The sequence below is a fragment of the Phaseolus vulgaris genome, chromosome 8, assembly GCF_000499845.2.
Source record: "Phaseolus vulgaris cultivar G19833 chromosome 8, P. vulgaris v2.0, whole genome shotgun sequence".
NCBI lineage: Eukaryota > Viridiplantae > Streptophyta > Magnoliopsida > Fabales > Fabaceae > Phaseolus > Phaseolus vulgaris.
The window spans coordinates 32,457,126-32,529,214 of NC_023752.2; the positions used below are offsets into that span (position 1 = coordinate 32,457,126).

The 72,089-nt window shown below is 40.9% G+C and overlaps 4 protein-coding genes across 4 annotated transcripts; all 4 read right to left on the bottom strand.

Annotated features, from left to right (window-relative positions):
* Nucleotides 1-10,585: 10,585 nt before the first annotated feature.
* LOC137824957 (uncharacterized) lies at nucleotides 10,586-11,433 on the bottom strand. Its single transcript, XM_068630628.1, has 2 exons — nucleotides 11,363-11,433; nucleotides 10,586-11,246 (listed from the first exon to the last, which is right to left on the bottom strand). The coding sequence occupies exons 1-2, from the start codon at nucleotides 11,431-11,433 to the stop codon at nucleotides 10,586-10,588; spliced, it is 732 nt and encodes a 243-aa protein (XP_068486729.1).
* Nucleotides 11,434-18,122: 6,689 nt separating this feature from the next.
* On the bottom strand, nucleotides 18,123-19,469 carry LOC137824958 (uncharacterized). The gene has a single exon (XM_068630629.1). The coding sequence runs from the start codon at nucleotides 19,467-19,469 to the stop codon at nucleotides 18,123-18,125; it is 1,347 nt and encodes a 448-aa protein (XP_068486730.1).
* Nucleotides 19,470-23,696: 4,227 nt separating this feature from the next.
* On the bottom strand, nucleotides 23,697-27,213 carry LOC137824292 (uncharacterized). Its single transcript, XM_068629867.1, has 6 exons — nucleotides 26,976-27,213; nucleotides 26,822-26,862; nucleotides 26,543-26,706; nucleotides 26,344-26,449; nucleotides 25,538-25,707; nucleotides 23,697-24,525 (listed from the first exon to the last, which is right to left on the bottom strand). The coding sequence occupies exons 1-6, from the start codon at nucleotides 27,098-27,100 to the stop codon at nucleotides 24,019-24,021; spliced, it is 1,113 nt and encodes a 370-aa protein (XP_068485968.1). The 5' UTR covers nucleotides 27,101-27,213; the 3' UTR covers nucleotides 23,697-24,018.
* A 16,282-nt stretch (nucleotides 27,214-43,495) lies between these two features.
* LOC137824959 (tropomyosin-2-like) lies at nucleotides 43,496-44,122 on the bottom strand. Its single transcript, XM_068630630.1, has one exon. The coding sequence runs from the start codon at nucleotides 44,120-44,122 to the stop codon at nucleotides 43,496-43,498; it is 627 nt and encodes a 208-aa protein (XP_068486731.1).
* Nucleotides 44,123-72,089: the final 27,967 nt, after the last annotated feature.

The following is a 72,089-nucleotide window of genomic DNA, read 5'->3' on the forward strand; positions in this document are numbered from 1 at the left end:
TTCTAAAATGGCTCATTTTATTCCATGCCACAAAGTGGATGATGCATGCCATATTGCAAATTTTTTCTTTAAGGAAGTTGTTCATTTACATGGACTTCCTAAAAGTATAGTATCCGATAGGGATTCCAAGTTCTTAAGTCACTTTTGGAGGACCTTATGGGGGAAACTTGGCACAAAACTTTTTTTTCTACTACTTGCCACCCTCAAACTGATGGTCAAACTGAAGTGGTTAATAGAACTTTGGGTCAAATGTTGAGATGCTTTATTTCTGGGAATCCAAGGGTTTGGGAGGATTTACTACCTCATGTTGAGTTTGCTTATAATAGGGTAGTAAATTCCACCACTGCCCATTCTCCTTTTGAGGTTGTTTATGGGTTTAATCCCCTCACACCTCTAGATCTTCTTCCCATTCCTATACTGATGAGGTTTTGAAAAGGCTTCTTTTATGAAAGACTTGCATACCCACATCAAGTTACAAATTGAGAAGAAAGTTGGTAAGTATGCTGAAACTACCAACCAAAGGTGCAAGGCATTAATCTTTGAGCCCGGCGATTGGGTTTGGCTTCATTTGAAGTCCAAACTTATGCCTCGTGGTGATGGCCCTTTCCAAGTCATCAAGAGGATTAATGATAATGCCTATGAGTTCGATATGCCTAATACTTATCTTGGTAGTAATTCTTTCAATGTTACTGATCTAACTTCTTTTGATGCAGGTTTTCCAAATTTGTGGACGAATTCTTTCCAACCCGGGGAGTATGATGGAAACCAAGTAGAGAAAGCCCAAGCCCACGACGCCGAAGCCCAAGAAGGGGCCCAAGCCCAAAGAATCACTATGAGCATGGCAAGAGCTTTGGGACAAGAGTGTCAAATGATGACTCTTCTTATTTCTATTGTATAGTGTAGGTGGTGTGGATATTAAATAAATAGGTGTGAATGTATTAGAGAGAGTCACATTGTCCATGTGACTTAGTGGGAGGGTGTAGGTGTCATATAGGCGGTGCCAAAACTAGAAAGGAAGTCACACCTTCCTCATGCTCTAGTTGGCGCCATTTTAGTGTCATTTAGGGGGGAATTTGAATTTGATTTAGCTTCTCATTTCAGCACCTCTTAGGCTATGAATAAGGTGCTTGGCTTTGTAAAATTCAGAATTGGAAATTTGATATAGAGAAACTCTACTCATTTGGAGAGAGATTTGTGTGAGATTTGAATCTCCTTGCTTGGTCTCATCTTGTGAGCTATTGGAGAGCTTCAAGTGGCGGCTTCCTTCACTTATCTTGGAACAATACCTCCAAGTGGCGTGATGCAGTTCCAATTCTCCATTCCAGCCGAGCTTCATTCCATAAGTTTTCATTCCTTTCATCTCCAATTTCAATTTTAATCGGTAGTTTAGTTTTCCTTTAGTGTTCTTCATCTTTCCACCGATTGATTTTGTGTTCTTGTGTTGTTCTTCATTTTTCTGTTTGGTTCCTTGTGTTATTGTTTCATTTGCGTTTAGTAATCTTGTTCCATGGATGTTTACAAGGAGATAACACTCTTATTGAGTTTGGATCATCATTTTGGAAGGCTATGTCTCCATTGATGACTCCTTAAGCTTCCTTGATTCCATTTCTGTTTTCAGCTTGTGGTTTTGTTGATGTATTTTCGTTTTCATTGTTTAAGCACTCTTTGATCCTTGAATTGTTGTTTTCATTCTCATATAATGTTGTGTTCAAGAGTCAAAAAGTGTCTATGTTCAATCCAACTCATATCAGGTGGGATAGTTAAGGGTGGCACCATTGAGTTTTTCACTAAAATACGCAATGGGGTGTCCACCTTGTAACAAGACCGCACCTATGCCCACTCCCGATGCATCACATTCTATCTCAAAAGTTTTAGAAAAATTTGGGAGAGCTAGAATTGGTGCATTGGTGAGTTGAGCTTTTAGCCTTTGAAAGGCTTGCTCATGCTTTTCACTCCAACAAAATGCAACATCTTTTTTGACAAGTTCATTGAGAGGGGAAGCTAAGCTTGAAAAATTAGGTACAAAACGTCAAAAAAAGCTAGATAGCCCATGGAAACTTCTTACATCGCTTACACTTTGCGGAGTTGGCCACTCTCGGATGGCTTTGATTTTCTCGGGGTCAACATGCACCCCCCTTTGTTAACTATGAAACCTAGGAAAACTATGTTATCTACACAAAAGGTACATTTATCACTATTGGCAAATAAACTATTTTCCTAAGCACTAGAAGAACTTCCCTAAGGTGACTTAGATGGTCTTCTAGGGTTTTGCTATACACTAAGATATCATCAAAGTAAACTACTACGTATTTACCTATACAATCTCTTAAGGTATGATTCATGAGCCTCATGAATGTACTAGGGGCATTAGTGAGGCCAAATGGCATCACCAACCACTCATATAATCCAAACTTGGTCTTAAAAGCGGTTTTCCATTCATCACCCTCTTTGATTTGAATTTGGTGATACCCACTTTTAAGATCAATTTTGGAAAATATAGTTGACCCATGTAACTCATCAAGCATGTCATTAAGCCTTGGGATTGGATGCCTATACTCGATGGTGATGTTGTTGATTGCTCTACAATCACAACACATACGCCATTTTCCATCTTTTTTTGGCACCAACAAGACAGGTACAGCACAAGGGCTTAGGCTCTTTTGAACTCAACCCTTGTCCAACAAGTCTTGAACTTGTAACTCTATCTCCTTGGTTTCCTCGGGGTTAGTTCTATAAGCGGGCCTATTTGGTAGGCTTGCCCCCGGAATTAAGTCAATTTGATGTTCTATACCTCTAATGGGAGGGAGTCCATTGGGTCCCTCATTAGAGAATATATCTTCAAATTCACTCAAAAGATTTTCCACTTGAGGAGGTAGACTCATGGGTTCATTACTTGTGGCAGTGCATGCAAGTGTTCCCTTACAAAAGATTAGGCTAGGTTGTGGGAAGGAACACTCTTCTCCCACGCCTTTCTATCCCTAAGGATTTTCTCTTTTTCTAGCGCTCTTTTTTTTTTGGTTTTCCCCATTCCTCTTATGTTTCATTTGTATTTGGTCTTTTACCACTTGAGAATGTGGTAAAGGACTAAGTACATTAACAATTCTCCTTCTAATGGAGCTACCCTCTCATCCTCTCCCCCTTCCTCTCTCACTTGGCTCATCCTCACCACTAGTGTACTCGTCTACACCTTTTAAGAACAAAGATATTTGGTTTGGGCATTGTGCTTGCACATGCCCTCTCCTAAAGCACTTACAGCACTTGATGTCCCTAGTTCGGATGGGTGGGGTGGAGGCATCTTTTGCTAAGGGCTTGGTAGTTTCCTTTGGTTTTTCTCTAGATGTGCTACCTTCCCTTTTATAGTCTTTCTTGGGATAAAAGTTGGAGTATGAACCCACCCTTTGACTTGAAGTTTTGCGCAAATTTTGTTGTTCAACTTTAATGCAAAGTTGAACCAAGTCATTCAAGTCTTGGTAGGGAAGGAGTTCAACCCTATCTCTTATCTCAAGAGAGAGGCCACTAAGGAATCTTGCTATGGTGGTGTCCTCTTCTTCTCTAATAGATGCCCTCATCATGTAGAGCTCCATTTTTTGTCTATACTCCTCTACACTCATATTCTTTTGTTGGAGTCTTTGGAGCTTGTCCATTAACTCCCTATGGTAGTAGGAGGGTATATGTCGACGTCTTAGGGCTCCCTTAAGGTCATTCCAATATTCAATGGGAGGCTCCCTATGAAGACGTCTTTCTCTCTCTAGAGAGGTCCACCAATACATGGCATTTCCCTGGAAACTAAGGGTGGCTAAGGGCACCTTTCTTTCTTCACTCACCCTATGGCAAGCAAAGAGTTGCTCTACTTTCATTTCCCAATCTAGATAAACTTCTACGTTTTCCTTACCATGGAAATGAGGTAGGTCGACCCTAACCTCTCTTGGATTCTCTTGCTCTCTTTGCCTAGTTCTTCTAGGGAGTGGATGGTAGTAATCATTGATTCTAAGGCTTTCCTCCCCTAGAGACTCATTATCTTTAGAGTGAGATGCATGAGTGTGTGTTTTTTTGGAATTTTGAGATTTCTCTTCCTTTACTCTAGTTAGTTCATTGATTTTTGACTCATTCTCCAATTGTCTATAGGAAATTAATTGAACATCCTTTGCAAGTTGTTTCAAAAGAGATTTGATGGATTTCACATCACTTTCCATAGACTTTGCAGAATGAGAAGACATGACTAGAACTTTGTGTATAGAAATGTTTTACTTTATGAAAAATGAGGGAAGTTAATGAAGGTAGTTTTCCAGGTAAGAGAGGTGAGTCACAATGGACTACTTAAGTACCAAGTCTTGCCTTAGCCAAAAACTATCCCTCAAGATCTTCGCACAAATCTTTCTCTTGGTAAATCACTTAAAACACAATGAGGATGTAGAAATCAAAATTTTTAATGCAAGAAACAATGCAAGCTATCTAACAACCCAAGCAAAATTATCAAAGCTTAAAACAAAACTAAACAAAAGAAATTAAGCGAAGTTAAACAAAAGCAATTGGCGTAATTAAAGCAATTAACAAATGCTAAGCTTGAAAGTTTAAGCTAGTCGGCCCTAGGTGAGGCTTCTTGGACACTTGGAGCCCTTGAAGACACATTCACCGTCTAATTGCTTGATTAACAAGTAATTAACAAGAGTTAAATTGCAAAGAAATTAAATGGCACTCCCTTTGTTGTTTCTTCTTTGTTGGGCCTTCCAAGGTGTGTGGTGTATTTAGTATGTGTTTGTTGCTGCCCCTTGCCTTTGATCCTCTTGGAATTAGGTAATTAAATTCTTCAATCCAGCACCTATTAAGCAAAGCTAGACTCCCCTCAAGTCAATTCCCACTCAACAAGTACCAATTGATATTTAATCTACCACAAAGCTTAGAGGTCAAAGAAAGCAAGAAAAAAATTAATTTGAAAACACAGTACCACACAAATGGAATTAAATGTGACACAACTAAAAAGAGTTCAAATGAAATTAGACAAGCAAATAAAAAGGCACTCAAATAATGGATGGCACACAAAAGGAACCTAAGGAATAGCAATATATTTGATTTAAAAACCGAAAACAACACCACTGAAAAAAATGTTGTGGTCCAGAATGCGTGACTTTTAAAGATTTATGCTGAGCTGACTCTTTTGTATTTGCTTCTGAAAATTGATACACAAACAAATTAAGATCTTAAAAACTTTTTGGCGTTGGTTTCACTCCAAACGCATGCACCAATTAATTTTAATAATTTTTTAAGATCAGTGTTTAAACCTCCATATGTAGCGTCATGATTACACACTTTTTTTTTGTAAGATTTATCTTTTTTTTTCTATTTCTTTTTTTCAACTGATTCTTTTTTTGTTCTTTTGCTAACACCTCAATCTAGTGAAATCCAGAGGCTCAGAATTTTCTTATGATGTATTTAATTTTCGTAAAGCAAAACAGCCAAAACAGATTTGTGAAAACAGGGGATTCTGAAATCTGGAATAAAAAACAGAATGATATACCAACAAAAACACAATGGAATTTGTGTAATGGAATTTGTGTGGATCTAACACACAAATAAGAACTCAGACTAAAATTAAAAAAGCACCAAAGGATCAAAACAAAGCATATTTCAGATCAAGTATTCAAACAAAAAAAAAACAAAAAAACAAATAAATCAAAAAGAGTACTACTAGGATTTGTTGACAAATATGGAAACACATGACTTAGACAAAACTTATGGATTCATAAAATGAAAAGACTCAAGAATATCATATGACCCAAATGAAATTTCAAGCAAGACTCAAATACCTAAAAATAAAAAACAGCAACACAAAGATATCAAGAATCCTACACAAAATTGTAAATAGATGTTCAAGCACAATTTTGAACAAAACCCACCGATTGAAATGAATAAACAAGCATTCAAATCATATTAAAACACAAAAACAGCAAGACAACTTGGAATAAAGATGAACAACTTGGAGAAAGAAGAACTCAAAACGAAAAATGCAAAGAGATACTCATCTTTGAAGAACCATAGCTCTAGATACCAAATGATGGCATTCCTATGAGATCTTCTTTGTGTTTTGGTGATGAACTTGCGGAAGCTAGTGGAGGAGATGAAGCAAGGCCTTCCTAGGAAGTATGGGTGCCTTGAAGGTGCATGAGAGTGGGGAATTGGGGAGGTTCGGCCAGCCCCTTTGAAGGTGATGAAGTGAAGATTAAAACCTAGATGCTAGGCAAGGAGTAGTGTATGGCACAAATTTGGCAGCATAACAATACTCTATTCAATCTTGAAATACATGAGGTTGGCTCCTCCTTTTATAGGATAAGGAGTAAGGTTAACCCTAATGATAAGCAAATGCAATCCAAATGACATCACAAGGAACTCATGGCACATGGCCGACCCTAGTTTAGGGAAATCTTCTAGAAACGTAGCAAATCTAGGTCAAATCCTCATGGAATCAAGTTTGTGCTATTTACACCACAAATAATTACTAAGCTACTCTTGATGGGCCTTCATGTAGCATATACAAATAGCTCTCTCTTCCATCCGTAGCTTGGTCCAAGTCTTCATGGATTCTTTTGGCCATGGACCTAGTAATTGGTCCTAGACGCTCTTCCCTTTTCCCTAGACGCTCTTCCCTTTGCCCTAGACGCTCTTGGTTTGGCTTTGCATGCTCATGTCTTGACTCTTGTCTTTCTTGTGAGGTTGTGCTTGGCCCTCTTCCATCAGGTAACCTAGGGGTTGACCTAGGTCAAAGTGGCCCCTACTCCTAGCTTTTGGAAGCTAGGACTACCTCCTAACCCTAATAGACTTGGCATAAGCTAAATCGATAAATACCCCCCCTATTATGCTATATGGACCCTACTCTACTAAAATTAAAAACAAAGAGACTAGCTGGTGCTCAGCTCCCAAGGCTTGGGCTCTACTCCTGGTGATCCTTTGAGGAATGATGGGTTCTTAAGCACTGACTAGTGGTGGGCTTGGTCAGGGGATGCTCTATCTCTCAAGTCTCCATTATGCTCTCCGGGTGGGAGAGAATTCATTCACGAATTTGCAACACCTGTAGAGAAAAGATTTAGATCACTAACATTAAAAGAATGACTCCCTAAATACGTGTCAGGTAAATCTAACTCATAAGCATTATCATCGATCCTTTTGATGATCTGGAAGGGACCATCACCACGTGGGAGGAGTTTGGATTTCCTTTAAGTAGGGAAGCGATCCTTCCTCAAGTGAAGCAAAACCCAGTCCCGGGTTCAAAGATCAATGCCTTGTGCCCCTTATTGGCATGTTGCGCATACTTGCCTACCTTCCTTTCAATTTAGAGCTTGATGTGGTGGTGCAAGTTTTTAATAAAAGATGTTTTTTCAAAACCATCCTTGCACAAAACCTCATCAAGTACAGGAATAGGAAGTAGGTCAAGGGGTGTGAGGGGATTAAACCCATACACAACCTCAAAATGGGTGTGAGAAGTAGTAGAGTTAACTACTTGATTATAAGAAAACTCAATATGACGAAGTAAATTTTCCCGCACCCTTGGGTTCTTGGAAATAAGGCATCTTAACATTAGGGCCAAAGTTCTATTGACCACTTCTGTCTAACCGTCAGTTTGGGGATGGCAAGTAGTAGAAAACAAAAGTTTAGTGTTAAGATTTCCCATAAAGTCTTCCAAAAGTGACTCAAGAACTTGGAGTCTCTGTCAGACACTATAGTTCTAGGAAGCCCATGCAATCTAACAACTTCCTTAAAGAAGAAATTTGCAATATGACAAGCATCATCTACTTTGTGGCATGGAATAAAATGGGTCATTTTGGAAAAGCGATCCACCACCACAAAGATAGAATCCATACCCTTAGATGTCTTGGGAAGACCTAAAATGAAATCCATAGAGATGTCTACCCAAGGCATGTCCGGGATGGGAAGATGGGTATATAAACCATGGGCTTGCACCTTAGACTTAGCCTTCCTACATGCTATGCACTTATCATAAAAGTTATGTATGGATTTGTGCATGTGGGGCCAAAAGAAATGCTCATGCAATGTATCTAAGGTTTTTACTATCCCAAAGTGTCCCATTAAACCACCCTCATGTGCCTCCCTAACAAGAGATTGTCTCAAAGATCCTTAGGGCACACCAAGTCTTTTCCCTTTAAAGAGAAAGTCATCATGTATGAAAAGATGAGAGAAAAGTCAAGGTCATCTTTGTAAATTTCTTTGTTGTGATCAGACCCCAAGTATTGAGTGTCCAAAACATTAAGCAACGTATGTCTTCTAGAAAGAGCATCTGCCACCACATTAGACTTTCCTTGCTTATGTTTGATCACATAAGGAAATTGCTCAATAAACTCTACCCATTTGGCATGTTTCTTGTTAAGTTTGCTTTGGCCTTTCAAATATTTAAGAGATTCATGTGTTGAATCAAGTGTGATCAAAGCTTTGAAGAATCCAAATCCTAGTGTTTGATGGAAGGCTGGAGTTGCTTGAAGTTGTTGATGTGTTTTAGAGTAGGATCTGGGGTAGTTTATCTTTGTAATCCACTCTTTGTTGAATCTAAAGCTTAAGTGTTTTCAAATCTTTTAAGTTTAAAGTGTTTTTCAAACTAAGTGAAAAACAACCTGTTGTTTTGTCGAAACAACCGATTGTTTTATACTTAGGTGTTTTTGGAAAAGTTTGAAAACTGTTTTGGATGGTTGACTTGCTGTCAAACCAAAACAACCGATTGATTCGCTCTTTCAACCGATTGTTTGTTTCAAAACTCTAACAGAATCAGTTTTGTTAGTTAAGTGAGCTTTAAATGTTTTTATAATCGAATACGCTCCTGCTTTAAATGCTTTAACAATTCTTTGAATGCTATAAATAGTTTGTTAATGTTTTATAACAAACAACAAGAAAGAAAAACAGATTTGAGTTTTTCAAAGAGCTTTTCAAACATTTGAGTTTTCACTTTGAGCTTTGGTTATTCAAGAGAAAAGTGGAATAGGATTACATATGTATTGATTTCAGTATTCTATAACAAGTGTAATTCGTTCTGAAAACTGTGTACATTCTGGTGTTATAAAGCCAAGAAAGGTTGTGTGCTCTTGAGGTTGTCAAGATCAACATTCTTGGTGTGTGTGCTGAGCCAAAGGAAATGTGTTTCTTGAGGGGATCAAGGTCACTTCTTTGGTGGTGTGTCTATGTAATCTAGTTTTGATTACCTAGTGGATTCCCCAGTAGTTTCTGGGAAATTGGATGTAGCTCTTAGTTTAAGAGTGAACCAGTATAAACTGTTTGTGCATCTCTCTCTTCCTTAAACTCTTTAATTTCAGTTGTTGTTATTTTTACTGGTATAAACAACCGATTGTTTCTACGAAACAACCGATTGTTTTTCTGTTGCTTTACTGTTTTGAGCTTTGTTTCTTGGCTAACTGAATTCCTAATCTGGTTTCTTGCAAAGAATTTCATTCTAGCTTAAAAAGTTTGTGAAAACCCTCTTTAAACAATTCACCCCCCCCCCCCTCTAGTTTAAAGCCATACATTCTAACATCATGAACACTATGTATCACAAACTCTTTTGGAAAAAGATAGTGTTACCAATTTTGCCAAGCCCTAACAAGAGCCTAAAGCACTTTTTCATAGGTGGAGTAATTGAGATGACTCCCCTTGAGTTTCTCACATAAATAAGCTATGGGGTGACCCTCTTGAAGAAGGATAACCCCAATGCCTATGTTAAAGGCATCACACTCAATCTCAATTGTCTTAGCAAAGTTGGGAAGTGTTAAAATGGGTGCCTAGGTTAATTTGTCTTTCAAGGTTTCAAAAGCATTTGCTTGTTCTTGGCCCCATTTAAACACTACATCCTTCTTTACTATCTCATTGAGAGGTATAACAATAGTACTAAAGTCTTTCACAAATCTTCTACAGAAACTAGCTAATCCATGAAAGCTTCGTACTTCACTAATATTGGTGGGTGTAGGCCATTTTCTAATTGCTGCCACCTTTTCTTCATCAACATGTACCCCTTTGGAACTCACTACAAACCCTAGAAAGTCTATATGGTCTATGGAAAGTCACATTTTTTCAAGAGTGGCATACAACTTCTCTTTCCTTAGGGTTTCTAGAACTTGCCTAACATGCTCTATATGGTCTTCTATGTTCAAGTTGTAGATAAGGATGTCATCAAAGTAGACTACTACAAACTTGCCTATAAAAGGTCTTAAGATATGATGCATTAGTCGCATGAAGGTGCTCGAAGCATTGGTTAAGCCAAAGGGCATGACTAACCACTCCTACAACCCAAACTTGGCCTTAAAAACGGTTTTCCATTCATCTCCCGGTTTAATCCGAATTTGATTATACCCACTTTTAAGATCAATTTTGGTGAAGATTTGAGACCCATGTAACTCATCCAACAAGTAATATAATCTAGGGATGGGAAGCCTATACTTGATGGTGATGTTATTTATTGCACGACAATTCGTACACATCCTCCAACTCTCATCCTTTGTAGGGACAAGAATTACATGCATAGCACAAGGACTCATGTTATCTTAGACCCACCCCTTAGCTATTAATCCTCAACTTGTTGTTGAATTGCTTTGGCCTAAGTTGGATTAGTTCTATATGTTGGTCTATTTGGTAAAGAAGCCTCGTGTATCAAATCAATTTGATGTCCAATGCCCCTTAGAGGAGGTAATCCTTTAGAAGCCTCGTGGAACACATCTTGAAACTCCTTTACCAAAGGATCCAAACACTTAGAACTATCTACCGTTGACTCAATCTTAAGGTTTTTCTTAGGATAGGCTATAAAGATAGCCTTGTGAGCTAGCATTACCTTTTTGACCTCTTTGGAGGAGATTAAAAGGCTTTTCTTAACACACTTTTTATCATTTTTTTCATTTTCTCTCTTCTCTTTCATTTTAACTTGGTCTTCATTGACCTCTTTTGTAGAGAGAGATTTTAATATGATTTTATGCCCTTGGAAGGTAAAAGAAATTTTATTAGTAAGGCCATAATGTAAATTTTTTCTATCAAATTGCCATGGCCTTCCTAATAGAATGTGGGTGGCTTCCATTGGCCCAACATCACACAACACTTCATCTTTATATTTTCTAATTGAGAAGGCTATGAGGACTTGTTTATTAACAATTATTTCTTCCTCTACACTAAGCCATTGAAGCTTGTAGGTCTTTGCATGAGAGATGGTGGGTAATCCAATCTTTTCCACCACTCTTGTACTTGCCACATTGGTGCAATTCCCCCATCTACAATTAATGAAAATAATTTGTCATTAATGAGGCACCTTGTATGAAAAATGTTATCCCTTTTACTTTCATCGAAAGGTTTTTAAACTTGTCCAAGCATGCGCCTTATTACTAACAAATCACCTTCACAAGGAAACTCATATTCATCCTCAGTTTGGCTTTTGGAAGAGGTAGGGGAACTAGACATTGAGGATTGGGAACTATGGCCACTCACTACAACCCCCCGCCCCCCATTTAAACACTACATCCTTCTTTACTATCTCTTTGAGAGGTGTAACAATAGTACTAAAGTCTTTCACAAATCTTCTACAGAAACTAGCTAATCCATGAAAGCTTCGTACTTCACTAATATTGGTGGGTGTATGCCAATTTCTAGTTGTTTCCACCTTTTGCTCATCAACATGCATCCCTTTGGAACTCACTACAAACCCTAGGAAGTCTATATGGTCTATGGAAAGTCACATTTTTTCCGGATTGGCATACAACTTCTCTTTCCTAAGGATTTCTAGAACTTGCCTAACATGCTCTATATGGTCTTCTATGTTCAAGTTATAGATAAGGATGTCATCAAAGTAGACTACTACAAACTTTCTTACAAAAAGTCTTAAGATATGATGCATTAGTCGCATGAAGGTGCTCGAAGCATTGGTTAAGCCAAAGGGCATGACTAACCACTCAAACAACCCAAACTTGGTCTTAAAAGCAGTTTTCCATTCATCATCTGGTTTAATCCAAATTTGATTATACCCACTTTTAAGATCAATTTTGGTGAAGATTTGAGACCTATGTAACTCATCCAACAAGTCAACTAATCCAGGGATGAGAGGCTTATACTTGATGGTGATGTTATTTATTGTGCGACAATTCGTATACATTCTCCAACTCTCATCCTTTGTAGGCACAAGAATTACAGGCATAACACAAGGAATCATGCTATCTTGGACCCACCCCTTAGCTATTAACTCCTCAACTTGTTGTTGAATTGCTTTGGCCTCAATTGAATTGGTTCTATATGCTGGTCTATTTGGTAAAGAAGCCTCGGGTATAAAATCAATTTGATGTTCAATGCCTCTTAGAGGAGGTAATCCTTTAGAAGGCTCTTGGAACACATCTTGAAACTCCTTTACCAAAGGATCCAAACACTTAGAACTATCTACCGCCAACTCACTCTTAAGGTTTTTCTTAGGATAGGCTAGAAAGATAGGCTTGTGATCTAGCATTACCTTTTTTACCTCTTTGGAGGATATGAGAAAGCTTTTCTTAACACTCTTTTTATCATTTTTTTTTTCATTTTCTCTCTTCTCTTTCATTTTAACTTGGTCTTCATTGACATCTTTAGGAGAGAGAGATTAATATGATCTTATGCCCTTGGAAGGTAAAAGAAATTTTATTAGTAAGGCCATAATGTAAAAATTTTCTATCAAATTGTTGTGGCCTTCCTAATAGAATGTGGGTGGCTTCCATTGGCACAACATCACATAACACTTCATCTTTATATTTTCTAATTGAGAAGGCTATGAGGACTTTTGGGAAGCCACCCCTCCAAAAATCTACTTTAGCTTCCCATCCTAAATACACACCCCTCCCCCATGTGCTCATTTAGGCGCCACTTTTGGGAGGGAATTCATTTGAATTTCCCTCCACTTTCTTTTGAATTTCCAGCCCTCTAAACACTATAAATAAGAGGGCTTGGCTCATGTGTTTACAAGATTAATATAATAGTGAATTGCTTCCAAATTTGAGCCAATATCACTACTTGTCAAAAACCTCTCAAGGTTAGATTACTGATCTTCAATCTCCATTCTACCAAAGAGAGATGGCCTCACCACTCTCATTTCATACCTAACTTGCACCTCCAAGGCAACCACATCTCCTAGGAGAGCCTTGATCGTGAGTCTCCATTAAGCTTCCGCAAATTCCACCAACAAACCTCCAAGGATGAAGGCACTCTTCCATCATTATGGGAAGACATTAACATGGATTTTAACTTTGGGCTTCCTAGGACACAAAGAGGTTTTGATTCATCTTTGTGGTAGTGGATAGATTTTGCAAAATGGCCCATTTTATACCATGCCATAAAGTTGATGATGTTAATAACATTTCTAAACTCTTTCTTAGACAAATGGTATGGCTTCATGGATTGTCTAACACTATAGTTTCGGATAGAGATCCAAAATTTATTAGTCATTTCTGAAGAACTCTTTGGGAAAGACTAGGAACTAAACTTAATTTTTCAACCTCTTGTCATCCTCAAATTGATGGACAAATAAATATATTCAATATATAGTGAAAAAAAAAGTATTACAAAATATTAAAATATTCGCGATTTCAAAATTCAAAAGTATCGCCAAACGAACCATAACTTAAACATAACATTTTCAAAAAAAAAGAAGGTTTAAATCCTAATAAAAATGTAAATACAAACCTAATACAAAACCTGAGGCAAACTAAAAAATGAAAATAAGTAAAGTTTATCACTTTGAAAATGATTAAAAACCATATTCAGCTTAGGAAAAAAATGTTGAAACCCCAAAAAAAATTGAAAGTAAGAAATACAAAATGAAAGCGGAAAGGGGTTAAAAAGCCTAAAAAACTCAGATACACTATGAAGCTCAGACACTCCTCTTAAATGGCGTGTCGGTGTCCGATACTGTAGGACACGTATTTGTGAAGTGTCCAATTCAAAAAGTATTTGTTAGATTTCTGACAATTCTAGTACGGTTCTAACACAATTTTAAAAAGGAAAAATACATTAATTTTCTTAAAAATCAAACTTTATTGTATAAATTGTTATTATGATTATAAAAATAAGAAACAAATCCTTGTGAACCAGTCATGAAAAACATTTTTCTACTCCAAAAAATAATCTGGAACATACTTCCGCATATAAATCTTTATTGTCAATTTATATAATTCATAATTATATAATATATAGATTTGTGTCCCTATGTCCTACATTTTAGAGATTTTACGTATCTCCATGTTTGTATCCGTGTCGTATCAATGTCTGTGTCAGTGTCTGTGCTACATAAACATTTCCATGCACAAAACAAGAAAGATCTTTCCACTAAGATGTCCACACAGAAAATGGAAAAAAAAAAGGTAATTGAAGCGGCAAGATGTTTAAACCCTAAAAACATCATATACACCCAAAACATCTTCAGACGGGAAAAAGGAAAGATTTTACCATGAAGGGGGGCATAGAACAAAGAGACGAAGCACACTTCTAGTAAAAACATAGCATAATAACAATTGTTCCTTTTACAGACGTACAAAAAAAGGAAAAGGATTTTCCTTGGCGTGGTTGAAAATATGATGAAACCATTTGTAGCAAAAGGGTTACCAGAGAGAATAGATTGAAACATGTTCTCGTTGGTTGACCTAGTCGTCGGTCGACTCCAATCCCAAGCTCTAGCTCTGTCTATCTCTGATGGAATCTGCTTTTCCCATTAGAATGTTGGAACGTGACTCCGTTGAGACAGAGGGGGCCCTACCTGTTGATTTCACTTTGACGATCAAGTCCATATAGGGCTTATAGAAACAAGAAGTAACTAGTTTCAGTCTTAGAAACAACCTACCTTTAATTGGGGATCTCAAGTCCCTTTTATAGCCTACCACTTGTAACAGCTTTCTATCACGAGAGTCTTATCTCAACTGAAAGCCTATGCGTTAGGAAGATATTTTGTTTAGGGCACACCATGTTTAGCGTCGCAGCTGAACATAACCTTTCCTTCACTGGAGTACATCAAATCTTAACCGAATAACCACCAGGGTACCAACTCATATACCAGCATCAGGGGTCCAATCAGTTTTACGTAGGCACCCTCGGCGAGGCGCTACGTACCTACATGCAACCTACTCATTGTGCCCTAGCACACATTGGCTTAGGTTTAGAGAAAACATTTTAATCGTTTTTTTTTATCAGCAAAGAATAGAATTTAATTAAAGGGGATACAAAGGGGTATCCCAACCCACTTACACAAACATTTTGAAGATATAAATCTTCAATCTGCAAAAAACACCCTAGAGATAACAGAGAAAACTAGCTACTGCTGCGACAGGGGCCCTGCTATAACATGTAACCTGCCAATACTAGCTGTTTTATGATTAACCAATCATACTTTTGAACAGCAGCCCCTCCGTAATATGGTTCCACCAAGTTGGCAAACCCTTCAAAAGCAATTGGTTCTCTCTAGCCACAGAACCACATCTACATGGCCATGTAATCATGAATCCATAGAAACATCCTCTAATTTTGTAAATGATGCAGGCTTCTTCATCCAGCCACTCCACCAGAAGCACGTGACCATTTAAAAAGCCAGCAGCTCCCACTCCTACACCTGTCGCACAGAACCAGCCCAACCTTGCTTATAAGCTCAATCCTTGCAAGCAACAGAGCTTGGCCGTTCGCACAATCACCACAAAAAACCAGCTCTGTCATACTAAACCAGTAGTCGTCATACTTCACCACCAAAACAATGGTTATTATGCAATAACCTTACTCCTGCCTCTGCATCATCCATGAGATGAACACAGTAGCCTGCATGTTACTTAACACTTCTAAGACAGATGATTGGGTTAAGCACCCAATCAGCAAACGAGTAATTAAAGGAATGGGTCATGTGCTTCAACCAGAGCCAAGATTTGAGTTGAACTTTCTGAAAAATCTCATCCACATCTACTACCCCTTGCCGGAATAAGATTAAATTTCGTTGGTCCCAAATGCCTCTGATCACGTTCACCCAAACACCTTTCCAAACTAGATTTTGTTTATTTGTGGCTTGGAACAAATAAAAATTCAGAAAATGCATCTTAAGGTCATTATGTTGGACTGTAGATGTACCTACCCACTTAAAGCACTTGGACCATACCCGTTGGGCATATTTGCAATGAAGAAAAATGTGCTGGCTGGACTCCTCCTCTATCTGACACAGTGGGCATAGCATTGAGTTCATCAACACTCCTCTTCTACTCAAACATTGTCTTGTAGGCATTCTCCCCCTTAGCGCCCTCCAAGCTGTCATTAACACATTCGGAAAAGCCTTCCTTTTCCATAAAGAATTGTACACTTCGGATTGCGGGTCTGCACTTTGCTTGGTTAAGCATTTGTAGGCAGCACTTACGAAAAAAAAAATCCCAGAATTCTCTTTCCCCCACACCTGTATGTCCTCAATATTCTTCTTTAACGTGACCCTAGAGAGGAGCATGTTAAGATCAGCTTCCAATTGGGACTCCCACTCAAATCTAGTACGCCTCCACCTCAATATCCACCTCCACTCAGAATTACACCACATTCCAACTTCGCCTATGGTTTGGCCTTGGTGTAGGGAAAGAGAGTACAGACGTGGGAACATGGTTTAAAGGTTCTCACTTCCAACCCACACCTCCTCCCAGAACTTTGCTTTGTCTCCACATCCAAGTTCCCATCTTAGTTCTTCTTGAAACCACTCTCTACCTACACCCTCTTTACACGTTTTGTTTAGATCCCTCCACCACCAAGATTGGTCCTTGACAGTTATACAGCCGTTATCACAATCCAGATCATACTTTGACCCCAACACCTCCTTCCACCTACCTTTTTCCGGTGATATGCAACGCCATTTCCATTTGGCAATCAAGGCCTGATTTAACTTTCGAATATCTCTGCAACCCAACCCTTCGTCCGTCTTTGGTTTGCAAACGTCTTTCCAACTTACCCATGATATTGGCTTGTTGACCTTCCCCCAACCCCACAGAAATCTGCTTTGGATTCTGACTATCCTTGTACATACCGACTCCGGAGCCCTGAACAACGAGAGATAATACAAAGGTACAGCTGTTAAAACAGAGTTAATAAGGCAGCTTCTCCCTGCTAGAGATAAGAACCTCCCTTTCCAAATATTGAGCCGTGCTTTAAGCTTATTGAGAACAGGTTTCCAGAAATGTTTCTTCCTTGGGTTCCCTCCCACCTCTATACCCATATACTTAAAAGGTATCCCCATCTTAGTGCAATTCAAGATCTTGGTGAAACAATCTACAATATTACTTTGTATATTAATACCAGCCAGCTTAGATTTGTGGAAGTTAATCTTCAGGCCTGAGGCAAGCTCAAAGCCCCTTAGGATGGCTTTCAATGTTATCACATTATTGATATTATCTTCACAGAAGAATAAGGTGTCATCCGCGAATTGGAGAATACAAACTTCCTCCTCTTTGCGTCCTATCTTGAGACCCGTCAACATGTTGACCTTTAAAGCTTCTCTTACTATCCCTGCAAGACCTTCTACAACTACAAGAAAAAGAAACGGTGCCAAGGGGTCTCCTTGCCTCAACCCCCTAGTAGGCTTGAACTCCTCCGTAGGACTCCCATTAACCAACACCGACACCGTAGCAGAATCCATACACCCTCTAATCCAGGAGATCCACAGGCTATGAAACCCCATCTTGCTCAACATGTCATATAAGAATTCCCATCTGACCGAGTCATAGGCTTTCTTAAAGTCCACCTTCAGAAAGAGCCCACTTCTCCTCCTTTTCCTTAGTTCCTCCAGAACCTCATTGGTCGTCAGTACACTGTCTAGGATCCCTCTACCCTTTAGGAAGGCAAATTGGTTATCATCTATAATTGCTGGCATCACCTTCTTCATTCTATTGGCTAAAACCTTTGCAATGATTTTGTATAAGGCACCTACTAGTGAGATGGGTTTGTACTGTTCTAGCTTAGATGGATCCTTGATCTTAGGGATAAGTGCAATGAACGAAGCATTGCAGCCTTTCGGGATAGACCCCGTCATGTGAAACAAGGCCATAGATGCTACTATCTCATCTTTTATAAACTCCCAGCTCTTCCTGATGAAGTTGAAATTAAACCCCTCAGGACCTGGGCTCTTTGAACCTTCACACTGCCTCCTTTATCTCCTCCTCAGAGAACATGGCTACAAGGGTCTCGTTCTCCATAGTTGATAATGACTGAAACTCAACACCATCCAACCTTACCCCTAGATCCTTCGTAGCACAAAATCTAGATTCAAACAACTTATTGGCCTCTGTTCGCACTGTGGACGGTTCCTCACACCATTGGCTCCCTACCTCAACACCTTTCACTTCGTTCTTCAACCTCCTCCACCTCAGAGACGAATGGAAAAATCTAGTGCAAGAGTCTCCATTCTTAAACCAGTTTGCTCTAGCCTTCTGACTTATGAGGGACTCGATTCTCTTGTCATTCTCTGCGAGGCAGCTTACTAACTCCATTCTTTTCAGCCTACCTTTTTCCCCCAAGTCCCCATTACAATCTTGGTTATCAAGATCCTCCAAATCCTGTAGAATCCTTCGCTTGGTATTATCAAGGTTACTGAATACCTCCTTATTCCATGTCTTCAGGTCAGACTTGAGACATTTCAGTTTTTCTTTAAAAACTATGAAAGCATTCCCCTGCGCTGTATAAGACTGCCATCGAGCTTTCACCATCTTGAGAAAACCTTTATCAAAGAACCAAGCATCAACAGATCTGAACGGTTTGGGACCCCAGTCCTTCTCCACGGATTTCACCACCAGTGCACAGTGATCAGACACTTCCCTTCTTAGAACGTATTGTTTGCTCATCGGCCATATTTGTAACCATTCTTCAGTAACAAAGACTCTATCAATTCTGCTTTTGGCCGTTCCATCGGGTTTGAACCACGTAAAAGTCTTACCAACCAAAGGTAACTCTATGAGGGAAAAAGATTCAATGAAACTATTGAAGCCCCTGATCTCACTTGATTGTTCGACCCTGCTCCTGACTCCTTTCCTTTCACTTCTACTTCTAACAGCATTAAAGTCACCACATAAGCACCATACAGATCCTTGGGAGACCTCTTTCACCTTAGAGAGCTCCTCCCACAGAGCCTTCTTACCGCTCAGATTACAGGGAGAGTAAACATTAACCACCGCACACCTAGAAGAAGATTTAATATGCTGACCAAAAACTGCAATAAAGCCTTTGCCCATCAGGTGATGTTCATAGGAAAAAGAGTCTTTGTGCCACAGAGACAGCAAACTTCCACTCCCTTTATCCCCTTGATTATGAATCCAACCAACTGAATTGACACCCCACAGAGAAAAACATCTGGCATCTGATAAATCTTTAGCTTTTGTTTCTTGCAAGCACACAAAATCAGCATCCTCACTTCCTATAATCTGCCTCATATACCTAACCTTGGTTCCTCCCCCCAACCCTCTTATGTTTAGATTAACTATAATCATGGTAGACCATCCTTATTCCCTTCCTCAACTTTCTTCAGGAACTCCACGTCTCTAGCTTCCATACGCACATATTCTTTTTCGATCTCCTGATCATCCCCCTGCAGAAAATCCCTACTCTTCTACTGATCGCCCACAACTTAGACGGATCCGCTGGTGAAACCATATCTCGCAACCTTGAGTTACAATTATCTATATCCCCATCCGAAAGAGAGACAGCGGGCATACCTCGAATGGTTTGGTGCAGATTCCCAACACGAGCTGCCTTTGATCTTAATCTAACAGAGCGACGTGGGTGAGAGTTCGGGGCTGCCAATTCCATCAATCCTTTGGTCTTCCTTTGGCGTTGAGCGTTTCCTACTGGCCTCCCCCCCTCTTCAATTCCTAACCGTATAGGGAACCCACTATCTGTGCAGACATCCCCAAGGTCTTTCGCTTCGGCAGTTTCTTCATGCTGGTGATAACCTTTGAGCATCTCTTCCTAGTCCACGGTCTTCGTCTCCGCTCCACTCTCTAGGGCTATGGTGCGACTGACACTGATTTCCTTGTTCGAATGCGCTGAGGACCTCTCCTCCTGAGACTGATGCATCCCCTTTCCTCCTAACGAGCCTCCTATTGCACCTCGAGCAAACCTGTGAGCGTGGTCTGACCCGATTTCCGTCTGAGATGGCCCTGACCCGGATCCGCTCGCACCCACACCCGTCTGAACCTCCTCTAAATGGGCCTCCAAATTCCTAACTTGGCCCAAACCCCCTTTGATTGTATTTTGGGTATTCAGGTATTCAATATCCACAACTATTCTTGCCAGCTCATCATGTTCACAGATTCTATTAAGGGGATAACCACAAATTTGGCCATAATAGTTGTCAAAAGCAGGTTCCAAAAGAGGGTTCTGACTCTGTATTACTTCATTCGTGAATGAGAAATCGCCTCCCTTCTGACACTCTCTACTGCGTGCAGAGTGTACCTCAGAATAAGCCTTTGACTTTTGGTCATCTCTTCCATCCTCCTCCCCTCCTCCGACCGCCTCTCCTGTTGATTGTCGTTCTTCCCCAGATTTACGATTGCATTCCTCCTCCCCACTCTTCACGGAAAGCGCAGATTCCTCAACATAGGATTCTATGGAGGTAATGCTGTCTGAAGACTCAAAGCTACAATGGTACCCCTTGCATATTCCTATCGATGCCATGGGACACTCCTCTTCAATAGAAATGCTAAGGACTTGATTATTGATCCTCATCTTCTTTGCCACCCTGACAAAACAATTGTTCTCAACGCGAACTTTCAGTCGAGCGAACTCCAAGTTTTCCCACAACAGCGTGGTATCATCAATAGCAATCAGAGAATTCGATTCACCAATCACCTTCGCAAAGCATTCACGGTTCCAGAGTGAGATCGGTAACCCGAAGCATCTCACCCAGACAACCCTGTGGTTGACGACCTGAGCTGCTGACCAAGGCACAATACTGAGAAAGACACTATCAAACCACTCTTTGTTAAGCTGCACCAACTCCTCCATGTTCTCGCCCTCTCTAGGTGTTAACAAAGCTAGATTGTCCCCCAGCGATCTCACTCTTACCATATTCATACCCCCTCAAACAAAATCTTCGCCCAGCTGTTCAAAATCCGTATCTTCATTGTATTGTCCGACCAGAATTTTCTCCATCCACAGCGAAACCTGTTTCTGAGTTTTAAAGACTGGTCCCTTCCACTCTAAAGGTGTTTGACCTCTAGCAACATCAGCGAACAATTTGAACCCCCTCCTTTCCTCCCAGACTTCCTTCCTTTTTGTAGTCTTGTTCTCGTCAACATCTTCCATCTTGTTCTTGCCCTTCGTTGGCCTCACCATGGTCGTTTTCCTAACGTCCTTTGACTCTTCCCTAGGGAGCTCCGCTTGATGGCGACGATACTTCGGGATATTCACATAAAGTTTTCTATTTCCTATGTATATTTGGTCGAGCTCCTTCTCCAGTTTCGCCACGTTCTTCACGTCGAATAGACTCACGAAACCAAATCTTCTTCCCCACTTATTCAACCTGCGGGAGATGAAGACATCTTTCACCCTTGCCCATCTTTGGAAGATTTTGAGCATTTCCTTCTCTCCGTAATCATCAGGAAAGTTAGAGAAGAAGAACGTGGTGGAGTTGTTACTTGTTCTGTGCTGGGGGCCATAACCATCCTTCCTCACTAATAAGCGAGATCTGCTGCCCTCTCCGGTCTCTTTACGACGGTCTCCAGACTGTTTACGACGATCCATGTATAAAGAACGTGTGTTTTGATACGATGTATCAGATTTACGAAAAACATTTTAATCGTACTAGACTCATACGCACTAAGCACACCCCTAGGTCCATTACTGCCCCTGACCGTCTGGACCTTGCACACAGGGGGTTACGTTAAGTATATAGAAAAGAGTTAACACATATCTTGAGCCTAACCATATGGCCTATCAACTTGGTTCAAAAGTCAAATTAACCTAACTGAGGCAGATATTGAGTTCCGACTAGTGAGCACTAGTGAGCACAAAACTGTGAGCGTTGTGGCCATTACAAATCTAAAATGACAATTTGGTTTGACAGAGAAAACCGGAAAGAGAAAAAGCACAGAAAGTGAGCGTGAGATAGAAAACGAAAAGGCACTGTTTGAGAGAAATTAATTGTGATTGAATGGACCGGGCATCATGTCCATCATAGAGTCCTCCACGTGTCTGCCTATGTGAAAACATAAAACAATCTAACAGAGATACACATTAGGGTTTGGGAGAAAGCAAAAAGAAAAGATGTGAGAGATGAGAGAACGAGAGAGGTATAGAGCGAGAGTTTGGGAGTGCATCACGTGTCAAATGAATGAAGAGTGTTAAATGAGCAAGAGAGCGTGAGATGAGAGAGGGAGAGTTTGGGAGATGAAGCGTCATATGTCAGTTGTAGAGTGCACTCTGTTGGTAGATAGATTTTCTTTTTTTGGTAACTTTTGAATTTTTTTGTATTTATTTTGAGAAGTTTTGTGGAAGTGACATATTACAAAAGTTATCTTGGAAATATTTTCTATGTGTATTATATATAAATTTTCTATACCACTTTTCTTAATCAGTTTTCTATTTTCTTTTACATCTTATCATGTTTTCATATGGTTTGTCTTGAGATGCGAATTTGATCTTCATGGGTCATCTTATTGTGTCTTTCCATAAGTTCATATTTTCCAACACCTCATGAGTTTATCGTCATTTCAATGATTACATCATAATTTCTGTAAGTTTATAATCATTAATAATTACATGAATTGTCTCTCCGTCATGTGCTTGGGAGTGGTGTTGGTATTTAACATTGTTTCGTTATTTCCTATTAAGGATCTATTTTTCTTTTTAACAAAAAAAAAAAATTGTTGATGTGTTATTTGAGGGGAAAATTATGTTTGATGCCATAAATATAAAAAAAAGGTTTGAAATCGCTCATTTTCAAATAATATTAATAAGTCTTTCCCATTTTAAATAATATATTTACACACTTTATAAAAGATCTTGAAAAAATCGTCCTTATGATTTAAAATTTTCAACCATGTTAATCTAATATAATTATCTATTATGACTAGACCATGACATTTTCCACTAAAGACACTCTTTTAGAGCAAATTGATCTAAGTGTAACACTTAAATAGGTTTCCACGTGGAAACTTACTTTTTGTTTTAAGACATTTTCATTAATTTGTCTTTTTGTACATGATTCATAGAAAATATTATCTTCAATGGCATTAATGTTTTTTTCTTACATAGATAATTTTACAATTTTGACATTGATATGAGCCATATAAGCATATGAAACATAGAAATCGAAATCAAATAGAAATAAATCTCCTCATTGTTTCAAATCGTAAATCATGAATTGTTCAGATTGAGTCAATAATTTTAATTACAACTTTACAGGAGGACTAAGAATAAAAATATAATAATTTAAGAACATGAAAATGTATAAAAAATAGGAACACAATATCATCATGGTTCATATTTTAACTTGGTATTTTTCAGTCTATTTCTTGGACTACGTATATATACACAAGAGTTGATCTCAGGAATGCAGGAATACACTTGAACAGGGGAAAAGAAATGGTGTAATACCGTCTTGTTTCCGAGTAAATAAACTACGGTGTCAATCACTTGTACAGAAATGAAATATGCCGGTTTCCTAAAACGTGGTAAAAGTACACGTTCTGCAAAAACAGAGTGAAACCAACAGGTAAACATCAAGAGCAGTAATGACAAATGTAGCCATTAACAAAACTAAGAATACAAGCATCTGCACATTTTGCAGCTCATACATGAATCCGATAATCAGACTTCCACAGCGGGCCGAGCTAAAATAATGTTTGGTCTTCTATAGCTGGCGAGAGTGTGCTGCTGATAATTAATGGGACTTAACAGTAAAATTATCATTCACAGTTCTTTCTTTAGAAAAGGATATGTAGCCTAAAGAACTGAATAATCAAACACAACAAACTACAAACTTGCTTTGATGCTAGACATATTAGTCCTAGACTATAATTCGTCGATGACAAACTTCTATCTTCCATAAGGATGATATCGAGCAGTTCCTGCACCACCATATCCCCCTCTAGTCCCATAAAAGGAGCCTCCACTAGCCCCCCCATATCCACCCGCTAGGCTGGCATCATAGCTGCTTCCATAAGCATTACCAGAGGAACCACCACCACCACTATATGCCCCGTAACCCTCATTAGCTCCACCATACCCACCAAGATCATAGCCTCTGCCAAAGCCTCCACCATATCGACCAGCATACCCAAGAGAAGGATCACCTCTATAAGGCCCCATGGCACCAGCATATCTTCCATAACCGCCAAATTCACTTCCAAAGCCACCATAAGCACTTCCCCTACCACCATAGGCACCACCTGACCTATAGCCGCCACCCATACCAAAATTACCACCAAATCCATCATAAGCATCTCCATATCCACCACCATATGAAGACCGGGCATCATTATAGCGCTTGGATGATGGAGCTGGTGGATTAGGCTTTTTTGGTTCCGCCTTCTTGATTTCCACCTACAAAAGTGAAGATAACCATGTTCCTTAGAGATAAAAAAACGACTAAATGGGGATGAAAGTCATGCAATTCAAGTATCTTGATCTTTCACAGGATAGTAAATTGGAAATATATTTGGTCTAATGTTAACGATGACTTTGAGTCATAAAACCATGGTAGATCAAGCAGTAAGACATAAAAAATGCCTCCTTGATGTTGTCACTAGTAAAATCAAACTACAGGTGTCAATAACCTCCTAGATGTTGCAATGTTGTAAGATCAAGCTACAGGACTTCATTTAACTCTTACAAAAGGAGTCGTGTGGAAAAATAGCACAATGCTCCCTATACCATTTTTTCTAAAGTAGTTTTTTACATCTAAAAATTACAGTAGCTTTAAGAACATAAGGCACTGCCCACTTGTTCAATCCTAAAATCAATGCAAACATAAATGTTGTGTCCTAAGAATGGAAACTCGATCCAGTGGATGTGCATTCAACCAAGAAATAATGGGTACTTAAATGTGATCCAGCTGGGCCCAGGTTTGGTATAATTCAGAGGACCCACTTCATTTTAACTGAGATATAACCGCCCAAACTTTATATAAAAGCACCAGTTCTAGGACATTGCTAATTTCTTATATTAATTTATAATGTTTCCTTAATCCATGTTAACCTTAAAACACTAGGAAGTTCTAACTCAATATTAAATAGGAAAAGGACAAATAGATTCTCATCAATAGATATGTTCATCTAATCCCAACGCTGAAGGCACGCAACAATTACCAACAAAACATTGCAGTCAATTGTGTTCAATGCCTTGATTTATTACAGTTAAGCACAGGCTAAGTAAATTATGATCCATTAGCTACGTCAAGCACATATTTTGAAGATGGGAAATTCAAGATGCCCATAATAAACCACTCCAACTGTTAACTTGTCCTTTTAGCCTGATCTTGACCCCTAACTTTTGGAAATCAGTTATAAAACCAAATACAATTTGTAATTTCATTTCAGATGAATAAACAACTAACCTGAGCTCCAGAAAACTCAATTTTGTTCCCCACAGCTAAGAGATCATCAACAGCTTCTTCAGAGTCATAGGTAATGAACCCAAAGCCACGTGAACGATTAGTAGAGTGATCCCGCATTATCTGGTGATCTTTGACTTCTCCATAGCGTGTAAAGAAGTCTCTAAATTCATCTGCGCAAGTTCATCTCTAATTAAAACAGTAAAATCCACAACAACTTTCTGCATCTCTTTAATGGTTAACTAGTTACTTCCCAAATCAATAATTGCTTTGAAGAAAATTCAAGCCTGGTTAATTATAACATAACATGTTCACACATGAGATATAAAAAAAATCCATTCAAATTTCGATTGGTCTTCGGAGACATTTCAACACAAAAATTTCCACCCTAGAATATATGAACAATGTGCACGCAAGTGATGAACTTTCTCACCGAAGAAAGCTTGAACATAAGAGGTTTGTATACTTTTAATTTTTTCTCCATCGAGAAGGCTACAAAAACTCATAAAGGACTTCCTTCAGTGTACATACTGAGAACAGAACCTCCAAGAGCTCTTAACTCTTAAATCAATAATATGAAACTTAGATCTATTCTAATATTTTCAATAGCAAACGTGTCTTCTGGGTGTCAGTTGGTGTATAAAAATTATATAATACCACCACAACCACTTCTCAACATATAACATATTGTATGTACACATATATATACGTGTGCCCATCGGTCATGCTAAATCCTCAAACTTTCAGTTTTTTGACACTACGGCATCTACAGCATCAACAAGAGGAAATTAGCTTAATTGAAAAACTACCTTCACTCACAGTAGAAGGAATTCCACCAACAAAAATCTTCTTGGTTCGGAAGTCCTTCGAGTTCGAGCCAACGGCACCCCTCGGTATCGTCCGCTTAATCTCCACCTATAAACCATTCACTGCATCAGCTTTCATTTCCTTGAATCAATACTACTCAAAACGTTCAAACATCAAATGCAGGTGTTCATTAATAATTACCTGTTTGCCGTTGATAATGTGAGTATCCTCAATAACTATGTCCACCACAGAGGGATCAGCGTAAGTTATGAAGCCGAAGCCGCGAGGCTGGCCGGTCTTCCGGTCCTTCATGATAACGGAATCCGTTATCTCACCGTATTTACCAAAGTGCTTGATGAATTGTGCTGCACAAAATTATGAACAAAACAAGTTAATGACTTATTTACAGAAATGCTCATTGAGCATTTGCTTAACCGTAAAACAAAGGAAACCAACGCAGTGCAGAAAGAAATCACTAACCAATAGTGGTTTCTCTCGCTAAACCGCCTATAAAAATCTTTCTGCAATTAAAGGGTCCAGTTTAATTAGACAGAACACAATTTAAGAAAATTTGAAAAAGCAATTAAGAAGAAGATGAAGGGAAGTTGAAGGTTTAGTGGAGTTAGTTACCGACCCGGGACTGGCACCGTCGCCGGTGAGGGGTTGGGGCTTGTCTTCTTCGTCATCGCGGTGGGAGAAGGGTATAAGGTCGTTGGCATCGCCGTCGACGGCGTGGTGATTACTGGGTGGTGACTCCATCACTTTACCAACTTGAACCACAGAAAGATAGGGGAAGAGAGATGCGGACAGGGAATGAATGTATGTAACCCTAGATTTTGATTTTATTTGTTGGGTTTGGGACTTTATATATACATTATGAATACATGAATTTAAATATATATATATATATATATATATATATATATTACATTATTTTGATGATACAGTAGTTCATGAAATCGAGATTTTAGTCTAGAAAACAATAATTAAATTTGGTTTAAATGCTATATTAATTTGATAACTTAAAAATATTGAAAAATATAATATATTTTGTAATTAATATGTTAATGGGACAAGTGAAATTGGAGGAAAATATGAAATAATTAATATGAAAATTTGAAATTATCTTTACAGGATTCTCCATTTTAACTCTATTTTTTGGACTAGATAAATTTTTTTCTGATTCTACCCACCCTTATTTAATATATCTCATTTTATTAATACAATGAAGTATTTTGTCATATTTCATATGAATTACTTAAAAAATAAATTTATTTTTTAATTTTTTAAATTAATATTAATATACAGTTTTTATATGACTTCCTCACTCTTCACTTATTTTAAGGCAACCGAAGAAAGAGAGAACATACTCTCATACATTTCCACACCAAATCTCACATAAAATAAAATAACTTCTATTTTTAATCACTTTTTGCACTTCCTTTTTTCTTTTTCAATTTCAACTCGTCCAAAATTATTTTTGTATGTATGTTAAATTTTTATCATCGTTAAAGTTGAGTAAAAGAGAAAAATATGAATACACAGGCGCAATTACGCCGGGGTTTCCACTAGTTTATAATAAAATGAATAAATAAAAATTTTAATATGCACAAAATATTATAAATGTTAATTATAATTAAATAATAATCTTATATTATATTATATAAATTTATTGTTCTTGCCGGTTGAACTGCTCGCCAGTTGACTCTGATGACAAGCTCTAGCTCCATCTGTTTCTTCACGAACCCTTCTTATCTCTTATTGCTCTAGAACGTAGCTCCGTTTAAACAGAGGGGGTCCTACATGTTGATTGCACTCTGACGATCAAGTCAGTACAAGACTTACAAGAATTTAAGAAGTAGTAAGTTTCAGTCTTAGAAACAACGTACCTAACTTGGGGTCTCAAACCCCTTTTAATAGTTTACCCCTTTTAATAGTTTTCCCTCACGAGAATATAATATCAACCGAAAGCATACTCAACAGGAAAATATTTTGTTCAAGGGCACACTCTCTTGGTGCTGTAACCGAACGAAATCTTTCCTCTATGGAGTGCATAAAGTCATAACAGAATAACCACCATGGTACCAACTCATGTACGAGCATCAGGCACCCAACTCATGATGCAACGTTATCTTTTGCCATACATGCAACCTAACCACTATGTGCCTAAAACACACATACTTAGGTTTACTTGACCTAGACACCACATGTACTAAACGTACCCCTAGGTTCAAAAATATCTTTTACTAGTAGCCTTAAATTAACGTATAAAAGGTTATTTCAATTATGCCAAGATGGGTTTACTAACCAAACTGAGCTCAACCACATGGCTCATTTTATTGGTCCAACAGCCGAGCTAACCTGCCTATGCCATGCACCGAGATCCAACCACCGAGCACTAAGCCTTGAGCGCTCTATCCAGTACATTTATAATAATTGTAATTTTATGAAAAGAATATATGACATAAATTTATAAATATCATTGCAAATTTTTTTTTATATATATATATAATTAGAATTGGCAATCTTATAATCTTATAACCGTTATCTTTAAAAAGAGAAATTATTTAATTACTTTAAAATAAAAAAAAAATAGTTATTTATTTATTTTATTAAATAAATAAATAAATTATTTTTGCATTAAAACATAAATAATATTGTACTGGACCAGAGCGTTGGGCTTAGTGCTCGATGATCGGACATCAACTCCTGTATCGGGCAGGTCAGCTCGGTGGTCTGGACGAGTTAATGTGTGTGTTGAGGTTCATTCATATACTCACGTGTACAAGGCCTGATAAGCAAAAAAATACAGGTGGTGTGTTTAGCACATTCGGGTTTAGCACAAGTAAATATTCCCCAAAGAAGCCTAAGCCCAAGAGCGCTAGGGTTTTGGGGGATAAGTTGCATGCATGATACGTGAAGGTTAGTACGCCTACAGTAAACAGATGGGTCGTATGATGTTGGTACATGAGTTGGTACCCTGACGGCCATGTTGTTAAGATTATGCACTCTAAGGAGGAAGATTATGTGCGGTTGTTGTACGAAGATTGTGCACATTGTAACAGATTCTCCTCCCATCAAACCTACTTTCACTCAAGATAAGGTTCTCGTGAGAGAAGGGTTGTTACAAGGAGTAACCTAAAAGTAGTCTATAAAAGGGACTTGAGATCCTGGTAAAGGAACATCGTTTCTAAGACTGAAACTACTTGCTTACTTACTCATGATTTCTTAAGCCCAGTACTGACTTGATCGTGAGAGTGCAATCAACAGGTAGGGCCCCCTCTGTTTCAAATGGAGTCACGTTCCAACAATCCAGGGAAAGAGCAAAATCCAGCAGAGACAGACAGAGTCACAACCTGTTCCCAGAGTCAACCGGTGACCAGGTCAACCGACAAGAACAAATATATACGATACACTTTTTTACAAAAAAGAATAGTATTATTATAATAACTTTTGGAATAAAATTATATTATTAAATTATAAAAAGATTTGTATTAAAAGTAATTATAAAAATAAATAGTTTTTAAATTTTTTTATATGTAATTTTTTTATTGTATAGGTGGTTTGTAAATTGGGAAGAATCATTTAAATTTTAAAAAATAATTATTTAAAGAGTAATCTTATAAGAAATCTTATAAGGCCCAAACGGTCAGCAAGGGATAGTAATGGACTTAGGGGTGTGCTTAGTGCGTATGGGTCTAGTACGAGTAAAATGTTTCTCCAAACCTAAGCCCATGTGTGCTAGGGCACAATGAGTAGGTTGCATGTATGATACGTAGTGCCTTGTCGAGGGTGCCTACGTGAAACATATTGGACCCCTGATGTTGGTACATGAGTTGGTAGCCTGACGATTATTTTGTTAAGATTTGATGCACTCCACTGAGGGAAGGATTATGTTCAGTTGCGACGCTAAGAGAGTGTGCCCTAAAACAGAATATCTTCCTAATGCATAGGCTTTCAGTTGAGATAGAACTCTCATGATAGAAAGTTGTTACAAGAGGTAGGCTATAAAAGGGACTTGAGATCTCAGGTAAAGGTATGTTGTTTCTAAGACTAAAACTAGTTTCTTCTTGATTCTTATAAGCCCTGTACTGACTTGATCGTCGGAGTGCAATCAACAGGTAGGACCCCCCTCTGTCTCAACAAAGCCGTGTTCTAGCATTCCAAAGAGAAGAACAGATTCCACCAGAGATAGACGGAGTCAGAGCTTGGGATTAGAGTCAACTGACGATCAGGTCAACCAACGAGAACAAGAATAATAATTTATTTATTTAAGTGAAATATGTACGAAGATTACAAATGATTTTTAATTATATTAAAAGTATTATTCTTAACTGGTTTAATCAATAAGTACTAGAAAATGGTTATCAGGTTATATTTAGCATCCAATAAACTATTAATTAAAACTGTCCAACTCAATAACAAAAGAAGTGTAATACGGAGTTGTAAAAGTTTCTATCATTACTCATACTTAAGTGTATTTTATTTTATTGTTTCCTATTTATAAGGTTTGAAAATACAAATGAATGGGCCTAAAAGCAATTACATCGAAGTTGGTCCAAGAAAATTTACATTATAAATAACTCACATACTATATTGTTTTTTAGCTCATAAACCGTTTAACCCCTTCTGTTTAACATATTTATGAGATTCATTCCTTTGAGCTTAGAACTTCCAATCTTTAGGATCTAATTATCTTCATTGAAACTTCATAAATAAGAAACAAAATATCAACTCAAAAAGATATCCACAAAAGTCATAATCAACTAATCATATGGTTTATACAAACTTATACCCGAAAAAATATAGTTTTCATAGAAATTTATTACTAACACTTATTTACTACTAAGAAAACAAATTTATGCTAAAAAGAACAAATACGAAAGATAAAAATGCTTAGAGAATACATAAAATTATAAAACACATGAATAATTCAGATGTGGCCTTTCATTTTTCTCATAGAGAAACAACGGTCACAACTAGAAGATGTGGCATTACAATTGGGTCTTCTAACCGAGCTTATGACTAGGGTCAATAGCGATGAGTTAATGTTCATGTGCGAACAGTTGTTGAGATTCACACCACTTATAACAATGGTGAAAGGAGATTCTACCAAATTGTATCGACTTAACAACACATTTCAACAATAGCCTTGATGCATTCGACGATGTCATAACTCAACAATCACAAGTGCACATTTTTACATTGATTGAAAGTTTATTGATGTCTGCTACATCAAGTAGTAAAGTACATTTATTGTTGTACCCTTTATTATTGGCTAACTTTAATTATTTGATAAGTTGTATTAGAATGTTTATATCATGTGTTAGATCACGAAATCGACTTCAACCAATACAACATCAAATGTTGCTTGTTACTTTTATGGTGTTGGCTTGGGAACGAATAACATGCATTTTCTCGGCTCTTGTGTCATTAACTAATGAAGATATGGAAGGAGGGCTTGGTTTCCCACTGACAAAAAGATTATTTATTTTATTTATCAAATATGAATATAAAATTTATGTTATCGTATGTTTGTGATACTTTTGTTCTTCATATGATATTACTCATGTTTATGGTAGGTGGTATTGGACGACGGAAATGACAAACATAGCTACGACTACAGTTAGTCAAATACATAATACGTTTGATGCAATTAAACCTGCAGAGGTTGTAAGCAAATTGAAAGTTACATATCATTTTAACTGATATTTTCTTGTTATTGATGTTAACCACATTTTTTGACAGTTTCTTTGGACTCTGTAACTGTTCTCGTTGGTTGACCTCAAAGGAATTGGATGGGAAGCTCGTCTTCTGATTTGTCTCCAATTGATGCTCCAAGATGTCGCTCCACTGGGACAAATGAGGGTTCTACCAGTTGATCACACTTAGATGATCAAGTTAGTGAGAGCATTCAAAATATTAGTTTCAATCACAAGTATTCAGAAACAACATATCTTTACTTGGGGTCTCAAGCCCCTTTTTGTAGATATCCCTTCAACAATTTTCTCCAATCTCAACAGAGCAAAATTTCTACGGGGAGAATATAGTTTCAACAAAAAGTATATAATCTTAACAGAATAAAACATTATGATCACATGCACTTTTACTCTCGGGTGCTAACTACTTTATTCCCAACAACTTTTATTGGTATTTAATTAGCGTATGTATTATAAATAATCAACATTCCTTCTATTTTAATTATCTTTTTCAAGTTGTCTACCAGCATCTGGGTCGAGCTCATGGAACACCCTTTGGGCCCATACTCGCCCAAAACCGAGTTGACCATACCTAAACGCTTGGACCGAGCTCCCGAGCACTCATGACCAATACACAAGCCCCCCAGGCTCGAGTCGAGCTTGGCTAGACGAAGAGTTTTTCCAGCGTTGGCAACTGACGTGACGCTTTCGCAGAGGGTAGGTGAGGCGCGGCAACCGAAGCATTTCCTGATGAGACATCCCACCACACAAAATCTGGAGCATCCATGTGGCACGTGCATCAACGACGAGGAAGCACTGCCGCTTCATCTCTTTCTTTCAAATAATTAAAAACCCATTTCTTCTTCCTTTACTCATTACACAACCCTTCTTATTCTCATAACTTCTCTTACTCCAAAAGCTTTCGTCGCACTTCTTCTCATCATCAAGTTATCACCCACCTCCGTCGCACCAAGTAATTTTCTCCAGTAATCTCTATTGTCAATTATTTGTTCATCTTACAGATTGCATTGCCTAAGCTGTGATCTTATTTTGATTCACTTTCTCTGCCTGACCTAAACTGTGCTTGTATTTTTTGTGTGTGTTTATGCTTGTAATCTAGCTATATTTGCAATGGATTATGGTTCAATGTATCCCTGGACCAAAAAAGAGCTTCTAAAAGAGGTTTCTTATTACACAACCCATTTACATCTTAAGGAGTTGAGAGAAAACGGGTGTACTATGAGTAAAAAATACGAGGGGTGTGTCAAAATTGTGGAGTGTAAGGAAGGGGAACCTATTTGTTGTGACGAGTCGTCGTACCCCGATGGTCCATTTTGCTACTTTTACGCCACCTTTTTCAAGAAGGTTCTCCTTCGTCTTCCCTTATCCATTTTTGAAAAGGAGCTACTAACCGAACTCAATGTAGCTTTTGCCCAGCTACATCCAAATAGCTAGGCATTCATCCGAGCTTTTATTATTTTGTGTTCACAACTCAGCATCTCGCCAACTGTGGGTGTCCCTAAATGGTGCCCCTGGAAGAGCTTTGTACCCTCTTCTAGTCTTCATATAAAAATTTAAAGGTAAATTTGTTAAAGTCAGAGCTTCAACAGGAGATCCAACCCTACATGATGGATTTCCCCTTGTATTGGACCCTTGAACCTAAATTCCAGGAGCGCTCAGCACTTGGAAGATTTGTCTCCAAAAGACCAGGGTATATGTGAATTTTTGACAAGCTTGAAGGTTGTCTTTGACACCTCTTATCTATTGACCAAAGAGTATCTCCCTGACGCCTTGAAGGCCTATACTGGTACTCCTCATTTCCTACCCTTGTAAAGGTACCTATATAAGTGTCATTAATCACTTACTTGTCTTTTCTTTTTTGCAGAAAGGATGTATTGGCAAAGTGGATATGGTTGAGCGCATTAGAAAGATGAGAGTAGCTGCCAGCGTGAGCAAGGATTCGATGGCACCAAAAAGGAAGGCCCCTGTCGAGGTTGCTCCAGTCCAATATGACCAAGACGAGCAAACCAACTCGGGCCTTGTTTTCAAGAGAAAAAGGAGAGAGGCAGCTTCCCCCGAACATTCCAACTTGGATGGTCGAGCTCCACACCAGGAGGTCGTTACCATCCAAGAGTGTGAGGCCGAAAGCCCACGCAGAAAAAGATTATGGGATGTTGACTTCGACGTCCTTACTCATGGTAAGGCTTTCTTCCTGCCCCACTAAGACAAAAACAGGTTAACAGTCCATGACGAAGACTTCCTTCATCGTGACTCCTTGAAGTTATTCAGCCAAGCATTTGGCCGTTGACAAAGCGCAAGATCGCAAAGTGTCTAAAGACCACAAAAATAAGGAGATCATGGAGCTCCGCCAAGGAATGGACCGCTTTCAGATGGAGATCAACCGATTTAATAACCTGCATAAAAAGGCTGAGCATCTCTATACTGAGAAGACTCAAGAGGCATTGGCCCTATCCGAAGAGAAGGACAAACTTTTGGGCGAGATAGAGAACCTATAGAAAGAGATGGCTCATAAAGAAGAAGACTCCAACAAGATGATTGAGTTTCTCAAAGATGACATTACCTGATCCTTTTTGGTCGACTTCGAAACTTTCTTGGAGCAAGCAGCAGTAGTCCGTCCTACCATGGATCTTTCTGCACTAGACCCAGGCAAAACCGTGGTCAACGACCAATTGAGAGAGGACTAACTTAACTTTTATAATAGCTATGGACTGTAATATTTATAGGCTTGCCACACTCACTTGACATTATAACCCTTTGAACCATTTATGCATGTTCTCTTTTTAGCGTTTGTAGACCTTTTATGTATACAAATGTATGCCTCAATGCTTAACTCATTCTCTTCATCTTAACACAACTAATATAAAAAATTTCCGTTAACTTAAGCGTAAAGTAATAATTTATTTACCTTGGTAGAACATTTACCCTTAAGTAAGTGATGCATTCGGGGTTAGGACAACCTTTACTTCAATTTGAATCTCACGAATAACTCCAGCCCCCTTACTAGGCGGCCCTTGGTATGATTACTTCATCAATTTCATGATGCCTTACTTCATAGGGTTCCCATTTAGGTAGTTGCACCTATCCCATGCTCGGTCATCTTCACCATATACTAGATCAAGTAAACTCCTTATCATAGGGCTCCTATACTTGAATGACTCCTATCATTCCAAGCTAGATCATCTTAGCATGTGCCAAACTAAATCTAATAAACCCACTCCACAGGGCGCCTATACTCGGATGACTCTATTCACTCCAGGCTACAACGTCTTACCATGTGCCAAATTAGCTAATTCAACAAATGAATTAATCTCACAGGGCGTTTATGCCCGGGTAGTCGCACTTACGCCGAGTTAGGTCGACTTACCATGCACTAAATCAAGTAAATCGTAAAAAAAATTAATTTCGCAGGACGCCTATGCTCGGGTAGACTTACTTAGGCCGAGCTAGGTCGACTTACCATGTACTAACTCAAGTAATTCAACAAACAAATTAATCTCATAGGGCGCCTATGCTCGGGTAGACGTACTTACGCTGAGCTAGATTGACTTACCATGTACTAACTCAAGTAAATCAACAAACAAATTAATCTCATAGGGCGCTTATGCTCGGGTATATGTACTTACACTGAGCTAGGTCGACTTACCATGTACTAACTCAAGTAAATCAACAAACAAATTAATCTCACGGAGCTCCTATGCTCGGGTAGACGTACTTACGCCGAGCTAGGTCTACTTACCATGTGCTAACTCAATGTTATTCAATCAAAACTAATGCACCATCTTCTGAGAACAAATGTATCACTAGGTGACCTCGTTAAAAAACCCGTTAAAAGGAAAAAGAGACCTTAAACATCATATTGTTTAAAAGAAAAGCATCAAAATGAAAAGTCTTAACTGAAGTAAAAATTGAGATTGGCCATGTTCCACGTTCGTGGGATGGCTCCCCCTCCAGGGTTTCCAACTTATATGTTCCATTTCCGAGCACCTCGACTATGCACACGGACCAGTCCGCTTTGGAGATAACTTGTTCTCCAGTTGGTAGGGGTGGGCCTTTCGCATAGGGATGGCAAAGCGGGGCAGGCCATGCGGGCTAGCCCGCGGCCCGCATGTAAAAAACGCGGGGCGGGCTAACCTTTTCAACCCGCATTAGCCCGCAGCGGGGTGGGGCGGGCTGGCCCGCTAACCTGCAAGAAAAAAAAAAGTGTCATTTTTTTAATGTGTGCAGATAACGGGGAAGATTATAATTATGAAAAAATGGATGAAAGTTCTTCTAAGGCGACATCCAATGTTATTGAAATGGAAGAATGTCAATAATGTTTATGTTTAATGTTTTTTAATTAATGTTTTAGAATTAGGTATGTTTAATGTTTTGGAAGTGGAAGAATAGTGATATTGGATATTTATCTTAATGTTTAATTTTTTGATGTTTGACTATGTTTGAAAAGGAAGAAAAAATAATTTGGATTTGATAGTAACAAATATATAGGTTTAATTTGACAATTTTTTAAGAACAAAATGTAAAAAAAATAATATTTAATTTAAAAAAAAAAAGAAACGCGGGCTGACCCGCAAACCCGCGGGCCAGCTCTTATGCGGGGCGGGTCGGGAATTCTAACCCGCAATAACTTTGGGGGCGGGCCAACCCGCCTCGCATTTTTGCGAGCCAAGTGCGGGGCGGGCTGGCCCGCTTTGCCACCCCTACTTTCGCATCACCAAGTCGGGAACCTTGAACTGTCGAGGTTTCATCTTGGTCTTGTACTTTAACTCCACCCTTCTCTTTAAAGCCTCCGAGTTGATACATGCATAATCACGCACCTCGTCCAACAAATCTAGGTTCCCCTTCCTTCCTTCATTATATTCTTCAACAATAAAGCTTTGGAACCTGGGAGAATTCTCTTATATCTCCACTGGTATCATGGCATCTGACCCATATACCAAACTGAAAGGTGTCTCTTTGGTTTTCGGTTGCGGGGTAGTGTGATAGGACCATGGGATTTCGGGAATTTCTCCTGACCAAGTTCTCTTTGCCTCTCTAATCTCCTTTTCAACCCCCTTAGTAGGACCCTGTTAGCTGAATCAGCCTGGCCATTCGTCTGGGAGTGTTCTACCGAAGCAAACACTTGCTTTATCCCGAGCTCTGAGCACAACTTGCCCAACTATTGACTAGCGAATTGAGTTTTGTTGTCGGACACTAGGTGCCTCAGAATCCCAAAACGGAAAACAATGTTCTTCCACGCTAAATGTTGGACCTTATGAGCAGTTATTTGTGCAACTATTTCAGCTTCAATCCATTTTGTGAAGTATTCAATAGCCACAATTAGGTACTTCATCTGGCGTATTGCCAAAGCGAAATGGCCTAAAATGTCTATCTACCATGTATGGAAGGGTCATGGGCTATAAATTGATCGCAGTTCTTCGGTGGGTTTCTAACACCAATAAGCGTGCTTCTAACATTGCTCACAACGTTAGACATACCTCACACCACCCTCCTTCATCATCAGCCAATAATACCCAGCTTAGATGACTTTGAACAAGAGAGCTTTTCCTCCTTTGTGGCTACCACAAATGCCTTCCATGAGCTCGACCATTATGCGGGCGCACTGATCTCCACTTACACATGTGAGGATCGGGTGGGTATAACTGTGACAAAAAAGGTTTCCATCTATCAAGGTATACTGCCCTGCATTCCTTTTAACAATTTTGGCTTCCGTATGCTCGGCAGGAAGTAACCCATCAGCGAGGTAACACTTGTAGGGTGTTATCCAAGTCTCTGCAATGTCGACATGTAGAAATTCAAGAAGCTCATATGCCAATAACATGTGGGTGATTATTCTTAGGACTTTCAAGGTTTCTTGAATCATCAATCGATGCCTTCTCCCCTTTCCTAAGCTTATCCCTAAGTGATGTGAGTTGATTTTAGATTGTTCCATTTTAGAGGTGACACTTTACTTATGATTGAGATTTTTGAACAATTATATGGTGAGACCTAGGGAAGATCCCCACTGGACACGAACTTAACCAAGTGGTTAAGTAAGTGTGAAGGTTCACTTCCAAAGACAAAAAGGAAAATCACATAGTAAGGTGACAATGATGCATAGTGCGGAAATTAAAAGACAAGAAAGTAAACACAATAACATGATGGAAACGGAATTGGAAAATGAAGCAAAAACAAATATAGGAAGCACAAATGAAAGTGGCGTACAGAAATGGTAGAAAGGATGAAAGAAATAATGCTTATGGTGGGAATTGAGAATGGACACGCCACTTGGAGTATGGTTTCTCCAAAATGAGTGTAGGAGGGCTGCCACTTTAGAGCTCTCAACTCACTCAAGATAAGACCTAAAGCTAGAGGACCAAGCCTCACACAATTTTTTGCATAGTTTTCTGTACCGTCCCTGAGCGTTGACCAAAGTCAACGCCAAAGTCAAAGTCAACATATGGTGGGACCGCTTGAGGGCCCCAAAAAAGGAAAGAAAGTCAACAGGTTGACCGCTTGAGGCATCGCCAGGTTAGGACGTCGCTAGTAGGAGGCATCGCCTCGCTAAGGCGTCGCCTAAGAAAGGCGTCGCCAGATAAAGGCATCGCCAAACAAAGGCGTCGCCAAGATAAAGACATAGCCAAGCTAAGGCATCGCAAGGAGGCCTCGCACCTCGACAATTCAGAACAGTAACAAAGAGAGGAGAAAAGTGGCTTCAAGGCCATAGTTCTAGTACCAGTAGGGAGTAACCTCACTCGTGAAGTACCCACGCCACCTCAGGGAGACCCCCGGAACAGATACGACCCATGAGAGGGTCATGCTCGGGGGTGAACCAGGTGCATGGTGCAGGAGGAAGGTAGATACACTCCTGGGGTGAGTGACTAGAGGTTGGGGCGCATGAGTTGGCACCCAGGAAGTCACCCCACGCGCCAGAAGCACTTCGAGGAAAGAGGGCTCACGCAATGGAATAACCCTAAGTTGGGTTGCAACGTTGTGGGACTTTCTACACAGAATAACGATCAAGTCAGAAGAGCACATGGCAATAAGCACGTGGTCATTAAATGTTTCAGTGAAAGTTTGCCAAGGTACGCGTTAATTCAGTTAAGATTCGAACGTTCCAAGGAATATTTTTATACGCTTTCAATGTGCTTTAACGCGTTTTAAATGCAGAAGGTGTATAAAAGGCGGCCTTGGGACATTTGAGAAGGGATCCAAGATTTAACCTAATTCTCACAGTTTACACAGAGTCACAAAAAACCCTAGTTGTTTCACAGTGCACCCACTGTGCGCACAGACAATTAGGGCAACACAGTACTAGCTATTCAGTATTTCGGCCATCTTCAGAGCATCCTTTCACGGTGTTTCGATACGGAGGTGTGTCACCTTTGATGTTTCTTGCTAGCTGACTTGATCGCCGGAGTGCAAACGGCCCCTTTGTCCACTTCTTTTTCAGGTACTCACAGACGGAGCAGAACGAAGGTGCCCTAGCTCGCGAGGACAAGCCACGCGCAAAGACGATCCCGGTCAACCGGCGGGAACATTTGGCGCCCACCGTGGGGCCGATATAAAACATCAGTCCCGCTACACAAGTTTTTCAGTTCCAGTTCTCAAAACCCAGATAAGTTAAGAAGGTTTCCAGAAAGCCACGAACATGAGACCTGCACGCGCTAGGAGTGAAGAGATGACCATGCAACAACTCATGGGCATGATGCAAGGGCTGCAGGAAGCAATGGCAGCATCGAAAGCGGAGCAAGAGCGCATGCAGGCGGATCTCACAGCATATCAGGCGAGGAACGATGAGCTCCACCACGCCAACAAGGAGTTACGCCGTGGATGGCGCGACGTAGATGAACCTGAGACTGCCACCCCACCTAGAGAATTCTCAACACCATTCTCACAGGCAATCCTAGAGACAGCAATCCCCAACACATTCACGGGGCCCAAAGTAGCCTTCACAGGGATGGAGGATCCTGAGGCACATCTCACTGCGTTCCACACCCAGATGATGCTGGTAGGCGGTTCTGATGCCGTAAGATGCAAGCTCTTTATGAGCACCTTGACTGGGATGGCCATGGACTAGTTCATCAGCCTCCCAGAAGGTCACATCACGTCTTTCGCACAACTTTCGCTGCTATTCAGAGAGCAGTATTTAGCCAACAGGACCCCAGCCCCAGTCTCATACGACCTATTCGACGTGAAGCAGTATCAAGGGGAGACCCTGAAAGAGTACATAAGCCGCTTCGGGACGCAGGTGGTGAAGGTGGGTACCACAGACGAACCCATGATCGTGTACGCATTCAGGAAGGGGATGTGTCCTGGATCTTTTAGCAAGTCGCTCAATCACAGCCGCCCCAAAACTTTTGTTGAGGTGAGGCGTCGAGAGGTAGAACACATTGCCTCTGAGGGAGAGGCATACGAGAAGTGCACGACAGCTGCACCTACACGCCCCAAAGCACAGATGCGTGCAAAACCCGCTAGAGTCCACGAAGCCACTACAGAAAGAAAGAATCCAGATAGGAGGCGCACCTACGAGACAAGGAGAACCCAACCTAGGGGTCGATCAGAAGGAAGGAGAAAGAGCAATAGACCTCTAAAGCACAAATTTGTGGTAGAACTTAAAGACCTCATCGTTGTGCCCAACATAGCTGACAGGTTGAGGCCACCGGTGAAGTCAGACAAGGTACTGGGACCTCACAAGGAATCATGGTGCGAATTTCACGAAGCATTCGGACACCATATTAACAACTGCTTGGCGTTGGGCTATCAGTTGGATGAGCTCGTGAAGAATGGATTTTTGAAAGATTATCTCGTTGGGTCCACTACGATCCTAGTCGCGGCGACACCAGAGGAAGGTCAAGCGCTTGAAGTCCCAACTCATGGAGAAGTGCACACCATCTCTGGCGGCTTTTCCAGAGGGGGACCCACTGCCTCTCAACGTAAGAAATATGTGAGGTCAGTAAGTTCGGTTGCAAAGGAATTTCTAGACGACTCGTGGGAGTTAGACCTCGTTTTCACAAGGGCTGACCTGCGGGATGTCGTCCCACACGATAATGACCCAGTGGTCATTTCAGTAGTCACAGCGGGAAGGAAGGTACATAGGGTTCTCGTCGACCAAGGCAGTTCTGCAGACGTCATGTTTTGGTCGACCTTCAATAAGCTACAGTTGTCCCCCGACCTTTTGAGACCCTATACTGGATGCTTATATGGGTTTGCAGATAACCCAGTAGAGGTACGTGGCTACTTGGAGCTGAGGACGACGTTCACTGATGGAGCGGCATCACGCACCGAGAGCATCCGGTACTTGGTGGTTAACGCCAACTCAGCTTACAACATTTTGTTAGGCAGACCTGCCTTGAACAGACTAAGGGCGGTGTCCTCCACGCGCCACATGAAGATGAAGCTACCAGATCTTAGTATAGGGTTAAAATCCGGGCGCCTAGTCCTTGAGCAGGGGTTAAGGGATTCCTTCGGGATGCCCCCCTCAAATATGAATAGCTAGTCCCGGTGCCAGATATCAGTATAAGTTAAACTCCGGGAGCTTAGTCCTTGAGCAGGGGTTAAGGGATTCCTTCGGGACCCCCCCTTCTCAAGTATGAATAGCTAGCCCCGGTGTCTGGTGTTTTAGACGCCCTGAGGACGATACGGCGCTACTTTAGTAAGCCTCTCCTCAGGTGTGGGCACCAAACGCAAACATATAAAGGCTAAATTGCCTCGGTGTTTTAGACACTCCATGGACGATAGGCCTCTCCATGGGCGTGGGCACCAGAGCGCGACTTTGCCCCAAGGGCCTAGATACGCTGAGGACACCCAGAGCAGGTCCCTCCTCGAGCATGGGCACCTAGTACAATTAAGATAAGCCCTCCTCGCCCTTAATTGATGACGAGGCCGGAAAGAAAAAAATGAGACCCCTTTCGCCCCAAGCAACGGTAAAGCCAGCGATGCCCTTGGTAGTAAGCGCGTGGGGGGCTCAAGAACAAGTAAGTGAAGAGTAAGAAGGCGAAGCATAAAAACACGAGTTATCAGAGACAAGAAAAATACGCGAAATTAAATCCTCCTTTGCCTTTGGACAATGACGAGGTAGGCGACGCCTTCAAGGGGAAGATTCCTCGTAGATGTGAAAGCCAAGGGAAGTTCTAAGTGAAAAGATCAGAAGAAGGGTATGCTCCGCTACTCAGAAGGGAAGAACGGAAAGAAAAGGTCACGTGCTACCTAAAGAGTTAAAGACAAGGCGAAGAAACAATGCATCTGATGGAAACCAAGTAGAGGATGCTCAAGCCCATGAAGCCCAAGCCCAACAAGGGGCCCAAGCCCAACAAGGGTCCAAGCCCAACGAATCACTAGGAGCATGGCAAGAGCTTTGGGACAAGAGTATAATAAGATGGCTCTTCTTATTTCTTTTATAGAATAGGGGTGCGGATGTAATAAATAGGTGTAAGTAGTAAGGGAGGTTAGGGGGGAGTGTAGATAGGAGTTAGGAGGTGCCAAACTAGGAAGGAAAGTCACACTTCCTTCATTGTCTAGTTGGCGCCGAATTTGAGTAGCATTTGAGGCTCATTTGGCTTTGCATTTCAGCACCTCATAGGCTATAAATAAGGTGCTTCCCTTTGTATTTTTCAGATTTGGATTTTATAGTAGAGAGACTATACTCAAATTTAGAGAGAAATTGTGAGTCTTGAGTCTTCTTCTTCCTTTGCCTTATCTTGTGAGCAATGGTGAGCTTCAAGTGGCGGCACTCCTTCACTTATCTTGGAACTAAGCTCCAAGTGGCATGAATGGCTTCTCCAAGTCTCAAAATCTAGCAAGCTCCTTCCTATAAGTGTTCTTCTTTCATTTTCTTTCAATTCCATTCGGTAGTTTAGCATTTCTTGGTGTTTCCTTTCATTTGTACCGATTAGATTTGTGTTTCCACCTTTGCTTTGCAATTTCTGTTCGGTGCAGTAGCATTCTTTCCATTTTCTATTCGGTTTCTATTTGTGTTCTTCCATTCTTTGTTGTTTGATTCCATTTGACAATATATGGACTTCCATATGAGTTTTGGTTGGTGCAAAGTCTTGGTGAGTTCTTGAATTAGAACATTGATCCAATTCTAAGTAAAGTGCCATTTCATGACCAACTCAAGTTGCTCCTAAGAATGTCAAAGAATCATGTATTCTTGTTATTGCATTCACATCAACATCGAAAGTAAGTACCAATTACGCCTTTGATTTAGTAAAGCAAGCAGTAAAACAGAGAAGCTAAAAGTACACGAGGATGTAAAAATAAAGCTCGAATAAACATTTAAATGAAGTTAAATGTCAGAATTACAGAGCAAATGATAGGAAATACAAATTTACAAAGGAAGATTAATTAAGTAAGGTTCAATCCCCAAGGTCGAGGGGAACGACCTTCCCATCAACAATATGGTTGAGAGGGTTGCAGTTGGAGGTGTCAACTCCTGGGTTTTCACAGGCGGCTTGGGCTAAGGCCTCCTTGAATCCCTCTGCAAAAATATCAGCCATGTTGTCAATGAGCTTTCCCTTAGCTCGCTCCAGATTTTCAATGGTGAAGTCTTGGGCTTCCCTCTCGGCAATGAGCTCCTTCTTGCCTTCTCCAGCTCTTCAATCGTGGAGTCGCCAGAGGCTAGCTGCTTCTCAAGAGCTTCCTTCTCCACTTGAAGCCTGTTCAGTTCAGTCTGAAACTGATCATGCTCGGTTTGAAGAAGGTTGAGCTTGTCCATATTCTCAGCTAGCTCCCCCTCGGTCTTCTCCAGCGATTGCCCCCGGGCAGCACATTGATCAGCAAGTAGTTTCCATTGTGCCTCGGAGTTTCGCATCGCCGCTTCAAGGGCGACGATCTTAGACTGAAGAGAGGTTACCTGCTTAAGGAGCTCAGTGAGCCGTTTGCAGGCTTCAGCGTTGGACTCTTGGGCATCTCTCAAAGAGGCTTTGTAGACCTCTTTCTGGCACGCCCAGCTGGGGCACAAGTTCTCTTTCTCTTCCTTCAGGGCAGCCACTTCCTGTCGGAGGGATTGAAGCGCACGTGCCTTGACAACTTTGGACTTAGCTTGGGCACGCCACTCAAGGGCCACGGCCAAGAAGGCACCCATGTAGTAAGGCATGCCCTCTGACCATGGGACCCCGGAAGGTTCACCTGGCGACGTTTATCATTAAAGCCCCTCATCAGCTGCATGATGGGAGGGGGAATTGCTATGAGTCCCGGGGTGGTTGCTGGGGCGGTTGGTGTTGGGGTTGTTGTTGATGTTGGAAGTGGTGTTGGAGTTGTTGTTGATGGTGGAATTGGAGCTGATATTGGTACTGATGAAGGCATAGACTCCACCACCCCTTCGTCTTGGACTGTTTGGCATGGGGGAGATGTGGCGCTGGGGGGGGGGGGTTGTCCCTCATAGAACCCCCGTGCGGAGGCGAAGAAAGTGGATGACTCGATTGGTCCTCCTTCTCTTGTAGGCAGGCCCCACATCAGAATCGTCGTCCTCAGAAGACACCACAAGCACCCTCTTGCCTTTGTCGGGAGGGTCTATGGAGGGTGCACTGGCTGCAGCCAGTGGGACTGCAGCAATGGGAAGAGGTGAAGAAGGTGTTTGGAGTGTTTGAGGAGAGTGGGGTGTTTGGGTTATGGAAGGTGTTTGTGATGTGAGGGGGGAGTTGGGTGTTTGGTAGGAATGGAGGAATCGAGAGATTCGGCATAGTGGGATGGTAGTGATGATGCCAGTGGATTGGACTTAAGGGGGGAGGTGCTGGAGGCGCCACCCTTTGTAGACTGCGTGCCAAGGCGAGCCTTCAAGGACCTAGCCAATTCAGCCCTTGTTGCAAAATCCATCACCGATACTGCACCAAGGCAAACAAGCAACAAAGGTTAGTTAGGGGGGAAGTATCAAATATATATGGCGATACATAAAAGTATGGAATCAATATTTGAACTCAGAACCAGGCACATGATTCAATTCTACTACTAAAGTAAATTTACAGAGCAACAACACGCATGGAGATTAGAACAGACAAACATTGATCACCATAATTGGAGAGAAGCACGACTAAGAATCAGATATGAAGAAAACAAGTAAAGGATGAGACTCCCTACCAAAGTATGCAGAGAGGGCGTCGACCTTAAACTCGCGAGAAATCAATGTTGAGGTGTGGAAGATGACTTTCAGGCCAGCCAACGCCACACAGACCTCCCTGTCTGCAGAGGCCAACTCATCCAAAGACTTAGGTTTGGTGGGATTGGGCTTCTCCGTCCAATATAGGGGAAAGCCATCTAGGGCTGTAGGGTCGTGCTTGGCACAACACACCCTGAAAAAGTTTCCCTTCCAACCTTTTAAGGAGTTTTGGAAGAGGGTGAAGAGGATCCTGCTGGCGACCCCGGAAAAGCTCACCTAGAGACTTTTCCCTTGCTTTTATACTTCAAAGAAGTGGAGGAAAACATCCATTGATGGTGGGATGCCCAGGTACCCACACAAGATTTGGAAAGCCCTTACGAAGGCCCAACCGTTCGGATGTAGCTGGGCAGGGGCAATGTTGACCTCTGTGAGCAGCTCCCTCTCGAAGGGTGTGAATGGGAGGTGCAGACCAATGCGTTTGAATACCGCTTGGTGAAGGAAAAAGAAAGGCTTTCCCCCATTGGACCTGTCGTCCACACAAACTGGCTCCCCAGGGGTGCCATGGCGAATAGAGATATGAGAATCGTGGGTTTTGCAGAAGGAGTTAAAGTTGTACAACCGCAAGTCACCCAGGTGATTCTCTACGTCTTCAATGGTGGTCAGTTTCGTGCATTCGTTCAATAGCTCTTCGGAAGCCCATGAATAGAGGGCCTTGTAGTGAGCACTTGGGGGAGGGGGATTGGGAGTTATTTTTGTTCGCGCCATGGATGGATGAAGAGCTGAAGAAAGAAGAAAAGGCAAAGGTTCAGCAAAGAGGGCTCGAAGAAGCAAAGGGGGAAGAAAACCCTAGGAAAATCCTACCCACGCGGAAAGGAGAAGAACCGGGAAAAAACGAAGAAAACAAGTAGAACACAGAAATGTAGAGAATATAAACAGTCCCAGGCAGTTACAAGGGAAATACAGTAGAGAGAAGGAGTCATCGAAAAAGAAAAACCGTACCTTTGAGTGATCGAGTTAACGAAGGGTGGGGTGTAAAGAAAGAATGCAGAGAGTTTCGGAGAAAAAGGTGAACAGTATGAGATAAATGAGAAGTGATGAAACAGTGCTCTAAGCGCGCATTTTTTGAAAGGTTATAACGTTAACTCGAAGAAGCGCTAGCGACGCGCACCCTCAGCCATTGGAACGCACATGTGTCGAAGGATTAAACGCTAACTTGAAGTGCAAAGGGCACCAAGCGCTGGCCGTGCGATTGAGCCACGTGTGAAGAGATGAGGGCATGACCCAAAGCGTCAACTTTCTAGCTCAGAAAAGGTCACATCGTCAGAACACTCGAAGGCATGTCACATCCGCCGTATGGAGAATGTCACGTCAGCTTATCAGAGAATGACACGCCATCAGAATTCCACGTGGACAATAGGGCGAAGCCTTAGTCTTTTCGCTGAAAACAAGTTATCAGCTTAAGACTGGGGGGGCTTGTGTAACGTCCTTGGGCGTTGACCAAAGTCAACGCCAAAGTCAAAGTTAACATATGGTGGGACCGCTCGAGGGCCCCAAAGAAGGAAAGAAAGCCAACAGGTTGGCCGCTTGAGGCATCGCCAGGTTAGGACGTCGCCAGTAGGAGGCATCGCCTCGTTAAGGCGTCGCCTAAGAAAGGCGTCGCCAGATAAAGGCATCGCCAAACAAAGGCGTCGCCGGGCTAAGGCGTCGCCAAGATAAAGACATAACCAAGCTAAGGCATCGCAAGGAGGCCTCGCGCCTCGACAATTCAGAACAGTAACAAAGAGAAGAGAAAGGTGGCTTCAAGGCCATAGTTCTAGTATCAGTAGGGAGTAACCTCACTCGTGAAGTACCCGCGCCACCTCAGGGAGACCCCCGGAACAGATACGACCCATGAGAGGGTCATGCTCGGGGGTGAACCAGGTGCATGGTGCAAGAGGAAGGTAGATACACTCCCGAGGTGAGTGACTAGAGGTTGGGGCGCATGAGTTGGCACCCAGGAAGTCACCCCACGCGCCAGAAGCACTTTGAGGAAAGAGGGCTCACGCAATGGAATAACCCTAAGTTGGGTTGCGGCGCTGTGGGACCCTCTGCGCAGAATAACGATGAAGTCAGAAGAGCACGTGGCAATAAGCACGTGCTCATTAAATGTTTCAGTGAAAGTTTGCCAAGGTACGCGTTAATTCAGTTAAGATTCGAATGTTCCAAGGAATATTTTTATACGCTTTCAATGCGCTTTAACGCGCTTTAAATGCAGAAGGTGTATAAAAGGGGGCCTTGGGACATTTGAGAGGGGATCCAAGATTTAACCGAATTCTCACAGTTTACACAGAGTCATAAAAAACCCTAGTTGTTTCAGGGTGCTAAGGTTCAATTCACACAGTCTGATTAAGGTTCAATTGATAGCATGCTAATTAATTGAGTGACCTTTGCAAACAACCTGTTCCAGTGACTTTTAACAGACTATGAGAGTTCTTCTTGATGTCAAGCAATTTTCCAGAAATTAAGAACAATGAATCACAGAACAGCAAGCCTCAACTTTAAGCAATTGTTTAAGGTTCAATTAATAGCTTTGACAGTTTCTTGTGCAACCTATCACAGTCAATCTGTTCCAATGGATTTTAGCAGATTATATATGTTCTTATCAGATTCAAACAACTTTTTCAGAAATCAAGAACAGTATGCACAGTGCCCAGAAAGAACAGATTTATTTTCAATTGAACAAATTTATTTCTTTGCTGTTTTATCAATTATGCAGAAATGAAATTGCAGAGAGTGAGAGAGAATGAACACAAGCAATTATACTGGTTCACTCAACTGAGCTACATCCAGTCTTCACCAACAACAGGTGGAAATCACTAACACACAGTACAACCAAGTACAATTCCCACTGTTCTTGAAACCTACAAGAACTTAGGTACTCTTGCTGAAAAAAACCTATTTCAGCATACACACACACCCACTCTTCAAGAACACCTATCAAGAAGAGTGTTCAACCAAACTATTACAAGAAATGAGATGTGAAACGACTACACTTGATTGAGGATACAAAGATCTGCCTTAAACCAGTAGGCAAGATTGCTAGAACAGTAGCAGCACCTCACACCAAGCTTTTGGAACCAAACCAAGAACAAACACTTTGTGATTTTCGAAATCTTTGAAGAACAAATGCTAATCCTTTATAAACACTTAACTCTCTGCTGTCAAAACTTGTTTTTGCAAATGTATGAATTATTATTAAACTCAGAAACAAGTTTTCATTTTATAGAAAACCAACTTATAACAGATTTTTGAAAAACAGTTAAAGTTGTTATAAAATGAACAGATTGAAAATAAAATGAACAGATTTATTTTCAAAAAGCAGTTAGAGAATTTGTTAAGTGAGGAGACTTAGTCAACCATTCTGGTGCTGAGATAAAACTGAAAAAAGTTTAAGCTTGACATGGCACCAGAGACAAAAAGAATCTATTCATTTACAGATGAACAAATTTATTTTTCAAAACGAAAACAGAGAAAGTTTAACTATTTAAAACTCAGTCGTTTTGAAAAGAAGAAGACTTAGTCAAAATACCTGATGCACAAAATCTGATTTTTACAAGACTTAGCCAAGGCATCAGTGTAAAAATGAATCTGTTTATTTAGAAAAGAACAGATTTATTTTTATGCAGTAAACGTGTTTTTTTTTGTAAAACATGTGAAAAACAGTTTAAGAAAACTTATGCTTGTTCTTATCACATGGCCAGTGGTTATGAGGTGAGTTACTCAGCAAAAAGCCCACTCTTAGACAACCTCTAAGCACTACCTAAGACATACTTAAAGCAAAGCAAAAAAAAAAATGAAAAGTACATATAAGTCTTCATCAAACACTACATATAAGTCTTCATCAGACACAATCTTGAAGTGGCAGCAACCATCTTCAACAATCTCCCCCTGTTTGATGGAGACAAATCCCCATAGCTAACCTCATAGCTTTGTTGCTTTAAGTACCTGCACTGCACCAGATTTTAAACCAGAAAAAAAACAGCAACATTGCATAACATGCAGAATTGGTTTAAAGGTGCAGAATTAACTCCCTGTTTCAGCTAGCTTCACCTAGCATGGTGAGCTATTTTTCTCCCCCTTTAGATTCATCAAACAGCATATAAGCATAGGGAATAAAGGGATATAAAGCAGAAACCATAATCATAATAGTTCAGAAACAGAAAATCAAATTGTTCAGCATTACAGAAACTTGAAAACTGATAAAGAAAGCATTAAAAGCAGAAAACTACTGATCCTTGTAGTAAAGCTCTGCAAGTTGTGCCTGAACCCCTTCAATTTGATTATCAAGGTGTTGGAACCTTGCATGAGTAGTCTCAAAGTGTGCCCTTTGTTCTGCAGACATTACATCAAGACGATACAACACTTGCCTCTCAAACATAGACATTGGTTCTCCACGGTATTCTGGACTTTGATAGGCAACTATGGCATTTGCAGCAACTTCCTCATGTTCAGATTGGGTAGCAGGTGAGTCATCATCCATAGGAACAGCTTCATCCTCATCCTCATGTTCTGCTTGAGGGTCCTTCTCCTTGAGAACCACCCACTTGTCTTCAATTTTGTGAAAACCCATTTTGGTGAGAGTTGAAGTATCAATCTCACTTACAGCTTTGATAGGGTCATTTCTCTCATTTGTAACATCAACACCAAAGTAATCAATTAATTTGGAGACAAGAATAGCATAGGGAAATCGGTAATCAGCCAACCTTTTTGACTTGAGCATGTGTTCATTGACAATGAACACCCAATTTACCTTAATCTGGTTCATGATGCAATATAGGAGAATGAGATCCTCTTCATGTAAGACAGCATGGTTTGTTCCTCTTGGAATCAGTTGCCATGCTATGATGTATGCAACTAGACGTGGAGTGAGGTTCAAATGCCCTGCATGGAACCTGTTTATACTCTCTGTAGGATTCCTCATGCAACTCTTATAATATTGCAGCTTGTTGAATTCTGAAATTCCACTGGTATTTCCCTTCCCTACTTTCAGTCCAGCATATTTTATTCCAGCCACAGAGTTCCACACTTCACTTGTGATCTTCATCTTAATTCCTTTCACATAAGAGACAACATTCTTCCCATCCAATGTGAGGTTAGTATAAAACACCTTAACCAAGTCAGGATAAACATTACCCGTTAATTCCAGCATCTTTTTCAGTTTCTGGTGCTTCAACACAGCCCTTGTTTCTACCAATTTTTCAGATTTCAGCCAGTTGAAATCCAACACCTTGGGTATGTTGATCTGCTTCCTGCTTGTCTCGTGAATGTAGGCATTGATGCCTTCTTCATTTCCAGCGAACCAACCTTCTAGTACTCCTTGAGAAGTGGTTTGCTTTCCCTTGCTTTTCTGTTTTTGTCTTACGAAGCCATGTTTGAACCTGAATTCTTTTCTTGGTTTCAAATGGTGAGAATAGAAAGAGAATGGCCAATGTGGGTAGCAAATATTCACACAGATTTATAGCAGAATAAATGGATTGATATGGCAGTTATGAGTGGATATGCATGAAGATTTTATGCTCTGAATTTGTGCAGAGAATCTTTGAAAATATGCACCAAATATTTAGGGTCACGATGCATACACTCAAATTCTTATTGAGCACCCAAACCATCAAATCGGTTACATAACCATGACCAAAACCGTCAAAGGTACAGAGGTTAATGCCCACTAAGTCAGTCAAGCAGTCAAAGATCAGAAATTCTCTTTCCTAGTCATCAATGCATATCAGTGCAGAAAATAAACACATTTAATTGCGAATAAACATATTTAATTTTTCCCTGCTAGGTACAATTGACATTTATAATACCCAATTCATTAAGCAGAAAATTAAACCTATCTTTGGCTAATGGTTTTGTGAACAAATCAGCAAGTTGTAAATCAATACCAATGAACTTAATATCACATGTTCCATTAGATATGTGTTCCCTTAGAAAATGATGCCTTATTTCAATGTGTTTGGTTCTTGAATGCATGACAGGATTTTTGGTTAAGTTGATTGCACTTGTATTATCACACAGCAGAGGTATATGGTTAAGTAAGATACCAAAATCATTCAATTGTTGTCTTAGCCATATAGTTTGAGCACAGCAACTCCCTGCTGCAATGTATTCTGCTTCAGCAGTGGAAAGAGCTACACAAGCCTGCTTTTTGCATTGCCATGAGATCAAGCTTGATCCAAGCAAATGGCAGGTTCCACTTGTGCTCTTCCTATCAATTTTGCAACCTGCAAAATCTGAATCAGAATATCCAGTTAAGCTTAATGAAATATTACCTGGATACCACAAGCCAACTTCTTTAGTTCCTTGCAAATACTTCAAAATCCTTTTGACAACATTGTAGTGTGATTCTTTAGGAGCAGATTGAAACCTTGCACACATGCACACTGCAAACATTATATCTGGCCTGCTGGCAGTAAGATACAGCAGTGATCCTATGAGTCCTCAGTATTTGGTTTCATCAACAGAAAATCCAGCTTCATCATGATCCAAATGACAGCTTGTTGAGAAGGGTGTGCTGATTGGTTTACACTTGTCCATTTCAAATTTCTTCAGCAAATCCTTGCAATACTTAGCTTGACTTAGGAAAATGCCATCCTTGAGTTGTTTGACCTGCAAGCCTAGAAAATAGTTCAACTCACCCATCATTGACATTTCAAACTCACTCTTCATGACTTTCACGAAAGCTTCACACAATTCTCCATTGTTTGATCCAAAAATGATGTCATCCACATATACTTGGACTAGAATTGAGTCATCTCCTTTCTTCTTAATGAACAAGGTCTTATCTGATGTGCCTCTGTCATAGCCTTGTGAGGTGAGAAAATCACTTAGCCTCTCATACCATTGCCTAGGAGCTTGCTTGAGTCCATAGAGAGCCTTTTGAAGTTTGAACACATATTCTGGATGTTGATGGTCTTCAAAACCTGGTGGTTGTGAGACAAATACCTCTTCATTTATATTTCCATTCAGAAAGGCACTCTTCACGTCCATTTGAAATAGCTTGAACCCTTTGATGCAGGAAAAAGCAAGCAGCAGTCTAACAGCTTCTAACCGAGCCACTGGTGCATATGTCTCATCATAGTCTATTCCTTCTTCTTGATTGTACCTTTTAGCTACAAGCCTAGCCTTGTTTCTGGTGATTACTCCATGCTCATCCATTTTGTTTCTAAATACCCATTTTGTTCCAATAACATTCATCTCAGGTATTCTAGGAACAAGAGTCCAGACCTTATTAAGAGCAAATTGATTAAGTTCCTCTTGCATAGCTAAAATCCAGTTGCTGTCCTTGAGAGCTTCATTCAAATTCTTGGGTTCAACTTGAGATACAAAGGCCATTGCTTCACAGAAATTGTTCAAGGATTTTCTAGTTGACACTCCTTTTTCAATGTTCCCAATGACATTATCAAGGGTTAGGTCTCTTGGGGTTTTCCACTCTTTTGGCAAACCTGCAGCTGCAGTAGATTCTTGTATAGCATGTGTATCAGCAGTATCAAAATGAATCGATTCATTTTGATTTAAAACAGATTTAAATTCATTACTGTCAGGGTCATCAGCAGTTTTAGATAGGCTATGATCAGTTTCATCAAAAACAACATGCATTGATTATTCTACTATAAGCAGCCTTTTATTGAAGACTCTATATGCATGACCATTCAAAGCATAACCAATGTGCACACCTTCATCAGATTTAGCATCAAACTTACCAAGATTTTCTTTGCCATTATTCAATATAAAACATTTACACCCAAATACTCTAAGGTGACTCACACTAGGTTTTCTGCCCTTATACAATTCATATGGGGTTTTCTTAAGAATTGGTCTTATTAAGGTCCTATTTAAGACATAACCTGCAATATAAACAGCATCAGCCCAAAAGTACTTAGGAAGCTTAGATTCATTTAACATAGTTCTAGCTAGTTCCTCTAGTGATCTATTTTTCCTTTCAACTACACCATTTTGTTGAGGTGTCCTAGGGGCTGAAAAGGTATGAGCTATCCCATGCTTCTCATAGAACCTCTCAAACTTAGCATTTTGAAACTCTCCCCCATGATCACTTCGAATAGATTTTATGCAGCAACCATTTTCATTTTGCAGAATTTTTGCTAATTTCTTAAAGGCAGAATAAGCATCATGTTTATGTGCAAGAAATAGAGTCCATGTAAATCTAGAGTAATCATCCACAACAACTAAAGCATACAAATTTCCAGCCAAGCTAGCAACTCTAGATGGACCAAATAAGTCCATATGTAACACATCCAATGGATTTTTTGTAGAGACAATATCCTTTAACTTGAAAGAGGATTTGATTTGTTTACCTTTCACACAAGCATCACAAAGCCTGTTGTCCTGAAATTTAATGTTAGGTAAACCAAAAACTAAATCTTTAGATTTCAATTTATTCAAGTGATTTGTGTGTATGTGAGCTAACCTCCTGTGCCACAACCAAGACTCATCACTTCTGGACAGTAAACACTCATTTGAAGAGTTAGTTTCCATGATATTCAACAAATAAATGTTATTCACTCTCTTACCAGTAAACAGTACCTTACTAGATGAATTACTTGAGATTGTGCAGCCATTTGACTCAAAATTCACTTTGTATCCTTTGTCACAAAGCTGGCTTATGCTGAGAAGACTATGCTTGAGTCCTTCTACATACAGCACGTTCTCAATGGTTGTTGAGTTCCCTGTTCCAACAGTTCCTCTGCCCAAAATCCTCCCTCGGTTATTATCACCATAGGTTACATGTCCTTCTGCTTTGAGCTTTAAGCTGGTGAACTTTGTAAGATCTCCAGTCATATGCTTGGAGCAGCCACTGTCCAAGTACCACTGGTTTTTCTTACTTCCAATTGATTCAGAGCTTGACTCCTCATCCTTCATCATGAAACACAAATTGTTCTCCTCATCTTCTGTTGAAGAGCTGCTGGTTGAGGATACTTCATTTTCCTCCCATGAGATGTAGGCTCTTCTTCCCTTGTTCCTTTCAAATTTCTTGCTGGCAGATTTGTCCCTTGTTTGATTGTCTGGACAATCTGTTTTGATATGCCCTGTTTTGCCACATCCAAAGCAAGTATATTTAGAGGAATTTGAATAATTGGGTTTAGGATACCTTCTTTTCTGTTGGTTCCTATTTTTGCTTTTCTTCCTCAGGAATTTGCTGAATCTTTTTGTAAGAAGGCTGATTGTGTCATCATCTTTAGCATCTTCTTTTTCCTCCTTGATCTCATCCAATTCAGTTGCTTTTAGTGCAAGACCTTTGGGTTTTCTCTCTGTTGTTTCCTGCTCTTTTAGTCTTTTGAGCTCTAGCTCATGCTCCATCAGCTTTCCAAACAGTGCAGCAGTTCCCAACTTTGACAGATCACGGCTTTCAGAGATAGCTGTCACCTTTGGTTGCCAGCTTCTGTCGAGGCACTTCAATATCTTTATGTTGAGTTCCTCTCTGTCAAATTCTTTTCCCAAGCCAGTGAGGTGATTCACAATGTGGGTGAATCTTTTCTGCACATCAGCAATGCTCTCCTCGGGTTGCATTCTGAACAGCTCATATGCTTGGATGAGTGCATGTTTCCTTGACCTTGTCACATCTTTAGTACCCTCATGAGTCACTTCTAAGACTTCCCACATCTCCTTAGCTGACTTACATTGGGATATCCTGAAGAACTCATGCATTGTCAATGCAGAGGTTATGATGTTCTTGGCCACAAGATCATGTTGAGCCTTCCTCCTTTCAGTCTCATTCCATTCTGATCTTGGCTTTTCCACTTGTTCATCCTTGATAACCTGCATTGGCACATAAGGTCCATTGACCACAGCTTCCCAAATTAATGCATCAATGGATTCCATGAAAATTCTCATTCTAACTTTCTAAAATGCATAATTCATTCCATTGAACATAGGTGGTCTATTAACAGCAGAACCCTCAGCAAAAAGCACATTAAACTCAGACATTATTACAAACAAACTTGATTAAAATACAAGTCCTAGCTCTTGATACCAATTGTTGGGTTTAATAGTGCCAAAGTTCAAGAGGGGGGGGGGGGTGAATTGACCTTTTAAAACTTTCTCGCAGAAACAATGTTTAACCCAGTTTTACAGAAAATAAATCGATTTATGTGAAAATGAACAGATTTATTTCAGCACTGTTTTTGTTTGAAACGCTTTTAATACAGCAAGGTTAATCACAAGACTATGCAGATAGTTTTTCCAGATGCACACACACAGATATCAGACTGAAAAACAGTGAAACACAACACAACAGGCTTCAATTTCAATGATAGCATGCTAATTAATTGAGTGACCTTTGCAAACAACCTGTTCCAGTGACTTTTAACAAACTATGAGAGCTCTTCTTGATGTCAAACAATTTTCCAGAAATTAAGAACAATGAATCACAGAATAGCAAGCCTCAACTTTAAGCAATTGTTTAAGGTTCAATTAATAGCTTTGACAGTTTCTTGTGCAACCTATCACAGTCAATCTGTTCCAATGGCTTTTAGCAGATTATATATGTTCTTATCAGATTCAAACAACTTTTTCAGAAATCAAGAACAGTATGCACAGTGCCCAGAAAGAACAGATTTATTTTCAATTGAACAGATTTTTTTCTTTGCTGTTTTATCAATTATGCAGAAATGAAATTGCAGAGAGTGAGAGAGAATGAACACAAGCAATTATACTGGTTCACTCAACTGAGCTACATCCAGTCTTCACCAACAACAGGTGGAAATCACTAACACACAGTACAACCAAGTACAATTCCCACTGTTCTTGAAACCTACAAGAACTTAGGTACTCTTGCTGAAAAAAACCTATTTCAGCATACACACACACCCACTCTTCAAGAACACCTATCAAGAAGAGTGTTCAACCAAACTATTACAAGAAATGAGATGTGAAACGACTACACCTGATTGAGGATACAAAGATCTGCCTTAAACCAGTAGGCAAGATTGCTAGAACAGTAGCAGCACCTCACCAAACCAACAACAAACACTTTGTGATTTTCGAAATCTTTGAAGAACAAATGCTAATCCTTTATAAACACTTAACTCTCTGTTGTCAAAACTTGTTTTTGCAAATGCATGAATTATTATTAAACTCAGAAACAAGTTTTCATTTTATAGAAAACCAACTTATAACAGATTTTTGAAAAACAGTTAAAGCTGTTATAAAATGAACAGATTGAAAATAAAATGAACAGATTTATTTTCAAAAAGCAGTTAGAGAATTTGTTAAGTGAGGAGACTTAGTCAACCATTCTGGTGCTGAGATAAAACTGAAAAACGTTTAAGCTTGACATGGCACCAGAGACAAAAAGAATCTATTCATTTACAGATGAACAAATTTATTTTTCAAAACGAAAACAGAGAAAGTTTAACTATTTAAAACTCAGTCGTTTTGAAAAGAAGAAGACTTAGCAAAATACCTGATGCACAAAATCTGATTTTTACAAGACTTAGCCAAGGCATCAGTGTAAAAATGAATCTGTTTATTTAGAAAAGAACAGATTTATTTGTATGCAGTAAACGTGTTTTTTTTGTAAAACATGTGAAAAACAGTTTAAGAAAACTTATGCTTGTTCTTATCACATGGCCAGTGGTTATGAGGTGAGTTACTCAGCAAAAAGCCCACTCTTAGACAACCTCTAAGCACTACCTAAGACATACATAAAGCAAAGCAAAAAAAAAAATGAAAAGTACATATAAGTCTTCATCAAACACTACATATAAGTCTTCATCAAACACAATCTTGAAGGGGCAGCAACCATCTTCAACAGAATCTACCGAAAGGACCCACTGAAGTCGGCGTATACATGACCCTTAATCGGCCCTCGTGGTTCATATCATGTGTCGAACTTAGATAACTCCACCACTCAACGGACCATCCGCCCTGCTATATCGGACTTTTGGAGAACCTTGCGAATTGGCAGATCGGTCATCACGATCACATTAAAGCTTTGAATGTAGTGGCGAAGCCGCCCAGCTGTAAACACCACGGCTAAGGCGACTTTCTCGATTGCTTAATACCGAGTTTCCGATCCCTGTAGTACCTTGTTGACAAAATAGACTGGCTTTTGGACCCTATCCTGATCTTGCAAAATGACCGAGCTGATTGTCCTATCTGTAATTGCAAGATAAAGATGAATAAGAATTCCTGAGACTGGCTTACCAAGAATAGGGGGATTGACGAAGTACTCTTTCAACTTGGTGAAAGCTTCTTCGCATTCACTAGTCCATGCAAAACGGTTTTCTTCTTAAGACATTGGAAGTGGGGGTACCCCTTATCTCTACTAGCCGGCAAGAAACGGGATAAGGGGCCATGCACCCAGTCAATTGTTGTACTTCCTTTACATTGGTCGGGCTTCTCATCTCTATGATTGTCTCGCACTTGTCGGGATTTGCCTTTATGCCCCTTTTAGTCAACAAGAAGTGAAGAAACTTCCATGCTTCCACCCTGAACACACACTTATCTGGATTAAGCTTTAGATTGTACTTCGCTATTAATGCAAATAGCTCTTCCAGGTCGGCAATATGCTGATATTTCTTTTCTGACGTGACGACCATATCGTCTACATATTCTTGAATGTTTCTCCTGAGCATTGGGGAGAGGATCTAATCCATCAGCCTTGGATAAGTTGTGCTAGCATTTTTCAAGCCAAATGGCATGACCTTGTAGCAGTAACTAGGACCTCGACCATAAATGATGGAGATCAAGCTCAAGTGGACATGGAGGCCAATCATCAAGAGCAAGAAGAGGTTGAGGCTCAAATAGAGGACGCCCATGGAGGTCAAAGCCCACCTCAAAGGCTTACAAGGAGCATGTTCAAAGCTTTAGGAGCTAATGGACGTTTATTTTCTCTTTTTGTAATTTCTTTGTTTGAAGGTGCTTAGAGGGAAACTTTAGAAACCTCTTTTGTTAAAGCATCTTTAGGTCTTTAGATTAGGAGTCTTAGGGGGGTGCATTAGTAGATAGGTGTAGGAGTAATAGGGAGGTGCCAAAGTGAGAGAGAAGGTCACACCTTCCTCATGACTATAGTTGGCGCCACTTTCATTTGTATTTGGGGGGAATTTTGAATTTATTTAGCTTTGCATTTAACCACCTCTAGGCTATAAATTAAGGTACTGCCTTTGTATTTTTCAGATTTGAATTTTGATTAGAGAAACTATACTCTATTTTTGAGAGAGCATTGGAGAGCTTTGTGCCTTCCTCACTAGTCTTATCTTGAGAGTTCCATGGTTACCTCAAGTGGCGGCTTGCACACTCATCTTGGAGTCACCATCCTCTAAGTGGCATGATCATCCAACCATTCCTCCATCTTCATGAGCTTTCTCTTCTCCTTCCTTCCTTCTCTTGTTATATTCATGTCTTAGCTTGCTTCTTAGCTTTTTCTGTTCGGTACTTTTCAATTCCTTGCTGTTTTGTTTCGGTCATTTCATTTCTGCCGATTCATCTTTGCTTCTTTTTCATTTTCTTGCTTATGTGTTTGGTGCATTTCAGTTCTAATACATTTTGTTCGGTGCATTTGCCTTTTCTTCCATTTTAATCGGTTCAATTTGACAATACATGGAACTTCTATATGAGTTTGGGTTTTGGTACTAGTTTTGGTGAGTTCTTGATTATAGAACATTGATCCAATTCTATCTTAAAGTGCCTATCTCATATCCAACTCAAGATGATTCCTAAGAATGTCAAGAATCATTCATATTGTGCTAGTGGAATCATATCATGTGTATATATGGTACCAAAACAAACAATCGGTTGTTTCCTCGAATCAATCGATTGTTTTGGTTTTAACAACTCAACCATTGGAAAAACAGCTTTCAATCTTTTCTCAAAACATCTAAGAATAAAACAATCGGTTGTTTTTCACTTAGTTTGAAAAACACTTTTTCTTTTAAAAGATTGAGAATGCCTATGCTTTGGATTCAATCTAGAGTGGATTACAAAACTCAAACTACCCCAGATCCTAACTAAGACAGCTCAGCAATAGCAAGCACAACCAAGCCTTTAACATCCTTCAAAGGGTTTGGATTCTTCAAAACTTGAACACCACTTGGTTCAACAATCTCCCCCTATTTGATGAAGACAAATCCCTGGTGCTTGTGTTTGATCTGATTGAATCTGAAGCAGTACCTGCAAAACTAGCATATATACAGTCTAATGCTTCTTACAGCAGCAGGTAAGATTTTCACACAATTAAAGCATAAAACCTGATAAACAATCGGTTGTTTACTCGAAACAATCAGTTGTTTCTATCAGCAGCAGCAAAAAACAATTTTATATCAGAGATTTTAACAGATTACACGGTTTCAGATAAAGATATACAAGAACCAATTAAATCTCCCCCTATTTGTCTTCACAAATAGACTTTAGAATGTATCAAAACAAGTTTAAGAGAGATTATTAAGATCAAGGATACCTAACTCATTTCTTAGGAAGAAAAACCTCTCTTTTGGTAATGGTTTCATGAAGATGTCAGCTAACTGCAATTTGGTCTCTACAAACTTCACTTCACAGTTCCCATTGTTTACATGATCCCTGATGAAATGATGCCTTATCTCAATATGTTTGGTCCTTGAGTGCTGAATCTGATTTTTGGTAAGATTGATGGCACTTGTGTTATCACACATCAAAGGAACCTTGCTGATTTGTAATCCAAAGTCTACAAGTTGTTGTTTGAGCCACAGAATCTGTGCACAACAGCTTCCAGCAGCAATATACTCTGCCTCAACAGTAGAGAGAGCAACACATGCTTGCTTCTTGTTATGCCATGAGATTAGGCTTGAGCCAAGAAGGTGGCAAATACCACTTATGCTCTTTCTATCTAGCTTGCAACCTACAAAGTCAGAATCTGAATAACCAATTAAATGAATTGGAGAGTGAGAAGGATACCATAACCCAACAGATGATGTTCCTTTTGAGATATTTCAGAATTCTTTTTGTAGCTTTGAAGTGTGACTCTTTAGGGTTTGCTTGATATCTTGCACATAGACACACCACAAACATGATGTCCGGCCTACTAGCTGTTAAATAAAGCAAAGATCAAATCAATCCTCTGTATTTTGTTTGATCTACATTCTTTCCAGCAGCATCAGCATCCATGTAACAGCTTGATGGCATTGGAGTGCTTGCTTCTTTGCAAATCTCCATTTCAAATTTCTTGAGAATCTCCTTGCAATATTTTGATTGACATAGAAAGATCCCATCCTTTGTTTGCTTAACCTGCAATCCAAGAAAGAAAGACAGTTCTCCCATAATAGACATTTCAAACTCACCTTTCATTGCAGTCACAAATTCTTCACACAAACTATCTTGTGTAGCACCAAAGACGATGTCATCAACATAGATTTGCACAAGAATTATTTCTGCATTTGACTTTTTGATGAAGAGAGTCTTGTCTACCATTCCCCTTTCATAACCATGAGATAGCAGAAAATTGCTAAGCCTTTCATACCACTGTCTTGGAGCTTGCTTCAGTCCATACAAAGCTTTCTTCCACTTGAAGACATGGTTGGGATGCTTATGATCTTCAAAACCCGGTGGTTGATCTACATACACTTCCTCATTGACGTAGCCATTCAAGAAGGCACTGTTGACATCCATTTGGAAGAGTTTGAAACCACTCATACAAGCAAACGCCAGCAGTAGCCTCACAGCCTCCAATCTAGCAACGGGAGCAAAGGTTTCACCATAATCTATGCCCTCCTCTTGATTGTAGCCCTTGGCAACTAGCCTTGCTTTGTTCCTTGTGATCACACCATCTTCATCTAACTTGTTCCTGAAAACCCATTTCGAACCAATAATATTCATTTCATCAGTTCTAGAGACAAGAAACCATACCTCATTCCTTGCAAACTGATTCAACTCTTCATGCATAGCTTCAACCCACTTCTCATCCTTGAGAGCTTCCTCAATTGACTTTGGTTCAATTTGAGAGACAAAAGTTGTGTGCCTGCATAAGTTTGAGATGGAGCTACGTGTGGAGACACCTTCCTTTATCTGCCCTATGATGTTTTCCACTGACAGATCTCTAGGAATCCTCCACTCTTTGGGCAGCTCATTCTGTTGCAGAGTTTCAATGGTTGTTTCTGCGAATCAACTGGTTGTTTTTTTGCACAGATCTTCAGCATTGGTCTTCGTGTTTTGGATGTTTCTGTGATCTACCTCATCAAAGACAACGTGAACTGATTCTTCTACAGTTATCAACCTCTTATTGTAGATTCTATATGCATGACTTGTGAGGGAATACCCTATGAAGATGTCAAGATCCGCTTTCTCATCAAACTTTCCCAAGTTTTCTTTTCCATTGTTGAGAACGAAGCAACTGCAGCCAAACACTCTGAGATGGTTGATGTTAGGCTTCCTTCCATTGAAGAGTTCATATGGAGTTTTCTTCAAGATGGCCCTTATAAGCACTCTATTCATCACATAACAAGAAGTGCTCACTGCATCCGCCAAAAAATACTTAGGAAGAGATGATTCACTAAGCATTGTCCTTGCTAGCTCTTCAAGAGACTTGTTCTTCCTCTCTACTACTCCATTCTGTTGTGGAGTCCTTGGTGCAGAGAAATTGTGCAAGATCCCCATCTTCTCACAGAATTTGCTGAACTTCTCATTTTGGAATTCTCCTCCATGATCACTTCTAATAGAGCCTATGTTGCTGCTCTTTGTATTTTGCATCCTTCTTGCTAGCTTCTTGAAAGCAGAAAAGGCATCACTCTTTGATTCCAAGAAAAGAGTCCAAGTGTACCTAGAAAAGTCATCAACAATAACAAAAGCATAATAATTTCCACCAAGACTCATACTTCTTAAGGGTCCAAAGAGTTCCATGTGAAGTAGCTCAAGGGGTTTTAAAGAAGAAACAACGTTTTTTATTTTGAAAGAACTTTTCACTTGTTTCCCTTTTCTGGCATGCTTCACAAATGTGATCCCTCTCAAACTTGAGCTTTGGCAGCCCAATCACAAGATCCCTTGAAATTAACTTGTTCAAGTGATTCATGTGAATATGAAAAATTCTTCTATGCCAAAGCCAAGATTCATCTTGCTTGGATAGAAGACAACCAATTGAACATGGTGAAGAGATATCTAAAAGATACAAATTATTTACTCTCTTACCTACCAACATTACCTCTTTGGTGTTAGGTAGACAGATTTCACATGTGTTTGACTTGAACACCACTTGATATCCCTTTTCACATAGTTGGCTAATGCTCAGAAGTTTATGCTTTAGGCCTTCTACATAGAGCACATCATGGATGACCAAGATGTCTTTGTCTCCTATGGATCCTCTCCCAAGAATCCTTCCTTTGTTGTTGTCCCCATAGGTGACATGACCTTCTTGCTTAAAGGAGATGCTCAGGAACTTTGATTTGTCCCCTGTCATGTGCTTGGAGCATCCACTATCCAAGTACCATTGTTGCTTGCCCTCCTCCAAGATTCCCTACAAAAAAGATTTTCAAGTACAAAGATTTGGTCCCCTTATGAATATGGGTCCATTTGGTTTACACTCATCAATAGAACCTTTACTATACTTTGGAATCCACTTCATAAAGCCCCTAGGAACAACATATTTTCTTATTTTACAGAACCTCACAGAATGGCCTTTTTTCATGCAATAGAAGCATGTAACAATCGGTTGTTTCGATGGTCCAATCGATTGTATTTCTGACATTTTCGAAAATGATTTTGAAAATCTATCTTGTTTGTTTTGAGGGTTAAAACCCAATCCAGCTTTTCCAAAAACACAGTTTTGAGATGCCAAGACATTCTCAAAGTTGGATTGGCCTCTAGAAAGTTTATCCACAGTTTTAACAAGATAGTGGACCTTCTTTTCAAGATTTTTGCAATTTTCACAAACTAGAGCATCACACTTGCAAGAGGAGTTTTTGTAGATGATTTCAAGATTCTCAAAATCTGTTTTTCAATTTTATAATTCCTCTTCCAGTGTCTTTACTCTGTTTTCAAGCCAGCTATTCTTTTCCTTTAACCGATTGTTTAAGAGGGCCAATCGGTTGGCTTCTTCATGCGTTTCTTGAAAGGCTAGAAGCAATTGACCATAATTTTCAGAGTTTGATGAGTTAGATGAACTTACACTACTTGAGTCATCTTCCTTTCTGGCCATGAAGCAAAGATTGAGACTTTTCTTGTTTTGCCTTCTTTTCCTTTTTGCTTGACTTTTTGACCTTGCCTCCTTTGGTTCATTGTTTCCATGAGCATCCTTGAGTGTTTCTCACATCTCTTTAGCAGTTTTGCATTTTGACACCCTGAAAAACTCATTAGTATCAAGTGCAGAAGCTATTATGTTTTGAGCAGAACAATCAAGCTTGGCCATTTTACATTCATCATTGGTCCATTGAGACCAAGGTTTTGCAATGAAAGAACCATTCTTTTTAAACTTTGGAATGTAAGGATCATTCTCAATTGAATCCCAAATTCCTTGATCAATAGATTCCACAAAGATTTTCATTTTGGCTTCCCAATACTTGTAATTCAATCCACCGAATAAAGGTGGTTTGTAGATTGAAGCACCGTCCTCAAAAGATTGATTTCCAGCCATAGAAAAAAGATTTTTGGATCAACTTGAATAACTTTCAAGAACCAAGCTCTTGATGCCAATTGTTAGAATATATGGCTTTAAACTAGAGGGGGGGGGGTGAATTGTTTAAAGAGAGTTTTCGCAAACTTTTAAGCCTTGAATGAAATTACTTCGTAAAAACCTTGATTGAGAAATCAGTTTTTCAAAACATAAAGCTAAAAGCACAGCACTAGTAAAACAATCGGTTGTTTCGCAGAAACAATCGGTTGTTTATATCAGTAAACAAATATCAAAACTGAATTTAAAGAGTTAGGGATAGAGAGAATGCACACAGATGTTTATACTGGTTCACTCTAAATCCAGAGCTGCATCCAGTCTTCTCAGAAACCACTGAGGAATTCCACTAAGCAATCAACCCTAGATCACTTACAACACAACCAAGAAAGTGACCTTGATCCCCTCAAGACACACTTCTCTTGGCTAACACACCAACACTAAGAATGCTGATCTTGATCCCCTCAAGAACACAACACTTCTCAGCAAACACACAAACAAACTTGTTCTACAGAATACAAGGATTACACTTGTTACAGAAGCAAATATGAAAATCAATACAAGTAGAAATCCTATCTCACACTCTTTGATCAATCACAAACTCTAAGCAATCTCAACTCTTTGAAAAACTCAAAAACTTGCATTCAAAAGATTGTTACTCAAATCTGTTTTTCTGAATTTATTCAAAGATATTGTTTGTTATCAAATTTTAACAAACTTATTCATTGCATTTAATGATTGGTCAAAGCATTTAAAGACTGGAGCGTAAACAGTTAAAGCATTTAAAGCTCAGTCAAAGCTAAAACAGTTTTTCTGTTATGGTACCAAAACAAACAATCGGTTGTTTCCTCGAATCAATCGGTTGTTTTGGTTTTAACAACTCAACCATTGGAAAAACAGTTTTCAATCTTTTCTCAAAACATCTAAGTATAAAATAATCGGTTGTTTCGACAAAACAATCGGTTGTTTTTCACTTAGTTTGAAGAACACTTTTTCTTTTAAAAGATTGAGAATGCCTATGCTTTGGGTTCAATCTAGAGTGGATTACAAAACTCAAACTACCCCAGATCCTAACTAAGACAGCTCAGCAACAGCAAGCACAGCCAAGCCTTCAACATCCTTCAAAGGGTTTGGATTCTTCAAAGTTTGAACACCACTTGGTTCAAAAAATACAACATACATGTAATGATACATCCAACATATTATCCGCTACATATCACCTATATAATCAATGTCCAATGATGATGTAAGTTCACTTCCCAATTTCTATATTATTGTGCTCTCATTCATCCTAAATTAACAACTCATTTTGCAATAATACGACATGGCACATGAAACTAAACAACCTTATTCACAACAATATTATTCTCATGTTAGATCTTTTTCTAATGTTCAACCATTTGAATAATAATCATTTAGTCCACCAAGTCTTCAACCAACTCAAATGCTCAAATATATGGATCAACACCATAACATGTCATTTAAATCGTTATTCCAACAAGTACCCTACACTTACACCATATTTCAATCTCAGCCAAATATTTCCGTTTGTCCATCAATATCTTTGTCATTTCCTCATCATTTGGCCACAATCCAATGTTATTCATACATTGTTATCAGGCCACAATACCTTCATAGGGTTTGAATATCCAAGTGAGTACAACGAAGTCGAAGACAATGATGATAATAGTTCACATGCGTGACCTCCTGTACCGACCAGGTCATCGGGTGTGATGACGTGTCTTGCACGTGACCAGGTGGGGCATGCTCAGCGGAACACGTGGGCAAGGAAAAGAGGGAGGGTTCAGAGGTGAGCGTAGTCGCCGGTTCATGGAATTGGCGTTCTGCGATGAACATAGCCGGTTGTCGCCGGGTTTGCTTGTCATGGACACATTTGGCGATTGGCGATCAGGCAGCTTGACATCGCCGCAGGAAGCACGTCGCCAGATATCCCGACGAGCGCAGATTGAAGCTGATGAAGGCCTAGAGGTGTAAGTTCAAGTGTACAACTCCAGTGAGGCGATTGTTACGCCAGCATGGGGCGTGAAGGGCGTTTGGGTTGAAGGGGCAGCTTGCCTATCAGCGACAGGATTCCCAAAGTGGACATTCGTTGATGACAGGGTTTCCTCAGCCAGAACACGCATGGCGCAGCGGTAAGGAGGGTGCCATTAACGACAAGCGATATCACAGAGATGGTGCACTTTGCTGCACCCGATACTCGCCTTGTCAGGTGGCGTTCTAGAGCGTGTCGCATGTTAGTTTACTCCTTGAGTTTAGGACTTAGCCGCGCGACTAGCTACTACACAGAAATGACGTTCAAGTTTCCCCAACCCAGATGACGACACGTGTAGGGTTGGATGCTCTCAGTTACTCCAACCCAGGTGATGGCACGTGTAGGGCTGAGAGCAATAAAGAAGTGACACTCGAGTTATCCTAGCTCAGATGATGACACGTGTAGGGCTGGGTACAACCTGCGACCCCAGCCCAGATGGTGACACGTGCAGGGTTGGATGCGAGCCACGCGTCCAAAAGCATAACGGCCTGGAGAGAGAAGAAACCTAGCTATAAAGGTAAACTTAACAGAATTAGCAGAGGTACGTTTTTTACTACGGCTCATTCTGCTAGGGTTGTGTGCTTTCAGTACGGTTCTACAGAGCATATTTCTCTCAGTTTCTTGGGTGTTCTTCTCACTGACTTGAGCGTCGAAGCGCCACCGGCCGCAGAGGCGCCACTTTGTGTTTTTCAGGTTCTCATAGAGGCTACCTTTGGTGTGGACTTGGAGGGCACGTGGTGTCAAGCTGGTGAGGAAGATCATGACGAGGCAACGCTTTTGCGCTAAGTCAACAGGAAGGATCATCTGGCGCCCACCGTGGGGCCGTATAAAAGGTGATTCCCAACCATAGTTCGTGTTTGTGGTAGTTTTGGTGTTTTCTGTTCGACTGCTCGCTATCACAGTCGATCCCTGGAGTTTTCACCGTTTGTTTGGGGTTTCTTTGAGTTGCTGAGTTTGCTGAGAAAAGATGAGGACAACACGCTCCAGTTCAGTCGCGCCATCAACAGACGAAGATGCTGTGTCCATGACACAAGTGATGGACATGATGAGGACGCTGCAGGAGAACACGGCAGCATCGCGTTCTGAACAGGAAAGGATGCATGAGGCGCTGGTAGCCTCGCAAGTTAGGAATGAAGAACTCAACAGGATCAATGAAGATCTGCGCAAAGCCCTTCAGGAGCGGAAGGATCGCGCAGTCGGAGACAGGTCTGCACCCCCGTCCCCACCGCGCAACTTCCCCATGCCTTTTTCCCAAGAGATCATGGACTCGGTGGTCCTGGCTAACACTGTGGCGGTGAAAGCGTCTTTCACTGGGGTGGAGGACCCTGAGGCCCACCTCACGGCGTTTCATACTCAGATGATGCTCTCGGGGGGCTCAGACGTGGTGTACTGTAAGGTGTTCATGAGCACTCTGAGAGGAACAGCGTTGGACTGGTTCATCAGCATACCTACTGGCCACATTACCACGTTTCAACAGTTTTCCAAGATGTTTGTTGAGCAGTATATAGTGAACAAGGCGCCACCATTGGTGTCTTACGACCTATTTGATATAAGGCAGTACCAAGGGGAGTCCTTGAAGGATTTCCTGAACAGATTGGGAGCTCAGATAGTCCGTTTGCCAGGGAAAGACGAAGAAATGTTTGTGCACGGCTTCAAAAAGGGTGTGTTACCTGGGCCCTTTAGTGAGTCGCTCATCAGGAGTCACCCCGCCACGTTTGCTTAAATCCGGCGACGTGATGTGGCTCACATCGCCGCCGAGAGCGAAGTCTCCGAGAAAAGGGGAAATGTGGTCCCGGCTAAACCGCGCACCCAAGCAAGGGTCCAGCCACAGAGGGTAATAGAGGCGGCGACGGGGAAGAGGGACCAAAGGACGCGCCACCCTTACGACCCTAAGAAAAACAAGAACAAGGGGCCAGGGCGGCCTAGGGATACTAATCGCCCCCCAAGGTATGAGTTTGTAATGGGGTTGGCCGATTTGATCGCCATCCCAAACATTGCAGGCTCAAGGTGCCTGAGAAAACGACGGAAAAGGTTTTGGGGCCAAAACCAGACGCATGGTGCGAGTTCCACAAGAGTTTTGGCCACTCTATCAACTCGTGTTTGGCTTTGGGACACCAGCTCGCCGAGCTGGTCAAATGTGGTTTTTTGAAGGATTACTTGCTGAAAAAGCAAGCGGACCAAGCGTCAGGATCTCAACCGGCGGGCAGCGGAGGGCAGCAGCACGAGGTGCCCATTCACGGTGAGATCCACACCATAGCTGGTGGATTCTCCGGCGGGGGGTGCACTGCGTCGCAACGCAAGAAGTACACGAGGTCAGTGATGTCAGTGGAAATTTTTTAGGATCACTCACCCGACGTGGACATCACGTTTACCAAAGGGGACCTTAGGGACGTTGTGCCTCACGAAAACGACCCTATTGTGATCTTGCTTGTCACGGCGGGAAGGACTGTCCACCGGGTGCTGGTCGACCAAGGAAGCTCAGCAGATGTGATGTTTTGGCCGACTTTTGAAAAGTTACAATTGTCCCCCGATCAACTGAGGCCATATGGGGGCTGCTTGTACGGTTTCGCCGGAGACTAAGTGGAGGTGAGGGGGTATATCAAGTTGAGGACGACCTTCACTGATGGTTTGGCCTCACGAACGGAGAAGATCAGGTATCTTGTCGTAAACGCCCCGTCAGCGTACAACATACTGTTGGGAAGGCCAACGCTCAAAAGAACAGGAGTTGTGCCTTCGACAAGGCACATGAAGGTCAAATTGTCGTCTATGGAGGGTCTGATCATCACTATTTGCTCCGACCAGAAGGAGGCGAAAAATTGTTACGAAAACAGCCTCAAGAACAAGAGGTCTGTGTGCCACGTAACCACAACGCCTCCCCCTGGCGCGGAGCCGGCGCAGGAATCCCGACGAGTTTCGGATATGGCGTTAGAGGTGGTCGTCGAGGGCGATGTGCCGATGGAGGATGTAGAGGCGAGATCCAAGAGCTTGGAGGGAGAAAGAAACGGCTCGGAGACCGCCAGAGAAACCGATATCGCGAGGGCGCTGATCGCTAGCGAAAGGAAACCTCAGCCAATAGAGGAATGGCTCGAGAAGGAGATCAGCGGCAAGGTGTTTAAGTTGGGAAGAACCCTGGATAGCGAGACGCAAGACCGAATCGCCAAGGTGATAAGTAGACATTTGGATGCGTTTGCGTGGGTTGCTTTAGATATGCTGGGAATCGACCCCGATTTCTTGTGCCACCATTTAGCAATGGACCCCCAAGTCAGGCCCATCCGCCAAAGAAGAAGAAAGTTCAATGAGGAGAAGAGACAGGCGATCAAAGAAGAGACACAAAAACTCCTTACAGCGGGCCACATCAGGGAGATCCAATATCCAGAATGGCTTGCCAATGTTGTTCTGGTCAAGAAGAGTAGCGGAAAATGGCGGATGTGTGTCGACTTCACAGACCTGAACAAGGCCTACCCAAAGGATTCTTATCCTTTGCCGAGCATAGATGCCCTGGTGGACAGTGCATCGGGGTGCAAGCTGCTCAGTTTTCTAGATGCCTTCTCGGGGTACAACCAAATCAAAATGCACCCCATGGACGAGGAGAAGACCGCCTTCATGACGGAAAGGTCATGCTATTGCTACAGGGTAATGCCCTTCGGGTTGAAGAATGCAGGGGCCACGTACCAAAGACTGATGGACAAGGTGCTCGCACCTATGCTCGGAAGGAATGTACAGGCATACGTCGATGACATGGTCGTGACGTCCCTGGAGAAAGACAAGCACGTCGCTGACTTGGAAGAGTTGTTCATCACGATAGTCAGGTACAAGCTGAAACTGAATCCTGAAAAGTGTGTTTTTGGTGTGGAAGCAGGGAAATTTCTGGGGTTTCTCCTGTCGGAGAGGGGAATCGAGGCTAACCCCGAGAAGTGCGCCGCCATTTTGCCAATGATGAGCCCCACCACTGTAAAGGAGGTGCAGCAACTCATGGGGCGGATGGCCGCCCTGTCCCGATTCGTGTCGGCAAGCGGAGAGAAGGGTCAGCCATACTTCCAGTGTTTGAAAAGGAACAACAGGTTTGTCTGGACGAAGGAGTGTGAGGAGGCCTTCGTGAAGCTCAAGGGATATTTGGCGAGCCCGCCAGTTCTATGCAAGCCCCAAGCCGCAACACCGCTCAGGCTGTACTTTGCCATAACTGAGAGGGCAATCAGCGCAGTGCTCATCCAGGATCAAGATCAGATCCAAAGGCCTATCTATTTCGTTAGCAAGGTGTTGCAAGGCCCAGAGGTGAGGTACCAGGCCCTAGAAAAGGCAGCATTAGCGGTTGTATTCTCGGCGAGGAGACTGCGCCATTACTTCTAGAGCTTTACGGTGTTGGTGATGACTGATTTGCCAATCCAGAAGGTTCTGAAGAAAACCGATGTGGCCGGAAGGATGGTGAAGTGGGCGGTCGAGCTGTCGGAATTCGACATCAAATATGAACCCCGGGGATCGATCAAGGGGCAAGTCTTCGCCGATTTTGTGGTCGAGTTGTCCTCCGAAATAGCGCAGAACGCCAAGGATGACTTTCGCTGGGTACTCTCGGTTGATGGGTCATCCAACCAGCTGGGCAGCGGGGCTGGGGTCATTTTGGAAGGGCCCAACGGAGTGTTGATAGAGCAATCATTGAGGTTTTCTTTCAAAGCAAGCAACAATCAAGCAGAGTATGAGGCTTTGATCGCCGGAATCCTGTTGGCAAAGGAAATGGGGGCGAAAGTGTTGATGGCCAAGAGCGATTCGCTGTTGGTCACTGGACAAGTGACTGGCGAGTTCCAAGCCAAGGACCCGCAGATGGCAGCCTATTTGGAGTAGGTGCAAGAGCTAAGGAGATCTTTCGCTTTATTTGAAGTGGTGCACGTGCCGAGAGAGCAGAATGCCCGAGCTGACTTGCTAGCCAAGCTCGCCAGTTCGGGCAAGGGGGCAGACAGAGGACTGTCATTCAAGAAACCTCGAAGGCGCCTCAAGCATTCGTGGCAGACCACCAGGTTCTTCATGTTTGCAGATCGATGGAAAGAACGGCGAGAAGTCATAGATCCCTAACGCAGGAAACTGTGAGGACGCCGAGGGTCAGAGCGTGCCCAGCAGAAGAGGTTAGATCGATGCAAGTTTACGCTGTCCACGAGCCAGACACGTGGAGAACGCCATACCAAAGCTATTTAGCGGATGGCGAGCTTCCAGTTGACTCAACAGAGGCCAAAAAAATAAAGAAGAGCTCCAGCAAGTTTACCCTTATCGACGGCGAGCTCTACAGGTTCAGATTTACACACCCTCTTCTCGTATGTGTGCATGGAGAGAAGTACACGAGGATTATGGCTGAGCTCCACGAGGGAATTTGCGGGAGCCACATTGGAGGCCGGTCACTGGCGACGAGGACTATCCGTGCAGGCTATTACTGGCCCACGATGAGGGAAGATTGCAAGAGATATGCCCAGCGTTGCAAGCAGTGCCAGCAGCACGCCGACTGGCACAAGGCGCCCCCAGAAGAGTTAAAGTCAATCTACAGCCCTTGGCCGTTCCACACGTGGGGAATCGACATCTTGGGACCTTTCCCTTTGGCAATCAGACAAATGAAGTATTTGGTTGTGGCAATCGAATACTTCACGAAATGAATTGAAGTAGAGCCAATAGCCCAGATCACCGCGCACAAAATCCAGAGTTTCGTATGGAAGAATATTGTGTGTCATTTTGGCGTGCCCAAGCGTCTAGTATCAAACAATGGGACCCAGTTCGCAAGCCACCTGTTGAAGAAGTTGTGCGAGGACATCGGGACACAACAGGTGTTTGCTTCCGTGGAACACCCGCAAACGAATGGGCAAGTAGAGTCCGCTAATCGGGTTCTGCTCAGAGGATTGAAGAGGAGGTTGGAAAAGGCCAAGGGGTCTTGGGCTGAGGAGGTTCCCCGCATAGTGTGGGCATACCATACTACTGAGCAATCGGGAACCCACGAAACCCCGTTTAGCTTGGTGTACGGGTGCGACGCGATGATTCCAATTGAAATCCAAGAGAGCTCGCCGAGATTTCTGAACTTCGTGTTAGAAGACTCGAACGAAGAAAGGAGGATGAACTTGGATTTGCTGGATGAGGTCAGGGAGGAAGCGCGGGTGAAGGCCGAAGCAGTAAAGAGAAGGGTCGAGCGCAAATACAACTCCAAGATAAAGCCGAGGCAGTTCAGAGATGGCGACCTGGTGATGAGGAAGGCCCATTAGTACGAGATGGAAAACAAATTGTCACCCAAGTGGACAGGTCCATTCAGAATA

What these genes read in the sequence shown, in the direction of transcription:
- LOC137824959 (XM_068630630.1), bottom strand. Translation starts at nt 44,122, where the DNA reads ATGGGTGCCTTCTTGGCCGTGGCCCTTGAGTGGCGTGCCCAAGCTAAG.
- LOC137824292 (XM_068629867.1), bottom strand. Translation starts at nt 27,100, where the DNA reads ATGGAGTCACCACCCAGTAATCACCACGCCGTCGACGGCGATGCCAAC. An exon ending in AGCGAGAGAAACCACTATTG is followed by an intron (nt 26,707 to 26,821) that starts GTTAGTGATTTC and finishes AATTTTGTGCAG; the next exon opens with CACAATTCATCAAGCACTTT. An exon ending in TTGAGTTTTCTGGAGCTCAG is followed by an intron (nt 24,526 to 25,537) that starts GTTAGTTGTTTA and finishes TCACTTTTGTAG; the next exon opens with GTGGAAATCAAGAAGGCGGA.
- LOC137824957 (XM_068630628.1), bottom strand. Translation starts at nt 11,433, where the DNA reads ATGTCTAGTTCCCCTACCTCTTCCAAAAGCCAAACTGAGGATGAATAT. An exon ending in TTTCCTTGTGAAGGTGATTT is followed by an intron (nt 11,247 to 11,362) that starts GTTAGTAATAAG and finishes CATTAATTGTAG; the next exon opens with ATGGGGGAATTGCACCAATG.
- LOC137824958 (XM_068630629.1), bottom strand. Translation starts at nt 19,469, where the DNA reads ATGATTATAGTTAATCTAAACATAAGAGGGTTGGGGGGAGGAACCAAG.